Consider the following 72089-nt stretch of genomic DNA (forward strand, 5'->3'; position numbering starts at 1 on the left):
ATGATGACTGGTAACGAAAGCGATGACGGCTGGCGAGCGCTGGCGGGGAAGGCAATGACACGGAGCGAGGACTGGCGGCGAAGGTGATGACACATAGCGAAGACTGGCAGAGAAGGCAACGACGAAGACGATTGGTAACTGTTCCATATTGGAATTTAAATCCTAACAGTAGCCCGACAATTATTCCCAAAAGGAAGGGGGTTCCAACTCTCGAATACAGTAAATAGTGGATAGGTTGGATATTAAGTATTGCAGTAACAGAGCACCGGACGACCACAGGAGTTTGCTGACTGGACGCCACGCCACCTCCGCAGAGTTATACTGGGCGATCGACGATATGTTGTGAGCCAGATCAACATCGCTTTGAATAATGTGGAGCTTTAAGAACACATTTCTATTAACAGTTTACGCTGACATATGCGCCACATTGCCTTCAGCTGCCAACAACCGACTCACGTCGCTTTGCTGACATGTCGAAAGCAGGATTCATTGGCTGTAATGGATCTGCGAACATTGTTACTGTATCGTGAAATAGTAGTTGCGTGTAGCATGTACCGATGAATCACCCATGTTACGTAGTCATTTTTGTAGACCATGTGCACCAGGCGTTAAAATACTCTGATGGAGACGCCATGTTTCAAGAAGACAGTGCATTAGTCATGTTATGCCGTCACCAAGGTAGCCTCTGCGGGCCGGCAACACAACAAATACCACACAGAACTGAGGTTGTCTATGCCCAAGGCGAAAGCAATGGTAAACATCGGCTGTTTTGGAAACAGACATTCCACGTACTACTTCCTGCAGAGCGAGATGGCCTGCAGGAAGTATTACTACACCAACATCCGATTGGCTGGCCAATACTATTTAAAGGCTAAAACCAGCACCAGACGTCAGTTAACGCCGAGTACCGACCTCAGAAACGTCTCCACGGAAGACTACGTCTTCGCCATCGGAATAGGACTTGAAATAAAGTGTATGTGTGTTACCACGGATTCTTGAGGGAAACTTGGAAGTTATTTTTTGTTGCCTCTAGTAGTAAACTCTTACTGGTTTTGTGATTGTGACTTTTCGTTGTTGTTCAGTCATTTCCACGTAGACTCACGTAAATAAAAGTTGTGTTGTAAAAACTTTCAAATTGTCAGTTACAACAAGTGATTGGTATTCAGTTGCACGCAAGTGGCTCGGTAAACACTACTCATGAATTCATGACCCTCTGTTGACCACTCCATATCACACTGTCGAGTATTTCTGCGAGGGTGTCGATGCCGATGAACCCAGCATCAACTATACATGAATGACAGTGAGTAGCCTTGCAAGGTGTATAGGGTATAATTCCAACACACTGTAGAGTCATACCTCGAGATGTTACAGGAGTTTTGAGGGCTCACCGAGGAGCGATTTATGTTTAGTGTTGCAAAGGATGTAGCTGATTTCCTTGACTATCCTCGTCACATCCCAGCTTGCACTTCACTTTGTCCCTAACCATTTCGTCGTCGATGGGATATAGTGACGCCACTTTGATGGTTACTTCAATGACGCCCATTTATATATGCACCAAATTTAAGGAACGCACTCGACAGATGTTACGCTGTTATACGTCTAGACAAGTATCTACCGTTTTTCATAACGGTAGCAAACTGACGTTTTCACTAAATTCATAGTTAATTAACTTACATCATGTTAGCGTACAAGATGGGTGTCCGGTTTCGGATACGGTGATGTATCTCGTATGAAGTTGTACGACGTCGTGGTCTCCTGACCTTCATTGCTTACATATTCCGCCCTCACTATCATATTCCGCACATCAAGACGCTTCATTCGAACCCAAACTCGATAAGATAAAGTCAATATTTTATGAATACATGTAAACGATATGCAAATAAATAATAAATCGCAAGTGCGCACCGTGGTTGAAATACTCGAGGCTGGCGTACACACACATACATTCCAGACACGACGGTCACAGGAGCTTTTAGTTCGAGAGAGGCAACCGCACGCCAGGAGGCCGGTCCCAACCCATCTACGTCGGCCGGTGACCGCCCTTAGAGCAGACAGCGTTTGCCCGAGTGAAAGGACGACCCCGTGTTCCGCTTAAAAGCAAATTCCGCTACATTGCGTGGGAGCGGCCAGCCTACGCATTCTTTACACATAGCATGCAGTTTCAGAGATTTTCACAGGAAGACAGCAAACGCCAAACGCCGATACTACAGATTTCCGGATTGGTCGCCTTAAACGAAACGTCATTCTCCCGTTTTAGAAGAGCAATGCTGATTGGCAGACGATATTTCTGACGCCTTGAGCTGAAGGAGAAATGGAAGAGACCGAAGGATATACCCCTTCACGTCTGGCGTGGAGAGGGGCCGTTCCGTTGTCGCTCTTGGAGCGAGAACACGTAACGAAAGCGTGCGCGCTCGTACGTGTACTCAAAGAGCGAGGAGTGTCTCTCCTCAGTACTTCATTGGGAGAGCAACTCTGTCGAGAGCGAATCGGAGTGCGACTCTGTATTGAGTCCTTGTGACTAAGCGTTGTTCACTGTGTTGGCCGACACACTTACTGTGCGGCGTGAACGGACAGAGTTGTAGTTGAACGCCTGCGAGCGAATTTTGAGTGGCATCGCGGTGGACTGGTTATCTGACCGGTGTACCACGCCAATAGTTAGACTAGGGGCGAATAGGAGTCCTTGACTTCATCAAGGCATAGGGAGAGTTTGTTTGGCTAAGGTCAGTCCAGATAGAACGAGAGTTATCTGTCAGCAGCGAGCGGCGCAGACAGCAGTCATTGCAGCTTACGGTATTGTGCGCTACAGCTCTTGCGAGCCCCATATTTCCTCCACAACAGTACACTTCACTGCATTTCTCACGCTACAGCCTCGACCGTACCTAGCAACATTCTAACGGATAATTATTCAAGTTGAGTTGAGTAGGCGCGGTTCTCAGCCATTCTGCCATGTCAATAACAATCTTAAACTTTGTATAGAAATTTCATTAGCGAATCCTATCCTTGAGAGGTAACTTCAAATTCCGAAAAGAACCAGGAAATAACGTGTTAAGTTCATAACTAAAAGTGCCATTGTGATTTCTCAGAATTTTAGCAAAATAAATAATAATTTTCGTTAGTTCATGTTTTTCTTACACTAACTAGCACTACTCCAGTACCCAAGTATCCCACTAGTTACGTAAGAAATTTTGTGTATTTTTATGTCATTTCCTTACACCGTACGGCTCCAGAAGATATTTACCGCTGAAAGTTTTTCAGGCATTTCTCTTTAGACCGTTAGGAGCGTCTGTCTGACCTGTAGCAGTGTGGGGTTGGAAATTGCATCTTGCAGGAGCCACAGGGTAAAGGGTACCTCTCAGATTAATCCATTGCGCAGAATAACAAACCCCACACCCTCACAAAGTACTGGGTTATTCTAATTAAGAACTCTTCAGTGATGTGGTATGGCCATAGGACTATTCGCAAACAATGAATAGAAATTAGTACACAACTGTACGTGTCAAAATTTCTTGAATTCAAGAATCACAGATTGCGTTCGAACAGTTAATAAACTGCTAAATATTCCCACGTGTTTTCTGTAAAAAATGGCTTTTTACAACATACACACTGCTATTTTGTACAGGGGATAGGCAAAAAAATGTTAACACCTGTACTTAATTGGGAGAGGCTCATTAATAAGGGGTTGGACCTCCATTTGCCCTTAATACAGCTGCGATTCTTATTGGAATACTGTCATATAATGGTTGTATAGTCTTCGGTACATTGTTATGCCACTCCTCGATCAGAAGCTCGTCTAACTACTGTAGTGGTCAGGGAGGCAGATCTCTGCTCTGGGGTCTGCGATCCAACACTGTCCACAAGGGTTCAACAGTGTTCAAATCCGGGAACTGTGCTGGCCAGAGAGGATGCTGCAGTTCAGTTGCATGCTCCTCATACAACGATTGTACTGTCCTGGCTGTTTGAATGGGTGCATTATCGTCCTGAAATATGGTATCATTATTGGAGAACAACATTTGAATCATGGGGTGCACTTCAAAAAATGGATCAAATGGCTCTGAGCACTATGGGACTTAACTTCTGAAATCTTAAGTCCCCTAGAACTTAGAACTACTTAAACCCAACTAACCTAAGGACATCACACACATCCATGCCCGAGGCGGAATTCGAATCTGCGACCGTAGCGCTCGCACGGGGTGCACTCGATCACCTAAAACGTTCACTTAATCGATGGCTGTAACACGGCCTTTGAGAGTAATGATGGGACCAGCAGAATACCATGATATGGCTGCCCACACCATCACACTTACACCTCCATGCTATCGTTGGCATCAAGCAATCAGGATTGTAGGCTTCTTTTGGCGTTCTCCAGACGTAAACCCGGCCAGATGTTGGAAATAACGAAAACGTTGACTCGTCGGGCCATATGACGTGTTTTCACTGATGAGCTGTCCAGGATTTATGCTCCTGACAGCATGTTTCACGCTTTTATGCGTTGGTTGTCGTCACTAATGGTTTCGGTACAGCAGCTCGTCCGTAAATATTCGCTTTGTGGAGATCTCGGCTGACAGTGTCGATAGATACAGGGTCTCGAAGAAGGCTATTGGGCTCTGCAGTCACTTTAGCCACCGTAACCTAGAGTTGTTTTGACACAGTTCGTGTTAGCGTACGATGATCTCTGTCATTTAGTTTTATTTGCTCCCACTATTACGTTCACACGATGATGTCTTTCCATGTTTTGTGTGGGCTGTCATGGCTATTGAAACAGTTGCTCTTGAAACATTCACTAAGTTGGATGTCTTCGTTACTGATGCTCCAGCTAATAGGGGTTCCCACAATCTGCCCTCTTTCGAACTCTGTTGGGTCTTTCATTGCACGTCGACCTCTGCCTCTGAATGCATATATGAAGTGTGCCCTACGCGTAAGCAACCTGCACTGATGCCTAGTCCGTACTGAACACGCCCAGTCCAGCGCGACACGTGCCTTACCTGCGTTGTTTACCGTCAAACACAACCATCCCATTACTACTACTGCTCACATTATTTTGCCTTCCCCTGTAATTATGGCGCGAAAAGCTGATTGAATTGCGTCGTCCTTTTTTTGTACCGAGTGAAGATGATACTGCCGTTAAGGTATTTGTTTTACTTTCGACAGGAAAAGAAGAAACTACGAATTTACGCTCAGAGGACCATGTGATGCTGGTCAGCCAAAGTTTCACTGTGTCTTATGGCGTCAGTTGGATGCGGCATGGATGTGGTCAGTAAACTGCTCTCCTAGTCACTGCCAGCTTCACAGAGCTTGGAGCTGCTACTCCTCATTCAGGAAGCACCTCAACTGCACTCAGAGGCTGAGGAGGACATCCTGTTTCTTTCCTCCCCCACCCACTCCCCTGCACCCTGCACCCCTCCCCCGACCCACCCACGGAAAACTCCCTGGCAGTACAAGAAATTAACCTAGGTCTTCTTCATTAGAGTGATAAACGCTAAACTTGCATCTACAGAGGCGAATGCATTCAAGATGAGTGGGCATCAAATCCCCATTTGACTGTTGCAGTTCATTTATGGTTGCCCTGAAAAAAAAAATCCACGGTCTGAAAAGTCGACAAAGGCCACGGGAGCAGTGAGCTCTCGCAGTGCCCCTTCTACACCGCACCCGAATGACGCCATACCGCAGAGGAAGACGCGGTGACCGGTCGGCATCGTGATGTACACTGGAGCTGATTGTGGAACTGTTGTTGTTGAAAAGAAAGTCTAAATTGCAACCTCACGAATAGTGTGAGTATTTATGTTGACTTCGAAGTTACGGAATGGCGTCAGGATGGTATGCAATCGATGTTGTTTTCAAGTTACTTGCTACATTTTAATATTCCTAAGTATATAATGTGTAAAGAGAGATCCAACTGAAACAAGCAATCGCCGGCCGAGGTGGCCGAGCGGTTCTAGGCGCTACAGTCTGGAACCGCGCGACTGCTACGGTCGCAGGTTCGAATCCTGCCTCGGGCATGGATGTGTGTGATGTCCTTAGGTTAGTTAGGTTTAAGTAGTTCTAAGTTCTAGGGGACTGATGACCTCAGCAGTTAAGTCCCATAGTGCAAAAAGCCATTTTTTTTTAAGCAAGCAATCGTCAGTTCAGTTTACTTGACAGTCAGTCTGTGAACTCAGGCGACTTGATGTGTCGAGAACTGATAACTGATACTAACATGCAATCAACCGGGGCCGTTTGAAAGATTTGAGGGTGGTAGTTGTAATGGGACTGCAAATAGTTGCTCTGTTTGTAATGCACTTGTCAAAGAGGACTGCAATTTCATGTGTTTAAGGTAATCCATCTGCCGTAGAACTTACGTGGCAACTGTGATGAAATAAAGGAATTTGTTCAACCCAATAGCCAATAGTGTGAGTATTTATGTTGACTTCGAAGTTACGGAATGGCGTCAGGATGGTATGCAATCGATGTTGTTTTCAAGTTACTTGCTACATTTTAATATTCCTAAGTATATAATGTGTAAAGAGAGATCCAACTGAAACAAGCAATCGCCGGCCGAGGTGGCCGAGCGGTTCTAGGCGCTACAGTCTGGAACCGCGCGACTGCTACGGTCGCAGGTTCGAATCCTGCCTCGGGCATGGATGTGTGTGATGTCCTTAGGTTAGTTAGGTTTAAGTAGTTCTAAGTTCTAGGGGACTGATGACCTCAGCAGTTAAGTCCCATAGTGCAAAAAGCCATTTTTTTTTAAGCAAGCAATCGTCAGTTCAGTTTACTTGACAGTCAGTCTGTGAACTCAGGCGACTTGATGTGTCGAGAACTGATAACTGATACTAACATGCAATCAACCGGGGCCGTTTGAAAGATTTGAGGGTGGTAGTTGTAATGGGACTGCAAATAGTTGCTCTGTTTGTAATGCACTTGTCAAAGAGGACTGCAATTTCATGTGTTTAAGGTAATCCATCTGCCGTAGAACTTACGTGGCAACTGTGATGAAATAAAGGAATTTGTTCAACCCAATAGCCAACAGTCTGGTGATCACATCTGCGAGCGACAGCAGAGTAAATTTAAGTGTCTGTAATGTCACACGTCACGCGACAAACAGCTGTTAATTGTTTGTATGCAAAAACTGTGCTGACTGTTCCTACAGTAAATATCTCATTAATTTCAGAACACAGAAGCAAAAGGGCCGCCAGCTCTCACGGATACGTCACACTAAGCTGAAGAATTGGGTACAATGAAGTATCGCAGTCTTGCCTCGGCTTTAGCGGTGGTCACTACCATTTCCAATGGCTTCTCGAAGGAAAGATAGAGTTGATTTTCCTGTCTAGAGACACACAGAATTGAACCAGACGTGGTAGTATGGAGAGCTGTGGTCCTTAATCTTCAATCACCACCATCCATTGCTGAAGGCATAATGACTTTTCTTCACACTTTCGCACTGTTCTTAACGCAGTGGTAGGCTCTCTGTTGATTGAAACTAGATGCCTAAGTAGAAGAATGACCATGCCGCTTGTGGAAGCATCTGCGATGAGTATGTTCTAATTTTGCTGTGGCTTGGCAGGTCCCAGATCTAGGAGATACTGGATGTGAGGAGTACGCATTGATTAGACTACCGCAAAACTTGCCGGCCGGTGTGGCAGTGCGGTTCTAGGCGCTTCAGTCTGGAACCGCATGACCGCTACGGTCGCAGGTTAGAATCCTGCCTCGGGCATGGATGTGTGTGTTGTCTTTAGATTAGTTAGGTTAGTTAAGTTTAAGTAGTTCTAAGTTCTAGGGGACTGATGACCTCAGATGTTAAGTCCCATAGTGCTCAGAGCCATTTGAACCATTTGAACCGCAAAACTTCTATTAACCACCCCTAGCTATGACTCTCCCGTTCCGGGAAGGGAAAAATGCATTCCTTAGGAAGTAATCTAGGCACTTATTGATTCAGTGCCTCACAGAACACAAGACTCTGAGGCAGAAATGGGATGCACAACCAACTGATCACATTCTGGAATGAAACTTGTCCAAACGTACACACAGAGAACTGGAAAGTGTCCTTTTGATAAGTACTCCATGGAAACTTAGAGCTTTCCAAGCGCATCGTTCAAAACGCACCACTTCGAGGTGCTTCAGTTTTTAGTCTTGTTAGTGCAAACAATTAATTGTAGGTTATGTATTCCATTTGGGTTAAAAGTAATAATAGACACTCTTTTTGTTTTGAAGAATGTTATGTAGTGAATTTATCGTGCGTTGCATGAGAACTTGGATGAAGGGTCGCGGAGAAATGTTTTTGTTTCAGACTGACAAACTTCAACAGTCCTGAGACTATTTTAACACAAGTACCAAAAATAGTTCCAAAAGCAGTGTGGGTAAACTGGCTCTTCACTAAACGACGTGACATTGACGTATTATGATACACTTTGTTAGTGAATAAGTGACTTAGTTTGAAGTATAAGAAGTAATAAATAAAGACTGTGTGATTAAATATTTATTTGCATGCTGGACATACAGATATAAATAATGCGGTTTGTACAAAATGTGAGGCGTCAAGCAAATGTCTTGAAAGTTCAACCGTGGTAAGCACCTCCATATGCGAGAGCAGGAGCAGCATAAGCAGGCCTAGCGATGGGGGCGGCGTAGGCAGCCCTGGCGATGGGGGCGGCGTAGGCGGGGGCGGCGATCGCAGGTGCGGGGTGGGCGCCAGCCTCCTTGTGGACGACGGCGTTGAAGCCGTTCACGGGGTCAGCCGTGTAGTCGACGGTGCGGACGGAGCCGTCGGGCTCGACCAGGCTGTAGCTGCCCTGGACGACGTCTCCGCTGCGGCTCTCGTGCTGGGTCTTGGAGTCACCGGTGAGAGCGTCCTGCACGTTGTACGCGAAGCTGTACTCGGGGTGCGGGTCGTACTCGGCAGCGACGGCGGCGGGGGCGGCTACTGCTGGGGCATAGGCCCTGGCGACGGGGGCGGCGTAGGCTCTGGCGAGGGGGGCGGCATAGGCAGGGGCGGCGTAGGCCCGGGCAGCCAGCGGCGCTCCAGGAGCGTAGACTGCGGGAGCTCCCAGGTACCCGGCGTGCGCCACCGCCATCACGACGGACAGAACGATCAGCTGCAAACACAGAGCCCGTGACGGTAAATTCAGACCTCAAGTGCTACGAAGAGAAAAACCCAGACACATACCACACCACAGAAGATAAAGATAAAAACATCCCACACATTGACAAAATACCACAAAAGACTGCAAATATCTTCAAAAACCATGAAATAAAAATTTGATTGTCTACGTATAATATACTACTACAGAAATAAATATATAACATAAAGTGTAATCATGACCCATATTCGGCCGGCCGCGGTGGCCATGCGGTTCTTGTCGCTGTACTGCTACGGTCGCTGTACTGCTACGGTCGCAAGTTCGAACTCTGCCTCGGGCATGGATGTGTGTGATGTCCTTAGGTTAGTTAGGTTTAAGTAGTTCTACGTTCTAGGGGACTGATGACCTCAGATGTTAAGTCCCATAGTGCTCAGAGCCATTTGAACCATTTTTAGAGCCATGACCCATATTCACATTCTGGAATATACAAACTAACGTGCTAGGAATGCTTCTTCTTCTGCCTAGGACAAACAGGCCGAGATTTCCACACCAGAACACATTAAAACCTATACACAGAACGTCATATATAGCCGGATGCATGTACAGTAAAAGGCATCCACTTAGAAAAGCAGAGTAAAATGTCAAAGCAGTCCACCGGCTATGTAAAGGTCATAAAATGGATCTGTTGAAAGAACTGTAGATATATTCAGATCACAAAAACTATGAAGACGAAGCATTAAAGGATAGACTGGAAACAGATGCAGCTACAGCTACAGATGCTTCAATACTACAGTTCAATAAAAATAGCGATACATTGAAATAGGCGCCATTGTTTCCAGAAGTTGCAAGTACCATTGTAAATATGTATGAGCAATGACGATCCAGATTATTAAGATAAATACCTTGTGAACTCTCTACGAAAGAATATCATACTCTGTGGACGACCTATGGCGTTATCCCTGTTTAAAACTAACTCCGTCTACAGGCCGCAAGCGACCCATCGGGACCATCCGACCGCCGTATCATCCTCAGGTGAGGATGCGGATAGGAGGGGCATGGGGTCAGCACACCGCTCTCCCGGTCGTTATGACGGTTTTCTTTGACCGGAGCCGCTACTATTCGGTCGAGTAGCTCCTCAATTGGCATCACGAGGCTGAGTGCACCCCGAAAAATGGCAACAGCACGTGGCGGCGGGATGGTGACCCATCCAAGCGCCGGCCACGCCCGACAGCGCTTAACTTCGGTGATCTCACGGGAACCGGTGTATCCACTGTGGCAAGGCCGTTGCCCGTTATCCCTGTTTATTGTATGTAATAATATCTTTGTAACTGTTTTGTTTTGTGCGTTTGCTACTATCTACGCGCGAGTTTCTGCACAAGCGGACCACATGAAAACCGTAAGTAGAAGTCCTTCCCAAATTCGCCATCAGTTCTATACAAAGATCAACCATTAAGTTCAAACTTCATATGTTTATGTTACTGTAAAGACAATATTACACCGCAGCACCTCAGACATCGAAAACTTCACGAATAAATGGCGTAGCACAGAAAAACGCACTTAAAATGGAAATCATTTCTCAAAAAGCGTCGTACAAGGAAATAATAAAAAGAAAATCGTTACTGGCAACATAAAAAGTTATTTCACAAACAAACTCACTGTTTTTACGTGGCAGGATTTCACCAATCATTCGTAATGGATAAAATATGAAAAGTAATTGTACGTTCCTCTCTTTACAACGAAAAAATATTAACACAATGGTCCTTCCCTCCCTACTTTCTAAAAAATACACAAAATTTCAAGACATGTATGGGGATATCGTAATTTATAGTGGCTAACCAGATGGTCTATTGGAAAAAAAGCTTTGTAGTTTCTTAGCTATTTTCCAAATAACGAAAGCTTTGGGAACATGTAGTCGATAATAGTAATTCGGCGGGTCTACTACAAAAATCTGGTATTAATCATATTAAAAGTTGTGGTCGGGAATGATTTCAGTTGCCCTACGACGCAGAGGAGTCTTCATGACAAATGTAGGAAGCACTGGATAACAAGTTCAGTGGTGCAGCTGTGCTGCACGTTCAGTGAATAACTGTTTGGCTAATCGGGTTTACAATCCAAAAGACTGCTAAGGCACTGTACTCCACTCTGCGTGAGTTACTTCACACGAACGACAAGGCTGGTTTCCAGGACGCAACTATGGCAAATCAGTGTCTACATCCTTCATGGAGTCCATCACTCCCGTCTAAATTATCCTATTGTCGGTGAAAGCTACATCTGAAAAAAACTCCTATAATTACCACGAAATGCGATGAGGGGAAGAGGAGGTTGATGTAAAAGATTGGTTTACATTCCTTTTCTACAATGCACTTGCATCCGAGAATAGTAATAAGTTTCATTACTATTGAATTGTGAGTGTTTGTTTTCAATATACGAACTCATTTTTTGGAAGGCGAGACACTGCATGATGTGTTACATATTCTCTAAGAATTAAACTTGTTTCCTCAGAATCAGAAATATTTCCGTAGAAAATGTAATCATAGTATCCACACCAACCTCCTTTGTTGATGATTGCAAGTAATCTCTCTATGCAAAGTAGAGCTGCATGGAAAAAGAAAAGAGAAGCCGACTTCGTAACTAGTTCTAAATAATTTTCATACAACCTTTTTCCCGACATGTCACCAGAAACATAGAACTTTCAACACGTACATCGTTTCGTAGACAACTATGTGAAGTGCGCGAAGAAATTTCTTTTAGCAGAGTTGCCTAAAAGTCAGTTCGTTGTAATCATGACAGATCACACAATTCGAGTGTCTGCACGATATATTAATTCAAAACTTCATTGTAAAGTTTGTGGACATAACGTCAGGGGGCAAAACATTCACATAATCTATATTTCGTGCTTACACTCAAGTTCTGTATTCTACAGAACAACTAAATTGCTGGATTTCTGAGTACCGACAACAACAAAAAATTTCTTTTAGTTAGTCCTTGACCAGAGTCAAAGTGAAGACGGGCGTTGAGAAGGGCGATGGCGTAAGAGCAACTAAAATTTCGTATTATTTTCGATTAAAAAGTTGCGAATGATCCGCTTACGTCTATGTTGTGGAATAAGTAGCGTAGTACCTACATTTCACGTGACGATCTGTGGACGAATTGACAGGCTCAAATCATGCTCTCCTGTTGTGCATGTTTGTGACACATTTGTATACATATCGTGCCACCGAATAAGCACATCGCGAAAACTTAGAATTTTGGGGTGAAAAAAATTCACAAGTTTGGAAATTCTCAATAGCTCTCTGAGTATTCTCATTACGTTTTGACTCTGACTTTACTGTTATTTTTCGAGCAGCTGTTCCGTACGTTCAGTGTAGACCTGTTTTAAGTCGCTTTCCAGCAGACTGCGTTTGAACTTAATCTCGCTGACTGCCGCGTTCACGCGTTCGAGTAAACAGTGTGGGCTCGCTCACCTTGCACTCCATGGCTGCGGTGGTGTTGGCTGGTTTCTGACCGCCGTGCACCCGCCGCTGCTTATATAGTCACACCCGCGGCGCCGGGGCGTTAGCCCGGACCTGAATCACTTCTGCCATTCTCCACACAATGCTTGACCCCATTCACATTTTTCGCCAGCTTATCTCTAGTGCGGGCGGAGACAGCTGTCGTGCACCTGCTAGGAAACTTGCGTGAGGAATTTAGTGATACAATAGAAAAGTAACCGTTTTGAAAAGCGCCACCGGATTACTTGCAGTGGATGAAAGAATCAGAAGTTAGAAGTGTTTTCAGGTTACCCTGCGCGTTGCTGAGGGTTCTTCTGTTGGTGCACACCTTTTTGGTAAGGTGTCGTTACTTTCACACTTTCGTTGACAAGAAACAACAGGTCAAAGCATTTCGTCCGACAATCAGTGATACTGCGTACTCATAGAACGATAGTGCTAGAGTAATTATTATTATTACCGTGCGACTCGATCCGTCAACAAGAAACTGTGTGATCGCTTCTAATGGATTTTTAAATTGTCTTCTCGACGTCTTATTTAACTATCAGTTACAGTAAAACGGTTTTATTGCCCACGAAAAAATGACATTTTCGCCAAAAGTGTTGAATAATTTTTTGCTACAGAATACTTCTCTCGTTTTGGAAAATATTTTGTTACTTAAAACAGTTGTACACGACTGTGATACCTAACATGAAGAAATTAAAAAAAATTTTATCAAATATTGGCACAGCCGCTGTTGATATGAAATACAAATTAGTCGTAACGTATGGCAGCAACCAGCCACAACGTAGTTTCAAATTTCTGCGTTTGAAAATCATCTTGCGAATACACGAGGGTAATCCCAAAAGTTAGGTCTCCTATTTTTTTACAAGTACAGAACTCTGTTTGTGAGGCAGTTGGTCACACTGTTATGAAGAGAGCTTCACGCGCTGTGTGTAAACATGCGCACGCAGCGCTGAGGCGCTCAGTCTTGGCTTGGCAGTCGTTGTGAATGGAGCTCCCGTTGGATGTTACCGCCAAGTGCGAATTGCGCGCAGTTATTCGGTTTTTGAACGCAAAGGGCACTGCGCCGATTGAAATCCACCGCCAATTGACGGAAGTGTATGGTGAGTCGTGCATGGATGTCAAAAACGTTCGTAAGTGGTGTAGAGAGTTTGCAGCCGGTCGGACCGAAATTCACGACGAACAAAGGAGCGGGAGACCGTCAAATTCGGAGGAGACTGTTGAAGGTTGAGCAAAGCATGCGTGAAGGTCGGCGGATCACCCTGGATGATCTCTGCACGTTGGTTCCTGAGGTTTCCCGAAGCACCGCTCACAGAATTGTAACGGAAACATTGAACTACCGGAATGTGAGCGCAAGATGGGTGCCACGCATGCTGACTGAGGACTACATGCGGCAACGAGTTGATGCTTCCCGTCCATTTCTTCACCGCCTTGCAGCCGAACAGGACAACTTTCTGGACTCAATTGTCACAGGTGACGAGACCACTTCACACCTGAGTCCAAGCAACAGTCACGCCTGTGGCGGCATCCTTCTTCGCCAAAGCCACGGAAATTCAAACAAATACAGTTTGCCGGTAAAGTCATGACAAACGTATTTTGGGATCGGAAAGGGGTATTGCTGGTCGACTTTATGCCCACTGGGACCACAACTAACGCTGACAGGTACTGTGAGACTCTGAAAAAACTCAAAAGGTCATTTCAGAACCCGAGAAGAGGAATGTTGAGCAAGGGCGTACACATTCTCCATGACAACGCTCGCCCACACATCGCTCGGCAAACCGTTGCTCTCCTGCAACAGTTTGAGTGGAACATAATCACCCTATAGTCCCGACTTGGCGCCCAGTGACTACACCTGTTCCCTAGGTTAAAAGAACATTTGGCCGGAAAGCGTTCAGCTCCGACGAGGAGGTGAAAGAAGAGATTCATAACTTTCTGAATAGCATGGCGGCGAGCTAGTATGACATGGGCATACAAAAACTGACACAGCGTCTACAAAAATGCATCGACCGAAATGGTGATTATGTCGGAAAAAAGTTAAACGTTCAAGCTGTAAACTGATGTGAACCATTGTAGAAATAAACAGGTCTATGTACTTATAGGATACATTACTTTTGCGATTAACCTCGTAATAATCGAAAATGAAGCTTCTGTTTCAACAATCGTAAAAACGTAAAATGTTTGTCATATTTATTTATTTTTCGTATTCCAGCACTTAAAAATATTCGCGGCCTTTATAAGGATGGTAGTTGAGGGCGATCAGCAGCATGATTATCGCAGTACGTCGTAGCACAGATAATCAGGCACAGTAACCTCAACTTCCAGACTTGTATCTTAGGCAACTGCTCTCCCTATTTTCTATATAAGACATTAATGTCATGAGTGCATACAAGAATGATATACTGCACTGTAGGATTAGTTAATGTTTTCCATTGTGGTTCGTGTTACGTATGTGGTATAGATTTTCAAGTAACGCGGAAAGAAGGTAGTCCACCTTCAGCCACAAATAATGACCCTCTTCCTCACTTTAAGATGCACGATGCGCTTCAAGTCCGGAAGTCATCTCCATCATTTAACGTCATCATTGATTACACGTAGCAGTTTCCACATTCACCTCTCTGTCAGGTTATACAACCATGACGAAAATAAGTCCTCCTATTAAAAAAATACATATTAGTTTCTAGTAGCAGCTGTACAGCCTTCAGGCTCTAAAAATGTACATTATATGATAGGGATTTAGCACGTTACAGTGCTTCGCGTACACATGTCAACAATTAAAATACACTTGCACATTTGAAAAATACAGTCTCCTCGAAAAGTAACTGCACACTATAGTATTACATCCTTTTCTATTCTACGCTAAGGAATGAGTATGCTTAAAATGATATCTTCCTACACATTGATGATATTCAGTGATTTTTATGCCATTATATATTCATATGATAATAAAGTCTAGTGAAAGTCTGTTGATTACACCTATTAAACAGCATATTTTTTTCATATACGCCATAAAATAATTGTTCCAACAGAGTTATTTCCTCAACACCACCTTAATATTCCAACCGAATTATTTCCCCAACACCACCTTAGTATTAGAAGTAGATAATTTCTGTCATTTTTGGAAACTGTTTGTTGTCTGAATGTTTGCAGTAGTAGAAATTTTTTTATTTTTCTGTCTCCTTAGTTTTAAATCTCTCTCTTTTCATATCCAAAGTTTTCTATAAAAGGCATACGAGAAAAATAGATTGTAGAACAAAAAGGATACGTAATGCATTAACTCCTGTTACACCTACAATAATATTTGAATAAAATTCCTGAAAAACTCACGAAACTCTTGTCTTCTATTACATTAAAGAACGAATAACCACACCGTTAGTGTCAAGAAACAAATATCACCTAGCATGATGTCGTTTGAGTGTCAACTTCAAAATAACCGTCAACATTTGAATTTACCAAAAAGATATCCACTTTACACTTATGTTCAGGATCGTCCTCATGAATTTATTTTTTAAGCTGAGGTAAGCAAAAGAGAATAAAAGAATAAAAATTGTAATACGAAAATATGCAAGAGAATAGTTAAGCGATGGAACCTCAAACAGTATGTTAACAATTATTATGGCAGTTTAATTAAGCTTTATAGAGTGCTGTGCTAGGCTTGAAAGTGACACAACTATAAGACACTATTTCTCGACATAGCCACCATCAACCTGTAAACAATGATAGGAACGCTCTACCAGTCGTTCAGTTACTCGGCGATAGAAATCTGCTACTCAGTCACGGATGCATTCGAGAGCCACTATGTGAATGTGCTCATACTGGAAAGTTCCTCCTCCCCTCCCAGACGCTCTTTCATCTTGCCGAAAATCGCATGTTGCAAGATCTGGTCTTACCGATCACCATCTCCGACGACTGTGCGGCCTTGATAAAATCGTCGGTACCAATTCAGTACAGCTGGACGCGACACTGAATTTTGCACATACATCGCCAGAATTTCTAAGCGAATCGGTGCACAGTTTAGCCGTTTTTCCACGAGTATCTTTCCATCTCACGCACTTCAACTTCAGAACACATTTCCACTTGCTACGCCATTCCATTACACACTGTGACGCACCTGTTATCCGTACCGCAAAAGAACTGTATCTGCAGGATACTCGGAATACGTACTCCATTCTGACAATGCGCCACTCTTGTTGCGTAATTATCTCAGCGGGGTAAGTCGTGTCTAAGTCACTTTCTGAAGTCCCTACGAATTTCCCTATTTCAGTTTGACGAAGAAATAATGTGACATGCCTTTTTTCTTAAAGTAAACTTTGTAATGTTTTATATTGACCGTTTTAGCAATCCCAGAAGCCATGATGAATTTCACTGTTAAATATTTCAGTGCTAGAAGCGGCGACCTGTAAAGAAATATTCCTATCGCGACAACGAGACAACTTTAGAAGATTTGAGGTAAGCAGGCTTCTTCTTGCAAAATCAGAGAAACGCCGAGTGCAGTGTCATAGTATTTACACTTGCAGCAGTCCTCATTACGCAAATTCACATAAGTTCAAAGAAAGGCAACACGTTTTGTATTATCGCGAAATATGGGAGAGAGTGTCACAGAAATGATACAGAATTTGGGCTGGACATCATTTAAAGAAAGGCGTTTTTCCTTGCGACGGAATCTTCTCACGAAATTCCAATCACCAACTTTCTCCTCCGAATGCGAAAATATTTTGTTGACACCGACCTTCATAGGGAGGAACGATCACCACGATAAAATAAGGGAAATCAGAGCTCGTACGGAAAGATGTAGGTGTTCATTCTTTCCATGCGCTATACGAGATTGGAATAATAGAGAATTGTGAAGGTGGTTCGATGAACCCTCTTCCAAGCACTTAAATGTGATTTGCAGAGTATCCATGTAGATGTAGATGTAGACACCTTACTATGTTACATACAGATGCCTCAATGTACCGCAACCCGAAGATTCCCTATGTCGATTTTTCAGTTGAGAACTGTAAGGTGGTCTTCCATTCGTATTTTTGCCTCTTGGCTCTCATGCACGTTGTGTTATAAGTTTTCAGCATACAATTCCAGACATCTTGCAATAACTTACGTTTTCGCACGCTTTTCCTCAGTCAACAAATACTATGAAAGTGCCTTGACTCTTCTTAAGTGTCAGGCGAAACTTCAGAAGTACCCTGACAGGTCGCCAATTTTCTGTTTCACTCTTCTTGCTATGGTGACCAGGGGCATTAGCCGCAGCTCTCACGACAGTCGCGATGCTCGCGCCACAATACGCGACTTCCGCGCGCTCCGTTGCAGCCACGAGGGAACGTCAGGTGCAAACCCAGAACGCCAGCAGGCTCACCGAGAACTAAGGACCACCAGGTATCGCGCCAGAGATCAGCAAGGGGTCACTGGCCGCACCACGAAACCACACCTCCATCCGGTCACTAATGACTAGGGGCCAGCTAGTTGCTTTCTGAAGAGTGACAGTTTAGACTGCTTAACACGACCCAGGAACCACTGCGGACAGTTCCCGTAGGCGAGAGCTGGCCGAGTCATGCGCAGACTGTTTGCAGTCCATAACTCTCGTCGACGTGTCACTGGAGAAAACTACGTCACTCTGAGAGTTAGGCTTCGTAGTAGGCAACAGTTTTTCGAGTGCTAGTTTTTTTTTCTTATTCTCCTACTTGCGTTACGGCCTCTGTAGGACCACGGGTAACACCTACGTGGACTGCAATTTCCTCCTCTTCTCCCAGAATCTCTTCAATCTTTCTCTTCTTCTCTCCTGCTCTTCTTCCGAGATCTTCAGTTTCCGTTTCTCCTGTCGGCACCCTGGTGACACTTTATTCTTTTCCTGTATTCTCCTCTGTCATTAATCTCCGGCATATTGGTCGGTGTATATTTGTTCCTTCAATTTTCCTTTCCATGGACCTTGATCCCCAATTCCAACCAGTCCTTCCCAAGTACAACAACCCACTTGGTTCCTGTCTTTCCCCTTGTCCTCCCTGTTGTTTCCCACACTCTCTGCGTCATTCTGTCTATACTCATCCTAACTACATGTCCAGCAAACCTTGCTTGCCCTTTTGAGTCTGATTTCCCCGGATATTGTTCTCATAGTTTTTTTTTCCTTTATAGTCCCGGTTTTGAGAGTTAGGTGGAGCCTATACCTCAGAACTGTATTTAGCTGGAACAGCTGAAGAGTTGGAGTTAATCTCTCGCTACCCATACTGAAGCCACTAGCTCTTTTGCGAGCTATTAAAGAAGTTGTTTGTAACATGCACCGGGGCTCTCCTCAATTAATAACGAAAAGTATGATTTTTCACTTCTGTATATTATTCTTGTCAGTATCATACGATAGTTTTAACATTTATCCGCCTTCCCACCTTTAAGATTATAAGTATGATATTCTTTCAAGAGTCCGATTGTCTTTGTCCAGTCTGAACGATTCTATACACAGGATTCCCACAAGTTCTGGAAATCAGTGAAATCAGGGAACTTGAAACATGTCAAGGAAATCGAGGAAATATCAGAGAAATTTGAAAAAAAAACACTGGAAAAATCTCGTTTTTCTGTCTCAGTAGATGAAATCGTTTGTTTACTGAGATGTCATACATTGTCGCTGGCTGGGCGCAGCTGAGTACGTGCTCCGTTTCACTACTCCATTATTCTTACTCCTTCTCCTCTTCCTACCATTCGCCTCAGCTTGCAAACAGTGCTGCCACCATTTCTTGCCGCTAGCCTAGCAGCTGCCGACGAGAGGCGGGAGGCGTGAGGAGTGGTTTGTTTGGATCTGATTCTCAAAGACTATTGACGCAGCGGCCGGAGACAGCGGTCATGTGTGCATGAGTTGTGTCTGAGTGTTAGTGTGAAAGTGTGCGTGCTCTCGTTTTTTGACAAAGGCTATGGCCGAAAATTTAGTTGTGAGAGTGTGACTGTCTTCTCTACGTGCCCGTCTGCGGCTCAGCGATCATCTTCACAGTGAGTTGCTACCTATTCTCAGTATTATTGATTCTCAGAGTATTCGTGCAAGTTATCTGTTGCTTCGACCGATCACCGCAGTCTCATTTCATCAACATGGTGTCTGTGATACGTAAACAGCTGGCCAGACGAGTGTACTTCCACAACGGGCCAAAACCGCAGGCCATTTCTGCAGGTTTTCTAACTGATCGGACATGCCGATCAGAAGTCTACCATTTCCCACAAATGTGCAGCCCCTTCCCATCGGATCTAGTTACACCGATCTGCCCGCAGGCCGGGTCTGTTCGTGTGTGGTATAATGCACGGATTTTCGTCATGGACCCAGGACTGTGGTGCTCCTCGGCAGATAAGAGGCCACAGGCGATGGATTTCAGAAATTGCGACTGTCTTACCGCGAGTATATTTTACAGTGCGGCGTTTTATATACATTTTATATATGTTAATACTTTGAAGCTAGTCCATATATTAGCAGGTACGAACGATAAGAAGAAGAGAATTGTGGCAGTCGCTAGCGATTTGTACGCGATATACTCATATATATCTCGAAACAAAAATCACACAACGTCTGTAAAATGAAATAATCGTGTGCCATTGATGGCATGGATGACCTGGCCGAGCGGTTCTAGGCGCTACAGTCTGGAACCGCGCGACCGCTATGGTCGCAGATTCGAAACCTGCCTCAGGCATGGATGTGTGTGATGTCCTTAGGTTAGTTAGGTTTAAGTAGTTCTAAGTTCTAGGGGACTGATGACCTCAGATGTTAAGTCCCATAGTGCTCAGAGCCATTTGAACCATTTTTGGCAGGGATGCCCCATCCAGGGAAGTTCAGCCTCCGGCTTGCAAGTCCTCATTCAGGTGACGCCACATCGGCCGACTTCGTGACTGACAGTCGTCATGAAATGACGATGAGGACAACACAACACCTAGTCCACGAGCGGAGATCTCCAATCAGGCCGGGAATCGAATCCGTGTCCGCTGCATAATAGGTAGCCGAGCGGTCTCAGGCGCTGAAGTCACGGACTGTGCGGCTGGTCCCGGCGGAGGTTCGAGTCCTCCCTCGGGCATGGGTGTGTGTGTTTGTCCTTAGGATAATTTAGGTTAAGTAGTGTGTAAGCTTAGGGACTGATGACCTTAGCAGTTAAGTCCCACAAGATTTCACACACATTTGAACATTTTGCATAATAGACAAACACTTTACCACTCAATTAAGCTGCCGGACACACAATACCACTCAAATAATAGACATAACACAGTGTGTAATAACTGACAATAATGAACATAGTAGATCCAACATTTTATTGGCTGTCACCTATAGTGTTCGTCTACACAACTCTTCCGCGCCTTATACACTTCTTGCAAGATGCCTACTTTTCTCTGAGGTTATTTCTGAAATCAGTGAAGGTATTTTAAATCTGTCTTGCGACTCCAAGGAAATACGTATTTTTGTCACCAAATGTGTTTCGTTTTATTGAAATAAAATAGCATCACTGGTCTTAATTGAACACATATACCACTTGGCTTGCTTTCTCCATCTAAATACAGTTCATTACAAAAGATGTTGATGTTAGTACTTAAGATTGTTACTCATACGTTTAGAAATAGAATAATATCACTGGTCTTATTCGAACACATATACCATTTGGCTTGCTTCCTCCATCTAAATACAGTTCATTACAAAATATGTTGGTGTTAGTACTTAAGATGTTTGCTCATCCGTCTAGAAATAGAGATGTCCCTTCATTTTTTTTTTTTTTACAACTTATGTCTTTACTAACCCTTGAGATCTCGAAATTTTTCAGGGAAAAATGCTAAAACTTGTCTGGAAATCAGGGAATTTCACTTGGGGAAACTTGTGGCAACCCTGATGCAGCAACTACAATAATATTTTGCTTGCTACTTCCCCCAGTGATTTTAGAAATTGTGAAGGATGTGACACCTCGGTTCGGTTTACAGTGATAAAAGCTATAGAAAGAATAATTTAAAATTAAGATTATAATTTTAGAGGGGAAAATAGTGTAGAATCAGAGTTCGGTAATTGCAGATCAAAATTATAGTATATCAGCAAGTAGTTTAACGTCTAAGTACAGCAAAGCCACGGAAGCTCCGTCATGGAGAAGGCAGTAACGTTAAACTCTTGTGATCGTCATTATTGCCTCCTTTTTTCCCTGATTGTTTCGTTAAAGGGCGGGGAACCCGTGTCAGTCAGCGAGACAATAATTAGATTGGACTTTATCGTGTTAAGATTCACGATAAATTGTTAGAATATTACGGAGATTAAAAGTGATTTAGTGTACGATTTCTGACTGTTGGTATTAACGTGTGGACTTTTGAAAGTGTTGTGTGCCGTTAGTTGCGAATCTGGGCGTAGAGCGCGTGCATATCGGCATTTGCGGACTATTTAGATACCTCCAGGCTAGGAACCTTTTAAATAGACCATAATCCATCACCATCTTAATCCTTGAATGTAGAGTGAAAGTGAATGCATATCGGCATTTGCGAACTATTTAGATTCCTCCAGGCTAGGAACCTTTTAAATAGACCATCATCCATCACCATCTTAATCCTTGAATATAGAGTGAAAGTGAAATACAAGAGTCTTGTACTTATTTCATTTACCTAGTACTAATCAGTGAAGGTTTTACGGAACCAAAGCTATTCAGCAGTAAGTCAGCACCATCTAGCAGAAAGCGTAGGCATTAACTAACACGCTAACTGAAGTGAACGTTTACGTGTTTTACGGACTGCTTAATATGAACTTTTGTGACTCTTTGGCGTCCCCACTCCCTCCGAAAGGTGGCGCAGGCTGTCTTCATCATAAAAGGGGAGAGTTTTAGCCGGGTAAATTACTAAATAAAAGCTATATTTACAAGACTCGCAGTAATAGCAAAACACAAGGCCCGCACCTCATCGGAGAGTCGTCGCTGTCACGTCGGGAAGTAAAGCCGGAAAACCTTCAACGATACATATCTACGAGCAGACGTCGACGTGGAGTACCTAAAAAGGGAACCACAAGAGAGTTGGGGATGCTTCAAGGAATATTAACTATCTCTTCTATCTTATTTGATCGCAAGTCTTCCATGACTGTGAAACTCTGACTCTAATGCTGGATCTCCGTACCAAGTGCCAGACATTTCTTCTGTCACGTCAGTAGACAGTTCCTCCACTTGTAGAGGCCTTCAGTTTTTTTTTTTTTTTTTTTTTTTTTACATATCCTATAACGTAAGAAATCTAAATACTTGAAAAACGCCGTTGGTGCTGAAACACAATGGTGGAGCACTGCAGACAGAAAAGCCTTCCTGCGCTGCAACGATCTGCGACACAGCCCAGGCGTCGCGTTGGTCTCTCGCCGGCCCTGTTGCGTAAACTGGAACCAGCAGCTAGCCTGCTGCGTGTGGCGGCGGGCGGTCTGCTGCCGCTGCCGCTGCAGGCTGGACACGGGCCAGTGTTTGCGTGACAGAGTTGTAGCAGCGGGCCTTGCGGTGTTTGCTCGCTGTCCGTAGTATACACCGCAACTGCAGAGTAGGCCGTGCTACATTATAAGCATCTCGTCTGAAATGCACGGTCGCAAGAGAATATAAATTTGGTGTGTTGTTAAACATAGTGTCACAAGTACAACGAGGGTGTGCTATAAAGTAATGCCTCTGAGTGTTTTATTCTGTTCTAAATATCTGTTGAGGGTATTATATATCAGCCATATTAATGAGTCGACTTTCCCGCTTCGATGATCCAAATTGCAACCCTTTGCCGCTATAGGGCTCCGAAGTGTAGCGTGTAAGGTGGCTGTGTGTAACGTAATTACGTCGATGCATGAGTGATTCTCAGGAAACTGAAAGTACAAATTCGAAGAGTTCGTCCACACATGTAGCACCCTGTCCTTCAGCATGACAATGGCGGACCACACACGAGCGCTGCATCAATACGACGCCTTGGGTTCACTGTCGTCGATCATGCTTCACATAGTCCCGATTTTCACCTCTTTCCAAAACCTAAGGAACACCTTCGACGATTTCACTTTGATACTAATAAACCGGTGCAAGCTGGGGTCAAACTGTGGCTCGTTAATAAAGTCAAACATTCTGCAGTGACAGTATCAACAAACCGGTCTCTCTGTCCATAATATTCTTCAGGTTATGTGACCGCAATTTCAAAATGTAAATTCCTCCAACGTTTCGGCCACGGTTGCAAATAGCCTTCCTCAGGGTATTTTGTAAGCAAAACATCCTTAGGAAGGCCATTTGCAACAGTGGCCGAACCGTTGGAGGAATTTTGCATGTTGAGAATGCAGTCACATAGCCTGAAGAATGTTATGCACAGTGACAGTGGCAGTGGAAGCCAACGTTTACAAACTGGTCTTTCGTTGGGCGAAATGTATTCATCGCTAGGATATGTTGAGAAATAAATACGTAAACATGAAGAATAAAGATTTAGAATGTTACTAAGATTTCATTAATTTAAAAAAAAATTTCAAGAGTTTCGCATAAAAATTCGGAGGCGTTACATTTCATCACGCCATCGTAGAATAATTCAAAAATTGATATTTTTCGCTATTTTCCCATTTATTCACAAATTCAAGCAGATCGATAGAATAGCGGATATAATGAATTTAGAATCTGCGAAAAATATTGTAATGCACTGACTGACAAACGAAGGGTAGCACTCACAAGATATCACAGGACGTCAAAGTAACTTCGCACGTACACCTAATAGCCGATAAGTAAATTCTCTGTGATAGGTAGAACGGCCACGGGAGTGCATTACTCTTGTCCGTTTATAGTGCTATTTCCAAGCTTGGCAAGATACATAAGGAGTTTGAATAGTATCAGACGCTCATAGTAACTATGAAGCGCACGTACTCGTGTGAGACAGGCAGAGACGTGGCAGAGTTTAAAGGGACCTCCATTTGACTGGCTGGTTGCATCATACACCATCCAGATTTGTGGAGGGCTCGGCTGTGACGTGGCCCTATGTTTGACTCCATGGTAATGTGAGGGCAAGCACAGTCGTTGTCAAGGTTACAGTCGACCATCACAAGGGACGGTCGTTGTATCGTGCACCGAGCACATCGTAACCCTTTCACATCTGTCCCTGCCATGCAACATGGACTCCCTGCAGCGTTCTGCGTTGTCCTGCGCCATTCGTCAGAGGCTAGCAGCTGGAATAAGTAATTACTGTCCCATGCATATGCTACCGTTAACACGACAACACAAAAGGCTCTGTCTGGAGTGGTGCCGCGACTTGGAAGCTTGTATTGCTGATGAATTATGTCGCATTGTGTTCAGAGATGAATCGTGGACTGCACTATGGTGGATGAGCGTCGTCGACGAGTATAGTGGTGATCTGGAGAGAGGTCTCATTCTCCCAATGTTTCAGAGAGGCGCTGCGGTGTTGCTCCAGCACAATGATGTGGGGAGCCATCGGAGAAGACTTCAGGTCACGACTCGTAGTGACTGAGGGAACTCTATCGGCCACAACGGTACGTAACGAACATCCTGAGTCCTCAAACGGTACCTCTTATGCGACGGTATGGTGGTGCCATTTTTCAGCAGGACAGTGCTCGTCCACACACAATACGTGTCTCTATAAAGTGTCTGTGTGGTGGTGAGGTACTTCTGTGGCCACCAAGATGCCCAGATCTGTCCCTGACAGAACATGTGTGGGTCCATATCGGACCTTAACTCTGTCCTACTGCCAGTGTCCAGGATACCAAGGACTAGTTACAACAGTAGCGGGCCAGCTTGCCTCGGGAGAGGATACAAAGGCTTTATAATACCCTTCCCGACCAAATCAGTGAATACATCCAGGCCAGATGGGGTGCAAAGTCACACTGATAACTGAGCTCATACTGGTAAATTTGACTACATTTTCCACCACTCTCCTGGATTAAACTCTAGACATCTCCAATGTATCTCATGAAGTGATGGCGTGTGAGACTGCCGATGGCGATCTGTCTGTCGGATGGGCACACTGAACTTGGCATCCAGCTTGGTGCTATTCGCGAGGTGTAGGCTTTGTGACAGAACCCTTCATCCTAACAACACAAACCCAACATCACGCTGTAGAAACATTCATCGTAGTCCATACAACGCAGATTCATACTTAACTCTTCCTAACAGGTCAGAGAAAGGCTATGGCAAACCACATCCACTTGGACCTTACTCAGCACAAAGATGCAGGTTTTCTGCATCTCCTCCTCGACAGTTATTCCCCGAGTACAGGACTGTATGTATGTATACATGTATGTATCTGTGTGTACGTGGGACCAAGGTGAACTCCAGCATTGCAGAACCGATTTCTCAGTGCTAATCTTCTTGAATGGGCCACATGTAACAATACAACGTTATTATAAATGACAGAAGAAGTTCCACAGATTTGCTGTAGCTATGTTATTTGACATGTTGTCACAGGGTTTTGCACAAACATAGAGGACCTTAGAAAGTTTTTTGACATATTAGAAATGCACCAATCTGTTCAAAAGCTCTGTTGATGCGAGCTCGCATCTCTGGTAGGTTTGTTGGTAGAGGATGCGTAAGCAATGAATCTTTCGCATAACCACATAAAAAAAAAACTCGTGTGGGGCTAGACACGAAGAGCGTGGACGCCGTGACATGAACTGCTGATAATCATCCACACCATAACCGATCTATAAGTTTCTCAATTTCCTGTCCAAGAACGGAATTGGCAGTTGGTGGATCTTTATCGAACCTCGTTCTCATGTGTCCTTGCACTATGACGGCAGATTGATGTGAAAGCATTTCAAGCACCACATACGCTTTCTTGGAACCTGTCGCCTGTTGACTAATTGCTCAATGCTGTGCTCTCGTGGCAGGAATCTCAACTGTAACTGCAACAATACAAAACCTTTTGAGAAATTCAAAAACCAAGATCGCTTAAATACTGTTTACTGGATAACCTGTTTCAGCACACTGAAGGTGCTATCATCGGATCTGAATGTAGATTAACATTTATAAACCATTTGCAAATACCGATAAATGAGGCAGACCAGCTGTTATAACATCATTGTCACAAAAAATAAATAAAAAACGACTGCTCTCATGGTCATTCTTTTCTATAAGATATGTAAAACCGCAGCCACAAGATAAAAATATTTGGTACATGACCGCTGCTCGACTAACAACGGTGATGCCGACCTTCTGAGTTTTTTTCTTTTATATGAGTGCTGAGTTTTGTGACAATATGTCAATTAATGTAGCTACACTTATTTTATGAAACCGCTTGAGTCATTATAATAGGGTGACTCTAAAAGGGCTTTACAACTTTACTTTCGTACAGAATTTTATTGAGGAGGCTTGTACAGGTAGCGGAGATGTCATCTTGTGCCAAAATACTGCAAGTTTCATCCCATACATTCACTTTCACATTAACTGTATGAAATGTCGATTAGTCACTAAAAACCATGTGAGTAAGCAGTGTCCTATCTTCCTCTATCTGAAGTAACATTCTGGAAAAAATGCTTAACGTGCATCCTTATCTGCACTTGTGAGGGCGCGTAAAAATGTCAGTCTCTATGGATTCAGGTGCAATCTTTTTCATAACACTCTCTAGTCAGCTGATTAGGAAACTCCAATCTATCGCAACGCACGATGCGTTGATTTTCTGGGGCGAACAGAACCCGTCCTCACTCGCTCGACGACAGCCTTAGAAACTCGTGGGTGACTTGGACATTTGTTATGACGAATGCTACAACTAATTTAAACGAAACTCTGACGGCAGGAGTAAACTGTAGGCGTACTAGGAGGCTCCTTATGTTAGTCGGCACGGAATTTATGTTGATTCCTTGTTGCTGACTTCGTTTCTTCCATCCATAACTCTGAACGAGTACGTTCATGTCCTGTGAAGTCTGCCATTTTGATTTTCAATTTTCTTTGGGTCCTAGTGGCGGAAATCGCAACCTCAACAATAAGTGTATGCAACTGTTGCTACAAGATGACATCTCAAGCACATGATTTGCAATTTTATCTCGTTTCTAGTGACGGAATTCGAAACTACAGCAATACGTGAATGAAAATTGAAGTATTTTGCTGCAAAGTGGCACCTTAACCAAATGTCAGCAGTTTCAATAAAATTCTGTATGTAAGTGAATTTGTGAAGTCCTTTTAGAATCACCCCACATTTATAACGCGAAACTGCTCAGCAGTTTTCATCACGAGTTATTAATAACTGGGTTTCAACAGTTTGAAGTTCTTATTTTTATTCTCTCTATTATTTAATGAGTGTTTGTTATTGTGATTACTTATTATTCTTAATTGATTTTTATTTATGGTTTGGTTTAGCGATACGTTTTTACTGTTTACTTCTTTTATTTAACTTGAGTCCTTTTAATTATGTTTGCGGTGGTTATAGTCTATAATCTATAGTCTATAGTCTATAGTCTAGTCTAGTCTATAGTCTATAGTCTATAGTCTATATTGCTTACTGCTCTCCGTAAGTTAAAGAATACGGTAATACGGTATGCGTTTCGCAGCAGCAGATCTCGTTGAGTCTCCTTGCTGGAACTTCCCCACCTGAAATCGCTAAAGATAATGTATCGCTCTACGGAAGTCGATCGGTACAGCCAAGTGTTGTGCTGTGTCATGTGTACGGAATGTGGCGTCCAACACTGTTATTGTTGTGGTCTTCAGTCCTGAGACTGACTGGATGTAGCTCTCCATACTACTCTATCCTGTGCAAGCTTCTTCATCTCCCAGTACTTACTGCAACCTACATCCTTCTGAATCTGCTTAGTGTATTCATCTCTTGGTCTCCCTCTACGATTTTTACCCTCCACGCTGCCCTTCAATGCTAAACTGGTGATCCCTTGATACCTCAGAATATGCCCTACCAACCGGTCCCTTCTTGTTGTCAAGTTGTGCCACAAACTCCTCTTCTCCCCAATTCTATTCAATATCTCCTCATTAGTTATGTGATCTACCCATCTAATCTTCAGCATCCTTCTGTAGCACCACATTTCGAAATCTTCTATTCTCTTCTTGTCCAAACTATTTATCGTCCATGTTTCACTTCCATACATGGCTACACTCCATACAAATACTTTCAGAAACGTCTTCCTGACACTTAAATCTATACTCAATGTTAACAAATTCCTCTTCTTCAGAAACGCTTTCCTTGCAATTGCCAGTCTGCATTTTATATGCTCTCTACTTCGACCATCATTAGTTATTTGCTCCCCAAGTAGCAAAACTCCTATACTACTTTAAGTGTCTCATTTCCTAATCTAATTCCCTCAGCATCACCCGACTTAATTCGACTACATTCCATTATCCTCGTTTTGCTTTTGTTGATGTTCATTTCATATCCTCCTTTCAAGACACTGTCCATTCCGTTCAACTGCTCTTCCAAGTCCTTTGCTGTCTCTGACAGAATTACAATGTCGTCGGCGAACCCCAATGTTTTTATTTCTTCTCCCTGTATATTAATACCTACTCCGAATTTTTCTTTTGTTTCCTTTACTGCTTGCTCAATGTTCAGATTGAATAACATCGGGGAGAGGCTACAACCCTGTCTCACTCCCTTCCCAACCACTGCTTGTCTCTCATGCCCCTCGACTCTTATAACTGCCACCTGGTTTCTGTACAAATTCTAAATAGCCTTATGCTCCCTGTATTTTACCCTTGCCACCTTCAGAATTTGAAAGAGAGTATTCCAGTCAACATTGTCAAAAGCTTTCTCTAAGTCTACAAATGCTAGAAATGTAGGTTTGCCTTTTCTTAACCTAGCTTCTAAAATAAGTCGTAGGGTCAGTATTGCCTCATGTGTTCCCATATTTCTATGAAATCCAAACTGATCTTCCCCGAGGTCGGCTTCTACCAGTTTTTCCATTCGTCTGTAAAGAATTCGCGTTAGTATTAGTTCGTGAAATTATTTACGTCTTCGAAGAACTATTCTCGACGAATCCCAAAACCGTCTAAAACTGCAGGTTCGCACCATCAAACACTTCCGAACGACTTGCGTCTTTATAACCTCTGAATATTTCTTTTGAAATGATTAAGGATTACGAACTCTACACACCTGATACTCCTTTTGTGCTTTTATGTGTATTTATTTTCTTCAGTACCGTAAAACATAGATTACTGCCTTAATGGCGGCTTCCAACAATCTCCTCTCAATCCGACATAGAACATCTCTCTTACAATGTCCAACATGGAATAATTCTCTTTGCCGTAACTTAATACAGTCTGTATATCTTTGTTATCGAGTTCGCACGGAGATTCCACAGAGTATTTATCTCTCGCGCGGGTATTTTACATTTATCGTCGTATTAATAGTCCGTCACGAAATACTATAAAGTTTATGAGCTTGAACTAATGTAAATAAAACTTCCGCTAGTAGTAATTACACTACAATGACGTGTTCCTCAGTGAGCAATTAAGGTCTGCCTAAGACGAGAACGTCCTCAAGGACGAAGTGAACTTTCTGAAACACTGAATCCTGGGAATATCGCACAAATCAGATCTTACCCATTTTTGACAAGATCTGGTTCCGGCCTGTAAGCTGACTGCATAATGTCCTCCAGTTTCACTTTGGGCAGCTACTCCTGCCAAGACCGAATGGAACTTACGTAATATGTATGGAGAAACAGTTACAGCATATGTGGAAATCCCAAGGAAATTCCTAGAAGAGAACGTACAACTCTCTTCTAACCCAAGTTAACCTTTTTATGACGACCCATAGATGGGAGTGCGTGTAGATTTTGAATCACCAAGTGGCAAAACAATAAGTTTTGAGTAGCAATGGTTAAGATGCTGAACTATTTACTCACATTTGATTTAATCGTGAATCAATGATCATTGGTTCCCGTTATCCTTTTAGTTTTGAGCCTTTACTCCACATACAGTGACTTCGCTGACAAAACGTACAGCACTGATGAGTGTTACATTTAGTAACTGGAAAATTAATACTTGGTAACTGCTGCTAATGTTCGTTCTCTCAAGTAACGACTTACATGTGTTGGTGCGTTTTAAGATAACCTAATACCCTACGTGAGGTAGTTGTATCAAATTAGGCTCAGTTTTAAGTAAGGCCCACTGCTCGTAATTCTGAAGGTATGAGCGAGAAGACCAGGACAGCACTTATTGAAACTACTGTTCATAAGCACATCATGGCACCAGTAACACACTGCAGCTGAGATTCTTTCACTCCATTTTGTGTTTTTGCCTTTGAGTGCTTCGTGTGACCATCTTCGAAAACGTAGCTTTTGCAAATATCTGGAGTAATTTGAAAGTAGTCTTCTGTGTGCGAGTATTACATATGTCTGAAAAGCTCAACTCTTTGTCTTTAAAACTGTGTAATCAAATTTGCGAAATTAGTAGTGGCATGGAAGCAGTCAATAATTAAACGATTAAACGTAGGAGGTCTCTAATAAGGGCCAATTTGGCCTTCTTTAATTCCAAGGGAAACATTATTTCAAAGTCTGTTTTCAGACAAAGGAGCCCAAAAAAACACGAGTGACTCAACGCAAAAAATAAAACGATATGCCAAGAACGTAAACGTGGGAAAACCAACCAGCCCCATTGTACTTAAAAGAAGCAAAGGGATCATGGTATTGCAAAGTCTCTCGAAAGGATCGGGTTTTAGATATACTGCTATTATCTTTTGCAAAGAATATGTTCAGGAACAATGTATGTGTTCACATTCTGAAGATGTTGAACCATTCATTTGTCCTTATTGTGAGGATGCTCTATAATGTGACGACTAAACATTACGAGTTTAACTGGAATTTTCATACTTCATTTCATATTTGTTTTGCTTCCATAAATTTTTTTGTGATTTCATGAAATCGCTTCAGCCATTTAAGATAATAACATACCAGAGTGTGAATAAGGACTTGCAACAACAGTACTACTGTCACCTCTGAACAAAAAACTTCGTTTGGACATACGCCCTATTCCGACAAAATAACTCGTATGGGGCTAGGTACGAAGAGCGCGGACGCCATGACATGGCATGAATTGCTGATCATCAGCCCCAACACAACCGATCCATCAATTTATCAGTTTCCTGTCCAAAAATGGAGTTGACATTTGGTGGATCTTTATTGAACTTCATTCTGATGTGTCCTTGCGCTACGGCAGACTGATGTGAATGTATTTCAAGCACAACATACGCTTTCTTGGCACCTGTCGACATCTTGCCTCACTGCTCAATGCTGCGCTCTCGTGGCAAGAATCTGAACTGCAGCTGCAACTACAAAAATACAAAACTTTTTGAGTTTTTTTATATGAGAGCTGAGTTTTGTGACAGTATGCCAATTAATATAGATAGAGTGATTTTGTCACCTCTCAAGACATGTTCATTTCCTTCTGACTCAACCTGTATACCAACTAAGACCCACCTAAGATTAAAAAAAAATGGTTCAAATGGCTCTGAGCACTATGGGACTTAACATCTGAGGTCATCAATCCCCTAGAACTTAGAACTACTTAAACCTAACTAACCTAAGGACATCACACACATCCATGCCCGAGGGAGGATTCGAACCTGCGACCGTAGCGGTAACGCGGTTCCCGACTGAAGCGCCTAGAACCGCACGGCCACACCGGCCGACACTTAAGATTCGACAGCGTCTGTAATTTTAATTTGTACATCCACGGATATGTTGTATTCAGTACTAGGAAAGTTTTCAAGACAGAACATATCTATACACTGAAGCACCAAAGAAACTGGTATACGAATGCGTATTCGGATACAGAGATATGGCCGCGCGGGATAGCCGCGCGGTCTTTGGCGTCTTGCCAGAGTTCGCGTGGCTACAACCGGCGGAGGTTCGAGTCCTCCCACGGGCGTGGGTGTACGAGTTGTCCTTAGCGTAAATTAGTTTAAGTCATATTAAATAGTTTGTAAGCCAAGGGACCGATGAACTCAGCAGTTTGGTCCCATAGGAATTTACCACCAACCTACAGAGATATATAAACAGGCAAAATATGGCGTTGCGGTCGGCAACGCCTTGATGAGACAGCAAGTGTCTGATGCAGTTGTTAGAGCTGTTACTGCTGCTACAACGGAAGGTTATCAAGATTTAAGTGAGTTTGAACGTGGTGTTGTAGTCAGTGCACGAGCGATGGGACACAGCATCTCCGAGGTAGCGATGAAATGGGGATTTTCCAGTACGACCATTTCACAAGTGTAATGTCAATATCAGAAATCTGGTAAAATATCAAATCTCCGATATCGCTGCGGTCGGAAAAAGATCCTGCCAGAACTGGATAAACGACGACTGAAGAGAATAGTTCAGCATGACAGAAGTGCAACTCTTCAGCAAACTGCTGCAGATTTAATTGCTGGGTCATTAATAAGTGTCAGCATGCGAACCATTCAACGAAATATCATCAATATGGGCTTTTGGAGCCGAAGGCCGCCTCGTGTACCCTTCTTGACTGCACGGCACAACGCTTTACGCTTCGCCTGGGTCTGTCAACACCGACATTGGGCTGTTGATGACTGGAAACATGTTCCCTGGTCGGATGCGTCTCGTTTCAAATTGTATCGAGCGGATGGACGTGTACGGCTATGGTGCAAGCTTACGAATTCATGGACCCTGCATGTCACCAGTGGACTGTTCACGCTGGTTGACGCTCAGTAATGGTGTGGGGGGGTTGGTAGTTGGAGTGATATGGGACCGCTGATACCTCTAGATACGACTCTGATTGGTGACACGTACGTAAGCATCCTGTCTAATCAAATGTATCTCTTCATGTACATTCCGACGGATTTGGGCAATTCCAGCATGACAATGCGACGCCCCACACGTCCAGAATTGCTACGGAGTGTCTCCAGGAACACTCTTCTGAGTTAAAACACTTCTGCTGTCCACCAAATTCACCAGATATGAACATCATTGAGCATATCTGGTATGCCTTGCTACATTCTGTGTAAAAAAATATCTCCACTCCCTCGTACTCTTACGGATTTATGAACAGTCCTGCAGTATTCATGGTGTCACTTACCTCCAGCACTATTTCAGACATTAGTCGAGTCCATACCACGTCGTGTTACGGCACTTCTGCGTGCTGGCGGGGGCCCTACAATTTATTAGGCAGGTGTACCAGTTTCTTTGGCTCTTCAGTGTTTTGTAAGTATATCTTGAATAACATGAAAACCACACTCATCAGCGAAAACGTGTCGCGGTACAAAAGTAAGCTGCATTAATATTCGTACAAAAAAGCTCTTATTCGTTTTCTCACCCGGACTAATAGTTTGCGCGAAGAGAGCGCGACAATGCTGAAAAAATCGCGCGACGCGAATCTGCTCTAGCTCAGGTAGTTATTTTAGGAAAATTTGAGGTAGTTTCCGAACGACTTGATAGATCACAAGTGTCCTGCATCAGATTGCTCGGCTCAGCTTTCTCTACACTTTAAAGGAAGACTATGTAGCTTCTGTTGGTTTTCATCTAATATCCACCTTTCAAGACACTGTCCATTCCATTCAGTTGCTCTTCCAAGTCCGTTGTTGTCTCTGAAAGAATTAAATGTCATCGCCAAACCCCAATGTTTTTATTCCTTCTCTCCGAACTTTAATTCCTGCTACAAATTGGTTTTTGGTTTCCGTTACTGGTTGGTCAATGTACAGGCTAAATAACATCGACGACGGGCTGCAAGTTTGTATCACTCCCCTCGCAACCACTGCTTCCTTTTGCCTTTGAATAATACAGAAAACAATGTATATTAAATGTGTTCTGTCTCTGAAAGCCTTTGGAATGCGGTATATGTCCCTATGAAGTTTTTTGTCCCTCAAAGCGTGTACCTTTCCCCATGACTCTCTCTGTATGTATTTTGCTTAGTAAAACAAAACCGTATTTCATCTTAAACGGAAATTAGTGTTACAGCAGGGAGAAAAGACGTTTGTAACAGTTTTTATATTACACATTCCAGGTACACTAATAAATATGGCTTTGTACATAGTATTTATGTGAATACATGTTGACTGGAGAGATTTTTAGTGCAGGTAGGCCTTTCCGTAGGCCAGCGCAGGGGCGGCAGCGATGGCGGGGGCGGCGTGCACGCCGGCCTCCTTGTGCACGACGGCGTTGAAGCCGTTGACGGGGTCAGCCGTGTAGTCGACAACGCGGATGGAACCGTCGGGCTCGGCCACGCTGTAGCTGCCCTGGACGACGTCACCGTCACGGGACTCCTGCTGGCTCTTGGAGTCGCCGGTGATGGCGTCAGACACGCTGTATCCGTAGCTGTACTGCGGGTACGGGTCGTACTCGGCGGCGACGGCGGCGGGGGCGGCGGCAACGGCCCTCACAGCGGGGGCGGCGTAGGCCACGGGGGCGGCGTAGGCGCGGGCAGCGATGGCAGGGCCGGGGGCGTAGACGGCGGGGGCGCCCAGGTAGCCGGCGCGGGCCACGGCCACGAGGGCGGCGAGGACGATCAGCTGCGACAGAGAATAGCACTTCTCAAAATACAGGTCGCTTACTTCAAGTTCCACGTCCCTAATCACAGCTCTTCTAGTGATTCATTCATCTTAATAATACATCCCGCGTTTGTGCAGGATGTAAGGAGCCACCAATATTTTCCACGTAAAATGGTTACCAAAAATCTAAAAGAATACGGATATAGGTGATAAGATACATTAAGCATCCGCATAGTATGCATGCGTAGTACTTCATAACATCACAAACACTGTAAAAAAAAAAAAAAAAAAAAAAACAGGACATTAGAATTCTAAAATACCATGTTTTCTAGAGTCGCTCCTCGAATACGTCAGGACTTAACTTCTGTAAACAGTCTCTAAAAGCACATATACCACCGAGCGAGACTACAACAATTATATCAAAATAAAAAGTAAGAGTGTAAATTGCAGTTAATTAATTTTTACCTTCTACCTCCAGTAGAGCTGGAAGCAGAACGTAAATAAATTGCGTGTGGGTAATTACCTTTTGTCATCCTATCAACCGCAATCGCTGAAGAACAGCACGTTGGGAAATTTATTTCCGATCACTCTACGTTTGTCACATCAGAAACCACCTGTCTTCTACCACGCTACAGTCCCTATAGTGCAGTGATAAATTTGATACTTCAGTTAATAACTTCAAAACTACTTTCTTCCGATTTACGCTGGATCTGACAGACTAAATCTGTCTCCAATAGTACAGGAAACATCTTGAGCACATTTATCAGATTTACGTTACACATGAAGCAGGGTAACAACATTTACTATGGCTACTATTTCGTTCAACATTACCGCTTCACGACTTACTGGTAGCCTAATGTTTTTTGCACACAACTACCCTGAGGTAAAATTTGAATATTTCTCTAACTTACTCGTTGTCTTCCCTCTGCATACTTAACGCCTTCAGTGTTCGAAAACAGTCAAATTTACTAATGTGGAACGACGTAATATTCCGCGCTCATGCCGTAGCTACTGAAGTCAGATTTCTTCGTGACATTAGGTATAATTAGGGTGTAGCGAACTCGTAACATTCATATACTGGAAAAAATATTCATTTTGTTTTGCACTTATTGGGAATGTTTATTTTTGACACATTCAGTCTGTTACGAGTGTAAAATATTTTCTTTGGGTATTTTATTACCTATATCGTAAAAGCTGCTCACGTTTTTAATTAAATCATAACGAAGACTGCGATTCAATGTTAGATTAAATCGGTAACGTTTCAATACTGCAAGCTTAACGATATTTTAGAATGTGTACACTTCCCGTAGTTACGGCATAGACTCGCAGTAGTGTTCAAATACACGTTTGGCCACAATCATTTAGATAGACGGGTTTACTAGACCACTCCCTACGAATTCTAGTTTCTTCTACAAGGACACGGTCCGTAACTTACCCTGTTAGTGGTCAATTTGAACTAAACTTTTATGTCCGGGGACGTTAAATAAAACCATTATTCCTTCGACTTGTCATGTTTTCTGGGTGCACTATTGAATCTTGTTACTGCATGCATTCCGTTTTATATTGCTGCCTCAAATAATAGCCAAACCAAATGGCAGCAATAAATATAGATCCAGAAGTACCATTAATGTTGTTTACAAATTTAATTCCTGATTTTTGAACGTGGTGTTTTTCTAAAAGGTGGGTAACACGTTCCGAAACGATTCACTGTGACGGTGAAATTAGGGCTTTAAGTATTACATGATCAACACAAAAACAGTTACTTTAACAGATTTTTAGAATTTACAGCTGTGCTAGTATATTCATTTGGTTCACTTATGTCACTGGAGCACCAATTTTTGTATTATTGCTTTCGTGCTACAATTGAAGGCCCAACTAGAAATGCTAATGATCCACGTCTCTGAGAGTAAAGAATAAAAGTATGGTATCGTAGGAATGTTGATCGACTGATGAGGAAGTGTAGAAACTACCGAACCAGATGGCGCGATGGTTAGCACACACGAGTCGCATTCGCGAGAAAAACAGTTCAGATCCGCTTCCGGCCATCCTAGTTCAGGTTTCCCATTATTTCCCTAAAGCGCTCCGATCAAAGTTCGGGGTAGTTCCTATGAAAGGGTATGGCCGATTTTCTTCCCCATCCTTGCGTAATCCGAGCTTTTTCTCTGTCTCTAATGACCTCGACGTCGACGGTACGTTAAACCCTAATCTTCCCCCTTGATTCGTAGAAAATAAACAATGGTGTGTAAAATCAGAAATCATGGTTCATTTGTCCACTGGAAAACTTAATAATGAACTCCGCCTACTCTCTTATCAGAAGAGTTATACCAAGCCACTTTGTTTTTATGAGTCATGATTTCATCATCAGGGCCTTAGTTGTTACGTAAAAATCTTCATGACGATGTCAACACGCCAGAAACGCATATATTTGGAATTTGTTATTTCCTTTTGTAAAGTCACTATAGCTACAATGACATTTGTATACAGCAGCGAAATATTAGCAGTGACCTGTGTCTGAAGACTACCGTAAGTAAACAATGCTCCGCAAGAAACACTCTGTAACTATGTCCCTCGACTTTCGTCGTGATCGTTCCGCAAGTGACAGCTGGTTACGATGCTCGGTATCTAAATGTGTAGCACAATTTAGTGTATGAGTACATTAATGAAGACAGCACTTCACACCAAGTGACTGTCAGCACATGACGGTTCAGTGTCTCACCTTGCAGGCCATGTTCCCGGTGTGAGTCTTCAGCGTGGAGTGCCGGCCCAGCTCCCGGTCACGGCTTTTATACCAGCCTCGCCGGCTGCGACCCCGTCAGACAGGATTCGAACAGGGGCTGCCGGGCCCTTGTCAAATCGCATAAACAACCGATGGGGCGTGTGCCAAAGCGATATTACACACGCCTAAAATATAAGTCGGCTGACCCAGTGGGTCACGAGTGCGGCTGCAGCAGACACGTATATAAGCGTGCACTCTTTCGTCGTCGTGCAACTTATGACTGGGTGCCTACATATGAACATTTCTTGTACTTCGGTGAGGTACGCAAAGCATCACATCACTTCAAACAAAAGTTTCAAAGTCCGTGAAAATACTTTCTAATATTTTCTAATTTAAACTTGACATGTAATCCGAAAATAAATCGAGAAATCCATCATTTACTCCTTCGTTCAGTTGAAAAAGTAGCTGAACAAACTACAAAACCTTAATTAACAACCTGCAAACTTCGCTTTGAAGAAGCAGCACACCGTATCACCCAGTCAGATTTTAGATGTGCATACTGCGTTGTGTCTCGAAATATTCAGGCGAAGTGTTACGAAGACTTACATTCTCTGAAAACCGTCTTCGTATCTCTTCAACATTGGACTGCACTAATGGTAGTGAAACCTACTGCTTGTGCATAGCACACGAAGACGATAACGAAAGCAATACGTTAAAAAATAAATATAAAAAATTAATAAAAAATAAAAAATAAAAAGTGTAGTAAAATATTTAACAACTGTTTTTCACTGAACATCTTGTAAGTAGCGTGAATAAAAGGACGCTATGTGCCAGAAGCATGAAGCGCCCTTTGAATGTATCCTGATAGCTAAAAGAGCCACGCGCACTTTGAATAAGAAAATGCTACTTGACACTGAAATCAATATAAAAGATAGGGTCGCCACCAACTCTAGCCACACGACAAAGAAGAAGTAGCACTGAGTCGGAAAATTACTTAATTTATTAATAAGAAAAACTCACAAAAGAACATTCATTGTAACGTCATTGATAAAGAATGGGATGTAGTTATTAATATGATCCAGGCATTCTTCCCGTGAATCAAATATTGAGTAAAGTAAATAGGTCGTGAACACCATGCGTAAGTGCAGCCTGCAGCAAGATTCGTGAAAACACGATCTATTCCAGAGCAATTGTTTCAGATAAAAAAAAATGACACTAATCACTACACCTGTGCACATGGAAACGCTATAGGTGGGCCAACAAGGAAAACTACAAGGTAAATGGCGAAGGTAACGGCGACGTAACATCGGTACACAAGATAAGATTGAAGGGAAAATTATTTATTCCTTAAAACATTGACGTAGTGTATCTATAGACTGCTGTTGCATGCTAACTATGTACAATTGCTTGTGAAATACTATACGTTTCATAACAGACTCGCGTGCCCACTCGGTCCGCGGAGACAATTTCTATGGACCGTGGCCAAATTTTAATCACATGAGACAAAGAAAATTCACAAATACACAAAAATTACCAAGATCCGAAAAAGATTAGAAGCATACACACACAATTGTAGGCACATAAACATTCACACTGAACCGAGGGCACTTCAACATATGCAACTCCTTTGTGCTGCGTTCCTCTCACGGATCAAAGTCAAGACTGCATTGGGAATCAAACTGAAATTCTACAAAAGCCTTGCATTCCCTGCTGCAACCCAGCAAGTAAATCTTTATAAGACGAAATTCGAGACCAAAAGCTAAAAGCTCCCCTCTCTATGTGACAACGCGCCACGCGGTCAGTCCAACTCACCCTTCTTCGTCTGGAGCACAGCTGTGTACGCTTCCCGTACCGGCGGCAGACTGCCTCCCGCTTCTCCAGCCTCTTCCACGCTCCGCGTGGACCGGAAAACCCCAGGATGCCATTTCCGCCACCAACCTATCGCAGGTGGATTTCTTACAGGTAGCGGAAACCTCTTTGCCGACTTGACCACTACGAGAGTTGGCAATGAAAGGTGGCTACAGGACCCTTTCATCACCCCAAACGTCCCGGAGAAGACTGTGCCGCGAATTTTCTCGCCATGCTAGGAGATTCGCCAACAGTCTTCGAAACAAACATACCCTAACGAGTAACAATTGCAACAGTAAACAGCAGCACAAAAGAGTTGATTAATCTCTTATATCCAAGTGAGCTTTATCTGACCTTAGTCAATAATTGTGACCTCATGCGGTCCGCAAAGCAAACAGAACAAATTAAATTAAGCGTGATATCCTACGCTAACATCATGTCATCTGACCTACTACGACCACAACCATGAGATATTATTTTAAAATTGCCTTAACCAACTATCAAAAGTTAACATAGAGACATAGGTGAACAGGTACATAATATATATAAATATATAAACAAATACAATGATGCAAAATCATTATCACGAACCAAAGCAGTATCATCTGGTGCTGACATATATAAAAACATGCAAGTGAAAGTGCAAAATACAATATTCACAACAAATACAGTGATACAAAATCTTTAATGAACCCAATGGTATGACAGCTGGTAAATAATCACCTATGGAAAATAAGACATGAGTACAAAAACACATCCAGAAATCAACTCGTTGACACGCTGTCATTTTTCAGTTTCGCCACATGGTTGTTTCACTGGGTATTCTCTTTAGGTGCTGGGGTGGGCGTCTCTTCTAAAGGCGACTTGGAGGATAAGCTACTAGGGGACCACAACACTGAACTGGGGAGTTCGCAGCGGCGTTGATTGTAACATCCGTTGTAACCCAGGTTGATCATCCTAGACAGCACCCCGCGACGTTGCCTCGTCCCGTTTCCACCCTCTGCGTCCATACTGTGGGATGGTTCGGCGTTGCAGATTTGCAGGACATCGCCACTTGTGGGCCCTGCCTCATCATCGAGAAGGCGGCTTGGCGGTTGTCGTCCGTGTGTTGTGGAGGAATGTGTTTTACCGACACACGCCCCCGTCTCCTGTCGTGTCAATGGGGAGACACGCGCTCTTCTGCGTCGCATCGAGGTCGACGTAAACTCGTGCGGGTGTCGGGCTTGAGACCCGCTTATCACCTCTTTGCACCGTCTCAGCTGATGCGTCAGTGGTGGGACCCGTGTCCCTCCGGGCAGTGGGCGTTACCTCACCGCAGCAGCCGTCTGGACTAGCGGCGCTCAGGAATCGGCGGCCTCGCCTGGTGTGCGTCATACTTTCCCTTTCGCTTGTCAGATGACTAGCGCATGGGGTGGAACGCCGGCCATCAGCTGGCGCTGCCGTGTTGACACGCCTGCGGGCTCCGGTGTGAGCCTGCGCCTGGGGGAAGACCAGCATCCCCTCCCCTCTGATGGGGAAACAGCTGTGACCGCTCGCCGCACCACTGCTTCGCCGTTGATACCATGGTTCTGCAACGCCTGCCGGTGGACCAAGCCCTGTGCTTTCTGAGGCGGAGGCTCCCTAGGCGGCCTTGCACCCACTTAAGAACTGCGCTCACAGGGATCGTTACAAAATATCATGTGTACAGATTACCACAAAATCTTCGGAGTTTATCACTCCTGATCAATACATGGAATAGTGCCCAAAATTAACTTGACAAAAAGGGCCTTCTTAACATTACTAATAAGAAGAACAACGAAGAAAATTAAATAACCAATATTCAAACAAACAAAAAATCCTTTTTATAAAATATAGTTCCAGCATTACATCTGCTGTCAATCATTCAGGGTAGATCATGTACAAGGTTTGGTCAGGATTTGGATAGGATTTGGCGCCGCTGCTAGCTACAGACACAAAACTCTACCTACTCCTAACTACGCTCTCACGCACAATCTACACAGCTCGTACTAGTCACCATCACCATATAGCCCGACTACAATTCCCACATATAAACAAAATATTCCTTTCAACACCAATACCCATATCGTTGTTCACTGACTGCTCCTCCAAGGTTTGCAGAACATGTTTGCTGATCTGTGAAAAATTTCCGAGACTTCTTTTCTATGGACATTGCATAATAAAAGTTATGATTAATGAGACACAGAAGGTTCATTCAAGTCACATCTGGAATGGTAAATGTTTCAACATCTATTCATCAGCCTAATGCAAAAGGTCAGTGGGCATAAAAATGGAAATAAAAATCATCCTATCCTATTAGCAAACACATAAACACTGCGTCCTATAAGTACATAAAAAAATACTGTCAAAAGAAATCCATTGTCCAGGGCCATGAGTACCCAACTTACTGCTATCATAAGATACTCATAATGATTACACACTTACTCACCACATGTCCCCAGGGATCCTCACCTACCGTCATGTTATTTCAGCTTGGAGGTAGTCGCACTGATTCTCTATTAAATATCAAGCTGCTTGATTTTATAAGCTGTTTCCATATACGTCTTCTGGGGTTTCACATCCTGGTGCCCTCAACCGTACCTAGTAGTATGTGGCTGCAAGTTACACTTTCCAAATATCTTATAAGATGGCAACTCTGAAAATCAAAAACTATTAATCTCCCTTCATACACAAATCCTTCACCTACAAGTCACCAAGTCGCTTCATCAACATCGTAGTACATTTGAAAAATCTCACTGAATCATCCTCACCTAAGGGGAATAAGAACATTACAACTGTAATTTATCATCAAGAATTACCTTACGACCAATGTCTCGCCACGTCAATACGTCCGATACCTTTTCAGTCATCAAAAAACAAAAGCCATCTTACTGTAATAGGAAACGCTTCATCTGTGCCTCATAATCATTCACATTCATACGTGATGAAGCTGCACAACACTACTCTTTTCTGCTCAGAAGCAGAAATAACTACGCATATATTGGGGGACCCTTTACAATTCACAGAAAATATACACTTTAATTTTAAACACACCAGAGTGAATCAAAACATTGGAAAATATACACTGTAAATGTACTAAACAGACACGACTGGGTTTACCGCAGGCACACCAATACTGTGGCCCTCCCTCAACAAATCTTCCATAATAACGTCTTCCTTTATCAAATGCACATCAGTATCATCAATAGCACCGGTCCTCATTAAGTTGACGCCAACCGAGTCAGCCAATAGTCATTGATTCCTTTGATTAGAGGTATTTGGCTGATTGTGCAGCGGGTTTGCGGAACGAATTTCAACACCCACTGGCGGACCACCTGTACTGTTTAGAGCACCCCTGTTGTCGCTTGTTCGATAATTATTTTGTGGTCGGTTGCGACTACCGTTCCTAGGTCCGCTATAATTGCGCCTAAATCTCTGCTCATTACCGTATCTTCTAAACTCCCGGGGGTGTCTTTGATTTACTCTCGGCGAATGATGACGATTGGCATCGTTCGTTCCGCCCGCGTTCCGTGAGGAGTCGCGACGCTGCCAACGCTCGCGCGCCCTGTAACTCTGAGGCGACCCGTTACGTCTGGAGTGCCACCTGTCTCTACGGCTGCGGCTTCGCTCGCGCGGCCGCTGCTCGTAGGCGCTCTGACCGTAATTCTGCGTAGTGCCATTCGCATCGCACTCAAGCTCTAAAAGGAAATTGCGAAACCCCTCTACGTCATCCTTACATCGTCCTGCAAGGATAACGTGCCGCAACTGCATTGGAAACTTTCCCAGGCAAATACGAATAATTTCTGCAGGTCCATAAGGATCGTCAAGATGTTCATTCGCCTGCAGCATGTGCTCGAACATCTGCACAGGGCTGGAGAACTTTGACCTGTTTAACTCTGGTAGCATAATGAGTCCGTGTTTTACACGACTTTGCGCTGCCACTGACCAATATATCGACAGGAAGTGTTGACGAAACTCCCCAACAGTGTAGCAATTGCGTGCAATTGACCTCATCCGCGCCGCTGGCTCACCTTCGAGGTAGCCGCACATATACTCTATTTTGTGCGCACTGGGCCACGTAGGAGGGAGGGAGAACTCGAACTGCTGTAACCAGGCCCGCGGGTGAATCCCCGTAGCCGAGTTACGGAAGACTTCAAACTTCCTCACGGTCAGAAAATGTTTAAAGTCAAATTCGTGAGTTTCCCTTGGCGAACGTTCCTGAGGGGATCCGCGCCGTTCCCACCTGGTACGAGATCCGCGATCATAACGATGATCAAATTCGCCATCGTTCCCGGAATCATCGTCGGAATAATGGCCCTTTCGTTCATTTCTTTCAACTTCATGGGCCTTTAACCCTTTTAGGTGAAGTTCTAAATGGGCCATGCGCTCACATATTCCCTCGGTAACCCCTCTTTGTTGTATTTTTATTTCACACTGTCCACGCGGACATTTCGTTATCGACCGTATTTCGTCTGCATCCGCTGATGACGAGGTAATCGTTTCCCTATTATTGTCAGACTTACGCGCCACTGCGTCTGAGATCCTGGCTATTTCTTCTCGCATCTCTCGGTGGTCTGTGTCTTGTTTTGTTTGCGTAAGCCCTTGCTCTCGCTCGAGAGCTATTATCGCCTGGCTGAGGGTTTCTACCTGCGCGCTAATATGGACCGGGCACTTAGCCGCAGTGTCCTCTATTCGGGACACAAGAGCCGCGTGGTCACTCTGGCATTGTTCTGCTAACGGGCGGAGATCCCTGGCGGAATTTTGTCCTACTCGGGACTCAAGAGCCGCTCGTTCACTCTGGCATTGTTCTGCTAGTATACGTATATTCCCAGCGAACCTTTCTTCTTGCTCCATCACCTGCTTGCTAATGACTTGCTGCCCCTCTTCTAAGGCGGAGATGCGTTGGTCAATGATCGCCAGTTTCTCCCCAACACCCTGTACTATTTCACTAGTCAATCTTTTATTTGCTTCCTCGATATGCCTCCTATTTTCTTCTGCTTGCTTTTTATTCACTTCCTCGCTATGTCTCCTATTTTCTTCTGCTTGTTTTTTATTCACTTCCTCGATATGTCTCCTATTACTGTCTAGTAATTGTCGTAGCATAGCCTGTAATGAATTTGCATCTATCGAATGATTCAAAATCACTACAGCGGGCTCAGGATGGACAACACTTGTACTTGCGTTTTCCGCGTTTCGTTCCTGGTCGGACTCGACGTTTTGACCTCGTCCTTGTTCAGGGTTATTTTCTGGCAGGTTTTTCCGATCGCAGCTCCCTGAACAGCTACGCGTCTCCATCATAAGGATGGTTACTCTGTGCTCCAAAATACAACAAGAATAATGCCAAAGTCTCCTAATGGACTCACAGTCCCCAAAAACCACCCAAGATTTACTATATGACACCGATACACGCCACAGGACAAGAGTCAACCCACACTTGTAACACAATTGAATACTAAATCACAATATCTATACAGTAATACATATACAAGATAAAACATGTAAGAAAATGCACACCTATATCATAAATTCACGTAAATTCTGTATCACAGAAAGACAATCTACCAATTAGCACATCCAACCGAAAATAACTAATCCTCACTGCGCATCAGAAGATCTCTGGTTTACCGAAATCCGTGAGCAGGGTAAGCCATGTGTAAGTAGCGTGAATAAAAGGACGCTATGTGCCAGAAGCATGAAGCGCCCTTTGAATGTATCCTGATAGCTAAAAGAGCCACGCGCACTTTGAATAAGAAAATGCTACTTGACACTGAAATCAATATAAAAGATAGGGTCGCCACCAACTCTAGCCACACGACAAAGAAGAAGTAGCACTGAGTCGGAAAATTACTTAATTTATTAATAAGAAAAACTCACAAAAGAACATTCATTGTAACGTCATTGATAAAGAATGGGATGTAGTTATTAATATGATCCGGGCATTCTTCCCGTGAATCAAATATTGAGTAAAGTAAATAGGTCGTGAACACCATGCGTAAGTGCAGCCTGCAGCAAGATTCGTGAAAACACGATCTATTCCAGAGCATTTGTTTCAGATAAAAAACAAAGACACTAATCACTACACCTGTGCACATGGAAACGCTATAGGTGGGCCAACAAGGAAAACTACAAGGTAAATGGCGAAGGTAACGGCGACGTAACATCGGTACACAAGATAAGATTGAAGGGAAAATTATTTATTCCTTAAAACATTGACGTAGTGTATCTATAGACTGCTGTTGCATGCTAACTATGTACAATTGCTTGTGAAATACTATACGTTTCATAACAGACTCGCGTGCCCACTCGGTCCGCGGAGACAATTTCTATGGACCGTGGCCAAATTTTAATCACATGAGACAAAGAAAATTCACAAATACACAAAAATTACCAAGATCCGAAAAAGATTAGAAGCATACACACACAATTGTAGGCACATAAACATTCACACTGAACCGAGGGCACTTCAACATATGCAACTCCTTTGTGCTGCGTTCCTCTCACGGATCAAAGTCAAGACTGCATTGGGAATCAAACTGAAATTCTACAAAAGCCTTGCATTCCCTGCTGCAACCCAGCAAGTAAATCTTTATAAGACGAAATTCGAGACCAAAAGCTAAAAGCTCCCCTCTCTATGTGACAACGCGCCACGCGGTCAGTCCAACTCACCCTTCTTCGTCTGGAGCACAGCTGTGTACGCTTCCCGTACCGGCGGCAGACTGCCTCCCGCTTCTCCAGCCTCTTCCACGCTCCGCGTGGACCGGAAAACCCCAGGATGCCATTTCCGCCACCAACCTATCGCAGGTGGATTTCTTACAGGTAGCGGAAACCTCTTTGCCGACTTGACCACTACGAGAGTTGGCAATGAAAGGTGGCTACAGGACCCTTTCAATCTTAACAGATAAAAATTATATGCCGGTCGGGGCCTGGGGCACAATCAATGTGGGATGTACGACGAACATATCCACATATCCGTTAGGACAGTAAAGCGAAATCTGGCGTCAATGGGCTACAGCAGCACACGACCGACATGAGTGCCTTTGCTAATGGCACGATATTACGTGCAGCGCCTCTCCTGGGCTCGTGACCATGTCAGTAGGACAGCAGACGACTGGAAAACCGTAGCCTGGTCAGATGAGTCCCGATTTCATTCGGTAAGAGCTAATGGCAGGGTTAGAGTGTGGCGCGGACCCCACGAAGCCATGGACGCAAATTGTCCACAAGGCACTGTGCAACCTGAGGGTGGCTCCATAATGGTGTGGGCTGTCGTCATGTGGATTGTACTGGATCATCAGGTCCAACTAAACCGATCATTGATTGGCTGTGGTTATGTTCGGCTACTTGGAGACCATTTGCATCCATTCATGGATTTCATGTTCGCAAACAACGATCGAATTTTATGAATGACAGTGTGCCTTGTGGCCTGGCCACAATTCTTCACGAGTGCTTTGAAGAATAGTGTGGACAATTCGAGCGAATGATTTGGCCACACAGATCGCCCGACACGAATCCCATCGAACATTTATGGGACATAATCGAGAGGTCAGTTCGTGCACAAAATCCTGCACTGGCAACGCTTTATCAGTTATGGACGGCAATAGAGGCATCATGGCTCAATATTTCTTCGGAGGACTTCCAACGAGTTGTTGAGTCCATACCACGTGGAGATGCCGCACTATGCTCGGCGAAAGGGGGTCCGACACGAAATTAGGAGGTATCCTAAGACTTCTGTCACTTTAGTGCATATCTGTAACAATGAACTTATTATTTTAGGACTGCAAGGTAAGATGTCTTACAACGATTATAGGGTCAGTCATCAGGGTGCATCCTACAGATCAGACATATATCATTGCTTCATATTTACAGTTTAGCAGTTAGTTGAGAGCTTCGCAGTATCTAAAAGGGGTGGCGACGTATTTGTTTACTATGAGACTTGTTTTAAGCGGTCAAAAAATGGCTCCGAGCACTATGGGACTTAACTTCTGAGGTCATCAGTCCGCTAGAATTCAGAACTACTTAAACCTAACTAACCCAAGGACATCACACACATCCATGCCCGAGGCAGGATTCGAACCTGCGACCGTAGCGGTCGCGCGGTTCCAGACTGCAGCGCCTAGAACCGCTCGGCCTTTAAGAGGGTCAATTACGTTCTTAATTTAAATGGAGTACTTATAATTTTTCTCTTCAATATACTCTTTTGCTTTAGCCCTTGAACTGCCAATGCTAATCTTCTGAGCTGCTTCAAGTAATTTGTTATTGGCTACATGACTGGTATCATTTCTTATTTGCCTGTTTTCTTCACTAATAGAGTCCTGACGCTGCCACAATAATGTCCTAGTTTATCTTTTAACTACTGTCCTTATAGATTTAATGCTTTTTCAGTGTCTTATTAGTACCATACTTTATTGTTGTCCATGAGGAAAAAGCTGTTAAAGACAGATTGAAACCCACCTATAAATACATTAAACTTGGAATTGACATCTGCGTAAATCACTCATCTTTCCTGTCAGCATCCTGTAAAACTGCTTTGAAACTATTTGTTGCCTGTTTTCTATGATCCCACTTCAGTGCAATCATATGAGATGTTTGGTATAGATTGTTGTTCATCATCATAGTCCGAAACGCAGTTCACTACTTGACAACCATTTATGACCGTTTAGGAGGGGACTTCGAAAATCAATTTAGACATGATTATATCTGGCTAGGTAACTTTTATTGAACCCTGCAATGCTGCACTACATTTAGTAGTGACACAAATACTAGATACTGTTTTTAACGGAGCCACCAAATTTCTGTAAACAACAGATACGACGGACCGCTTGTATCAGCCGTCTTAAATTACCTTACCTAGAGATCGCGCAATGTAGGTACGATCATAATGGGAAATTACATAGACAACTGAGAGGGCAACCACTGTCTGGACAATCTGGATTTTCCATGTGTTAATAGAAGCTGATGTATGTTGCAGGAAGTATAATGTTAACAAACCTCCAAGGCCCTATGGAATCCTTATCTGATTCTACACTGAATTTGCTCCCGAGTTAGGCCGTTAACTATAATCTATCGTAGATCCCTCGAACAAAAGGCTGTGCCTAGCAACTGGAAGAAATCATAAGTCGCACCCATTTACTATTAGAGTAGTAGAAGTGATCGACAGAAGTTGCGTCCAATATCACTGACGCCGGATTTTGTACATTCTGAGCTCAAACGCATTGAAGTATCTCGATCCAAATGAGCTCCTCTATCCCAGCCAGCATGGATTCCGAAAACACCGATCATGTAAAACCCAACTCGACCTTTTCTCGCATGGCATACTGAGAGCCTTAGATCAAGCCACTCAAGTAGACGCAGCCCTTCACGATTTCCGAAAAACATTTGAGTCCCTACCATATCGACGCTTATTATTAAAAGTGTGATTGTGTTGGCTACCAAGCGAAATTTTTGACTGGACTGAGCATTTTCAGGCAAGGAAGACGCAACAAATTATCTTGGATGCAGAGTCATCAGCAGATCTAGAAGTAACTTCGGGTATGCCCAACGGATGTGTGTTGCTACACTTGCTGTTCACGTTGTATGATAATGACCTTGCGGGCAATATTAATACTAACCTCACACGTTTTGCAGATGATGCAGTTATCTACGACGAAGTACTGTCTGAAAGAAGCTGCTTAAATATTCAGTCAGATCTTGAAAAGATTTCAAAGAGGTGCAAAGATTGCAGCGTGCTTTAAATGCTCAGACATGCAACACTGTGTACTTCAAAAACACAAAAAATGTAGTATTCTACAACTATAATATCAGTAAGACACATCTGGAATCGTTTCACTCATACAAATACCTGGGTGTAACACTTTGTAGGAAGACGCAACAAATTATCTTGGATGCAGAGTCATCAGCAGATCTAGAAGTAACTTCGGGTATGCCCGACGGATGTGTGTTGCTACACTTGCTGTTCATGTTGTATGATAATGACCTTGCGGGCAATATTAATACTAACCACCATGTAGGCTTAGTCGTGTTTAAAGAAATAGAGAGACTTCGGTTTATTTGTAGAATACTGTGGAAATGCAATCAGTCTACAAAGGAGGTTGTTTACAAATCACATGTGCGACCTATCCTAGAATATTGCTCAGGAGGGCAGCATGAGTGATCACAGTTTTATTTGGCCCATGGGAGAGCGTTACAGTAATGCTGAAGAAACCGAATAGGTAGACTCTTGAAGATGGACGTGAACTATGCTGAAAAAGCCTACTTACAAAGTTTCAAGAACCGTCTTTAAATGTTGACTCTAGGAGTATCCTACACCGCCTACGTATCGCTCTCATAGGGTTACTGATCACAAGATTAGATAAATTACAGCCCACACGGATGCATTTAAACATTCGTACTTCTCGGACGCCATAAGTGAATGGAACGGGGAAAAACCCTAATAACTGGTACAGGGGGACGTACCCTCTGCCATTCACTTCGCGGTGATTTGCAGAGTATAGCTGTAAATGTAAATAACAGAGCGCAGTCTACAGCCGGGCGCGATTGAGGCAACGGCCAAAGAGACCATAACCTACCCTGCGCAGATTGAAATTATGAAAAATATTAAAAACGAAGTTCGGTTCTGATCTGTAATTGACTTTATAAAGATCTTAGCGCCCAGCTAGGCCAGAAGTAAGCTGAATTTAAAGCGACTTGTTTGTAACTACCATGAATCAACTATAGTCAGCGTTTTAAATGGCGCATTACAGTAATAATTCAGATGAATATATTGTGTTGAATTTAACTTGTGGTGACTGGGATCTGCAGTTGAGACTCTAATGGAGGTCCGATGGATTAATAAGGTGATCTGCGAGTCATTTTAAAGTCAGTATAATCGTTCTTATGGAGAATGAGAATATCATACGAAAGTTATACTGTTTCTATTCTGTTTAAGTGAGTTATTCTTAGAAATTGGTGGTTTTTTCTCAAGAATCGTAAAACTCATGCTCGTTGTCGCCAATTTCTGAGCAGCCAGGCAAACTTATTCTTCGGGTCTCGATTTCTGTCGCGAGATAACAATATTACAGGGATAATTGTTCAGTCCTTATATTCGCATGGCACGTTCCTAGGTCAATTACTTGTACTCTATGCGCCTAGGTGCCCACGGGCCAATTGGTCGACACTCTACGTCCTCCCAAGAGTAATAAGCTCCTGAAGGATGGCTAGGTATATTTTATCGAGAGGGTCCGAGAGGAGCTGGGAGTTGGGTCGACGGTGGACGACGAAGTAGGTCGACGGCGGGTGCTGCGTCTACATGCTGGTGGACGTCCGCAGCTGGTGAGGGGTGCAAGAGCAGCCGGCGGTGAAGGGCGCTCAGTGCTGAGTAGAGTTGCGCTCTACCACGACTACGATTCGGTCGTTTCTTCCCGGTAGTACTGGTAGCACTGGTAGGGAATGAAAGATGCGTAAGAGAGAAGCTGGGAGCTCACGACTTCTCTCTGTTTTTGCGTTTCTTCCTTCGTTTTGCACATAATTAAAACCACACATCGTTTAGTGGGACTCCATTGTGTACTCTACATCCTTACAAAATATAAATTGCATTTTGTTAGTAACAAAAATTAATTCATCGCGTACCTTCTGCGTTTTTATTTACCCAAAGGAATTACTTTTAATGTAAGAACAGTTTACATCCACAAACATAAAAAGTCTGTATTATTATTATTATTATTATTATTATTATTATTTTCTGCGTAGTACGTTCTTCATGATGATTACAGGCGAGACTTTCCTGTTATTACTGAGAAGGGTGAAAGTGGTTTATGAACAACAGGAACATGCTTTATATAAGCTCGACGAAGTACTGAACTAATATTTCATACGTTTTTGTTTTTTTAGTTTTAACTTTTTCTGAGGAAATCACGTTTACTGGCCCTATATGATAAATCTGTATTTTTTTTTTATTTTTGCTACAACATCGCTCCATTAGAAGTTATAAATCAATAATTCTAGAATAAAGCGGGAATTAAATACTGACAATTTCAATTTTGCTTTGAACACCATTTATTTTTAAGTAACAGGGCAAAAATGTTCCACAAATTACGCTACCCTTTGTACCCTGAAGAGCCAAAGAAACTGGTATAGACATGCGTATTCAAATACAGAGATATGTAAATAGGCAGAATAAGGCGCAGGGGTCGTCAACGCCTATATAAGACAACAACTGTCTGGCCAGTTGTTGGATCGGTTACTGCTGCTACAATAGCAGGTTATCAAAATTTAAGTGAGTTTGAACATTGTGTTATAGTCGGCACACGAACAGTGGGACACAGCATCTCCGAGGTAGCGATGGAGTGGGGATTTTCCCGTACGATCATTTCACGAGTGTACCGCGAATATCAGGAATCCGGTGAAACATCAAATCTCCGACATCGCTGCGGCCGGAAAAAAATCCAGCAAGAACGGTATAAACGACGACTGAAGAGGATCGACCAACGTGACAGAAGTGCAACCCTTCCGCAAACTGCTGCAGATTCTAGTGTTGGGCCATCAACAAGCGTCAGCGTGCGAACCATTCAACGAAATTTCATCGACATGGGCTTTTGGAGCCGAAGGCCCACCTGTGTACCCTTGATGACTTCACGACATAAAGACCTACGCCTCGCCTGGACCAGTAACCGGCATAGGATTCTTGATGACTGGAAACATGTTGCCTGGTCGGAAGAGTTTCGTTCAAAATTTTAGCTAGGGGATGGACGTGTACGGGTATGGAGACAACCTCATGGATCCATTGACCCTAAATGTCAGCAGGGGTCTGTTCAAGCTGCTGGAGGCTCTGTAATAGTGTGCGGCTTGTGAAGTTGGAGTGATTTGGGACCTCTGATACGTCTAGATAGGACTCTGACAGGTGACACGTACGTAAGCATCCTGTCTGATCGCCTGCGTCCATTCACGTCCATTGTGCATTCCGAAGGACTTGGGCAATTCCAGCTGGACAATGGGACACCCCACACGTCCAAAATTGCTACGGAGTGGCTCCAGGAACACTCTTCTGAGGTTCAACACTTCTGCTGGCCACCAAACGTCCCAGACATGAACATTATTGAACTTACCTACGATGCCTTCCAAAAGCCCTGCAAGATTCGTGGTGTCAGTTCCCTCCAGCATTACTTCAGACGTTAGTCGAGTCCATGTCATGTGGTGCTGTGGCGTTTCTGCGTGCTCGCTGGGTCCCTTCACGATATTAGGCCGGTGTACCAATTTCCTTGGTTCTTCAGTGCATATTCTCACTCCGTTTCTAGATGGTTCACCGCTTTCGTTTTGTAGGGGACCTAGTAAAACACTGATCGCGTGCGCAAACAAAGCGATCGGAATGAGGTAATGCCCGACAGGTACGCAACACACTGAATATGTAGGTAAGGCAGTCACCATCTTAAGAGACCAAAGCTACTAGGAAAACTGCCGTAGTCTACGCTTACTTATGATAGTTTACTATAGTTTTATAACTCTAGTGCTGAGGTACGGGAGCCGCAGCAGCGCGGGCGAGTCGGAGTCGGACCCTCACCGCTGTCTAGAGGTGGACGAGAACAGCAGAGATCGCTCGCTAGCTCCGAGCGTGCCGTTCTCTTCTGTACCATCTCGTACCCAGTCCACGGATGTACAGGCCCCTTACCCCTCGAACATGCCCAACCGCTGGTGAGCTTCGCGGCCGGTGGCAGCAAGGTGTTAAGTCGTAAGTGCGGGTGGCACAGGGCGGTGAGGGGGCTTTACTGTCCACGACGGCGAACGTGTCATCGCGGCGGCTAACTGCAACGAGCAGCTATCTAGTTGTCGAGAGCACCTGGTCGCCGGGTGCAGTTCGACTCTCCGAGGATTCTTCAGCGGCACATCACCTTTAGGCAGCCGGAAAACCAGCAACCACACCGCTCGGCATGCGGCTTAGTTTAGAGGGCTACGTATCAGTTGAATTTTGAAATTTTCAGTTTTTGTTTTTTTCATTGATCTCAATCTACAGAATTTCCCCTTTAAAATGATATACACTGAAGAGTCAAATAAACTAGTACACCTGCCTAATATCGTGTAGTGTCGCTGCGAGCACGCAGAAGTGCCGCAACACGACATGGCACGGACTCGACTAATGTCTAAAGTAATGCTGCAGGGCTGTCAATAAACCCGTAAGAGTACAAAGGGGTGATGATCTCTTCTGAACAGCAAATTGAAAGGCATGTCTAGGGAGTTTGGTGACCAGCAGAAGTGTTTAAACTCAGAAGAGTGTTCCTGGAGCCACTCTCTAGCAATTCTGGACGTGTGGGGTGTCGCATTATCCTGATCGAATTGCCCTAGTTCGTCGCAATGACATGAATGGCTGCAGGTGATCAGACAATCACCTGCCAGAGTCGTATCTAGACGTATCAGGGGTCCCGTATTACTCCAACTGCACACGTCCCACACCATTACTAAGCCTCCGCCAGTTTGAACAGTCCTACGCTGATATGCAGGGTCCACGATTCATGAGCTTTTCTCCACAACCGAACATGTCTTTCCGCTCGATACAATTTGAAACGACACTCGTCCGACCAGGCAACATGTTTCCAGTCATCAAAATTCCAGTGTCGGTGTTGACGGGCCCAGGCGAGGAGTAAAGCTTTGCGCCGTGCAGTCATCCAGGGTACACGGGTGGGCCTTCGGCTCCGAAAGCCCATATCGATGATTTTTGGTTGAATGGTTTGCACGCTGACACTTGTTGATGGTTCAGCACTGAAATCTGCAGCAATTTTCGGAAGAGTTGCTCTTCTGCCACGTTGAACGATGCTCTTCAGTCGTCGTTGGTCGCGTTCTTGCAGGAACTTTTTCCAGCCACGGCAGTGTTGGGGATTTGATGATTTCCCGGATTTCTAATATTCACGGTAGACTCCTGTAAATGATTGCACTGGAAAATCCCCACTTCATCGCAATTTCGGCTCGTGCGCCCACTATAATACCACGTCCAAATTCACTTAAATCCTGATAACCTGCCGTTGTAGCAGCAGTAACCGATCTAACAACTTCGCCAGACACTTGTCTTACATAGGCGTTGCCGACCGCAGCGCCGTATTCTGCTTGTTAGCATACCTCTGTATTTGAATTTGTATGCCTATACCATTTCCTTTGGCGCTTCAGTGTATGTATTAATTCCTTACTTCTCGTTTATTAACTCATTTAATCAAAACACCGTGTGGGCACGACCATTTTCCAAGAATCTGAACGGTTGAAGAAAGTATGATTCGTCAGTTACGTAGGAGATGGGGATTCAAAAGCTTTCAAAGCAGCTGACGAAGAGAAGCCATACGGAGAAAACGTTGATATCACTAAACTGGAGTGCATAGGTCATGTACAAAAGTGAATGAGTACGAGGCTGCCATGACTGAAAACTGCATGCAAGGGAAAGAAAATAGAAGATGACAGAGGAGTAGGTGGTAAGAGTAGACACTTAGATAAAATCTAAAATTATTGTCCTGTGGCCATCAGGCAAAATTTGAGTAGCGTAGAAGACTGTGAGTAGCGTAGATGATATGAGAAGAGCTGTATGGGCAGTTTTGGTTTTCCTATTTTGTAAATCTCAAAGAATATAGAGCCCAACTTACATAGAAAAATGTAGACAGTTTCTTATTTTGATGTCGACTTTTTCAGAAATAAGTATTATCTTAAAAATAACCGTATTTTTATAAATCCTTCTGTTAAAATGGTTAGAAACTTGTAACCTACAAGCCACATTTTTTACAAATTTTTATTCCCAAAAGTTTCTGCTTAAGGAACTCTTTCACACGAACAAATTTTACATTGTTTAAGATAGGGATTACCAACCTACTCAGACTCCCATGAAGTGAATAAGAAAGTACAATTAATTTGAACATAATGGAGAGAGACGAAAGTGAAAAAAAGAACACAATATAGACCCAGAATGAAACCAGAAGTGCTAAGTCAAGCGATAAGACTGTAATGAATGAGATAGACATCGATGTATGTGACAATACGTCAACAGAACCGTCGATGGAGGGCTGGAGCAAAAATAGTAACAACTGAGGAAGAGGGGCCACCTCATTGGTTTCGGGAAATGGCAAGGATCCTTTGAATATTTAGAAGTGGTATAAAAGCTGATTACCAATCTCTTAAGAAAAACCGTGAATCTAAATTGGACTCAAATATTAAAAAGTTAAGTAAAGATTTAAGGAGGTCAATAAGTGGTTGAGCTCAATGCGACCACTGATCGAGGCAAATTAATTAGAAGTCAGAAGCCGTTCACGACTTGACTGGTGAGAACAACGATAGTATTGATAAGTGGATCAAGGACCAAGGTGAGACCATTAGCACCATCCAGAACGAAATATTACCTGTTAAGTATTTTTGCGAAATAGTGAGAAAGTAAAAATCGGAGTTGATGGGCGCATTTGCTGGTGACCTGAAGCAGTTACAAGCTGTCGTGACGGCACGAGTGAGGAAGGGAGGAAATAAGTTACTGACAAAAACCTAGCTGACTGATGTAGAGACTCATATCGAAAAAACAAATGAATTAAAAAGGGAAATCATTCACCGAGTAAAAGCAGTGAAAACGCAGGTATTATACCTTAGGCAGACTAAGCAATGATTGAGTGAAACGCTGGAGGAAGTCAAAACCTACAGATTAAATAATGTTACGGGTGTGAAAAGGGGTCAATTCGAGACTCAAGAATTAAAATTACATAATTTTTGACCCTACGACACGTCGAGTGGGCTATATCTAGTGATATGGGTAAAATCATTTTAAGGCGCAAACCCTTCAGGATGAATAGAGGGTAGGAAAAGTAGGTCTGCAGATGGTTCCTTCGCCATATGGGGTTTTATACACCAAGAATATTATAAGACTTTCGATGAGTTTCAGATAACTTTCAAAAATCGTTTTTGATTAGAGGGTGTTCAAAGCCGGTTAAGCCTCGAAATACTAGACCCTGTGAACTATACTAATTAGTATGGTGGCCTGCGGCCTTATTTCGAAAGATATATGAATTTAGTGAAATATTTGAATGACCCCTGAGCTCCAAATACGTGGTACGAATATTAGTAACTTGTCTAACCTACCATGTTAAAGAAAAAGCTATTACTAAATATCTGAGTCATATTCAAGGGTTATTGGACTGTTATGAAACACTATATATTGCAAAAGTGACTTGCTACTAATATTTTACTAGGAAAACGCTTTTCGGCAGCATTTCGGTGCATTTACATTTATCTGATGATTGCAGCGTGCTAAAGTGACTGCTGTAGTATATATTACATCACAAAAATATTACAGTACAGTCGTAGTCCTAAAATAAAATTCATGTAACATGTATAGATTTAAGTTGTTGGATTAGTTGGACCAGTTAGGTGGTTTGGAGAAGATTAGGCCCAACGGAGGGTTCCAGATTGTAGACTGAGTCGTAATGGACTTTCCTGGGACCCTGGTCAGAGAAACCAATGTTCGCACAGAAAGACATGTCTAACAATGACTATCAATCTGACGGATTCCCAGGAAATTGTGAAAGAGTATTAGATAATAAATCATATACTGAAAAAATAAAGTTCAGGTGGGCAATATTGTTGTTGTTGTTGTGGTCTTTAGTCGAGTACTGCAGCTCTCCATGCTACTCTATCCTGTGCAAGCTTCTTCATCTCCCAGTACCTACTGCAACCTAAATCCTTCTGAATCTGCTTAGTATATTCATCTCTTGGTCTCCCTCTACGATTTTTACCCTCCCCGCTGCCCTCCAATGCTAAATTTGTGATCCCTTGATGCCTCAGGACACGTCCTACCAACCGATCCCTCCTTCTAGTCAAGTTGTGCCACGAACTTCTCTTCTCCCCAATCCTATTCAATACCTCCTCATTAGTTACGTGATCTACCCACCTAATCTTCAACATTATTCTGTAGCACCACATTTCGAAAGCTTCTATACTCTTCTCGTCCAAACTATTTATTGTTCATGTTTCACTTCCATACATGGCTACACTCCATACTATATATTGCAAAAGTGACTTGCTACTAATATTTTATTAGGAAAACGCTTTTCGGCAGCATTTCGGTGCATTTACATTTATCTGATGATTGCAGCGTGCTAATAAAATGTTAGTAAAAAGTGACTGTTGCAGTATATATTACATCACAAAAATATTATAGTACAGTCGTAGTCCTAAAATAAAATTCATGTAACATGTATAGATTTAAGTTGTTGGATTAGTTGGACTAGAAACGACTTCCTGATACTTAAATCTATACTCCATGTTAACAAATTTCTCTTCTTCAGAAACGCTTTCCTTGCCATTGCCAGTCTACATTTTATATCCTCTCTACTTCGACCATCATCAGTTATTTTGCTCCCCAAATAGCAAAACTCCTTTACTACTTCAAGTGTCTCATTTCCTAATCTAATTCCCTCGGCATCACCCGACTTAATTCGACTACATTCCATTATCTTCGTTTTGCTTTTGTTGATGTTCATCTTATATCCTCCTTTCAAGACACTGTCCATTCCGTTCAACTGCTCTTCCAAGTCCTTTGCTGTCTCTGACAGAATTACAATGTCATCGGCGAACCTCAAAGTTTTTATTTCTTCTCCATGGATTTTAATACCTTCTCCAAATTTTTCTTTTGTTTGCTTTACTGCTTGCTCAATATACAAATTGAATAACATCGGGGAGAGGCTACAACCCTGTCTCACTCCCTTCCCAACCACTGCTTCTTATCAAATTCCTGGAGGGGAATCATAGGATATGAAAGAAAACAGGAAAACTGGGGACGGCGGGACGAATGCTACTATCCCAGACAGTTACGTCAGTAGGGGCTACAATTGAAGAGATTTTCGAACCTCAAGGAAGTGGGGAGGAGGTGGACCTGACCCGGGAGAAGAAGGATTAGTTTCCTGTACGAGTCGACGGGAGGGGAACAAAACTGTCACGAATGGTGTGTGCGTGGGGGGTGGGGGGTGGCGGAGATGATCGTTACTAAAATCCCGTTCGCATGACATGAAACAATTATTTAGTTAGGTTCATTACGTTATCACCTGAGGTGAAATAGCTGTTTCTTTATCTCGGTACTGTTAAAGAGCCGTCATTGTTGAGGTGAGAGGTAGCTCACGTTTGGGTTGGAGTGCACCGCATCTTCAGTTTTATTCATTGATCTCAATCTACAGAATTTCCCCTTTAAAATGATATACACTGAAGAGTCAAAGAAACTAGTACACCTGCCTAATATCGTGTAGTGTCGTTGCGAGCACGCAGAAGTGCCGCAACACGACATGGCACAGACTCGACTAATGTCTAAAGTAATGCTGGAGGACATTGGCACCATGAATCTTGCAGGGCTGTCAATAAACCCGTAAGAGTACAAAGGGGTGATGATCTCTTCTGAACAGCAAATTGAAAGGCATGTCTAGGGAGTTTGGTGACCAGCAGAAGTGTTTAAACTCAGAAGAGTGTTCCTGGAGCCACTCTCTAGCAATTCTGGACGTGTGGGGTGTCGCATTATCCTGATCGAATTGCCCTAGTTCGTCGCAATGACATGAATGGTTGCGGGTGATCAGACAATCACCTGCCAGAGCCGTATCTAGACGTATCAGGGGTCCCGTATCACTCCAACTGCACACGTCCCATACCACTACTAAGCCTCCGCCACTTTGAACAGCCCTACGCTGATATGCAAGGTCCACAATTCATGAGCTTTTCTCCACAACCGAACATGTCTTTCCGCTCGATACAATTTGAAACGACACTCGTCCGACCAGGCAACATGTTTCCAGTCATCAAAATTCCAGTGTCGGTGATGACGGGCCCAGGCGAGGAGTAAAGCTTTGCGCCGTGCAGTCATCCAGGGTACACGGGTGGGCCTTCGGCTCCGAAAGCCCATATCGATGATTTTTGGTTGAATGGTTCGCACGCTGACACTTGTTGATGGTTCAGCACTGAAATCTGCAGCAATTTTCGGAAGAGTTGCTCTTCTGCCACGTTGAACGATGCTCTTCAGTCGTCGTTGGTCGCGTTCTTGCAGGAACTTTTTCCAGCCACGGCAGTGTCGGAGATTTGATGATTTACCGGATTTCTAATATTCACGGTAGACTCCTGTAAATGATTGCACTGGAAAATCCCCACTTCATCGCAATTTCGGCTCGTGCGCCCACTATAATACCACGTCCAAATTCACTTAAATCCTGATAACCTGCCGTTGTAGCAGCAGTAACCGATCTAACAACTTCGCCAGACACTTGTCTTACATAGGCGTTGCCGACCGCAGCGCCGTATTCTGCTTGTTAGCATACCTCTGTATTTGAATTTGTATGCCTATACCATTTCCTTTGGCGCTTCAGTGTATGTATTAATTCCTTACTTCTCGTTTATTAACTCATTTAATCAAAACACCGTGTGGGCACGACCATTTTCCAAGAATCTGAACGGTTGAAGAAAGTATGATTCGTCAGTTACGTAGGAGATGGGGATTCAAAAGCTTTCAAAGCAGCTGACGAAGAGAAGCCATACGGAGAAAACGTTGATATCACTAAACTGGAGTGCATAGGTCATGTACAAAAGTGAATGAGTACGAGGCTGCCATGACTGAAAACTGCATGCAAGGGAAAGAAAATAGAAGATGACAGAGGAGTAGGTGGTAAGAGTAGACACTTAGATAAAATCTAAAATTATTGTCCTGTGGCCATCAGGCAAAATTTGAGTAGCGTAGAAGACTGTGAGTAGCGTAGATGATATGAGAAGAGCTGTATGGGCAGTTTTGGTTTTCCTATTTTGTAAATCTCAAAGAATATAGAGCCCAACTTACATAGAAAAATGTAGACAGTTTCTTATTTTGATGTCGACTTTTTCAGAAATAAGTATTATCTTAAAAATAACCGTATTTTTATAAATCCTTCTGTTAAAATGGTTAGAAACTTGTAACCTACAAGCCACATGTTTTACAAATTTTTTTTCCCAAAAGTTTCTGCTTAAGGAACTCTTTCACACGAACAAATTTTACATTGTTTAAGATAAGGATTACCAACCTACTCAGACTCCCATGAAGTGAATAAGAAAGTACAATTAATTTGAACATAATGGAGAGAGACGAAAGTGAGAAAAAGAACACAATATAGACCCAGAATGAAACCAGAAGTGCTAAGTCAAGCGATAAGACTGTAATGAATGAGATAGACATCGATGCATGTGACAATACGTCAACAGAACCGTCGATGGAGGGCTGGAGCAAAAATAGTAACAACTGAGGAAGAGGGGCCACCTCATTGGTTTCGGGAAATGGCAAGGATCCTTTGAATATTTAGAAGTGGTATAAAAGCTGATTACCAATCTCTTAAGAAAAACCGTGAATCTAAATTGGACTCAAATATTAAAAAGTTAAGTAAAGATTTAAGGAGGTCAATAAGTGGTTGAGCTCAATGCGACCACTGATCGAGGCAAATTAATTAGAAGTCAGAAGCCGTTCACGACTTGACTGGTGAGAATAACGATAGTATTGATAAGTGGATCGAGGACCAAGGTGAGACCATTAGCACCATCCAGAACGAAATATTACCTGTTAAGTATTTTTGCGAAATAATGAGAAAGTAAAAATCGGAGTTGATGGGCACATTTGCTGGTGACCTGAAGCAGTTACAAGCTGTCGTGACGGCACGAGTGAGGAAGGGAGGAAATAAGTTACTGACAAAAACCTAGCTGACTGATGTAGAGACTCATATCGAAAAAACAAATGAATTAAAAGGGGAAATCATTCACCGAGTAAAAGCAGTGAAAACGCAGGTATTATACCTTAGGCAGACTAAGCAATGATTGAGTGAAACGCTGGAGGAGGTCAAAACCTACAGATTAAATAATGTTACGGGTGTAAAAAGGGGGTCAATTCGAGACTCAGGAATTAAAATTACATAATTTTTGACCCTACGACCCGTCAGGTGAGCTATATCTAGTGACATGTGTAAAATCATTTTAAGACGCAAACCCTTCAGGATGAATAGAGGGTAATGGCTCTGAGCACTATGGGACTCAACATCTGTGGTCATAAGTCCCCTAGAACTTAGAACTACTTAAACCCAACTAACCTAAGGACATCACAACAACATCCATGCCCGAGGCAGGATTCGAACCTGCGACCGTAGCAGTCGCGCGGTTCCTGACTGAGCGCCTAGAACCGCTAGACCACAGCGGCCGGCAATAGAGGGTAGGAAAAGTAGGTCTGCAGATGGTTCCTTCGCCATATGGGGTTTTATACACCAAGAATATTATAAGACTTTCGATGAGTTTCAGATAACTTTCAAAAATCGTTTTCGATTAGAGGGTGTTCAAAGCCAGTGAAGCCTCGAAATACTAGACCCTGGGAACTATACTAATTAGTATGGTGGCCTGCTGCCTTATTTCGAAAGATATATGAATTTAGTGAAATATTTGAATGACCCCTGAGCTCCAAATACGTGGTACGAATATTAGTAACTTGTCTACCCTACCATGTTAAAGAAAAAGCTATTACTAAATATCTGAGTCATATTCAAGGGTTATTGGACTGTTATGAAATACTATATATTGCAAAAGTGACTTGCTACTAATATTTTATTAGGAAAACGCTTTTCGGCAGCATTTCGGTGCATTTACATTTATCTGATGATTGCAGCGTGCTAATAAAATGTTAGTAAAAAGTGACTGTTGCAGTATATATTACATCACAAAAATATTACAGTACAGTCGTAGTCCTAAAATAAAATTCATGTAACATGTATAGATTTAAGTTGTTGGATTAGTTGGACCAGTTAGGTGGTTTGGAGAAGATTAGGCCCAACGGAGGGTTCCAGATTGTAAACTGAGTCGTAATGGACTTTCCTGGGACCCTGGTCAGAGAAACCAATGTTCGCACAGAAAGACATGTCTAACAATGACTATCAATCTGACGGATTCCCAGGAAATTGTGAAAGAGTATTAGATAATAAATCATATACTGAAAAAATAAAGTTCAGGTGGGCAATATTGTTGTTGTTGTTGTGGTCTTCAGTCCTGAGACTCGTTTGATGCAGCTCTACATGCTAATCTATCCTGTGCAAGCTCCTTCATCTCCCAGTACCTACTGCAACCTACATCCTTCTGAATCTGCCTAGTGTATTCATCTCTTGGTCTCCCTCTACGATTTTTACCCTCCCCGCTGCCCTCCAATGCTAAATTTGTGATCTCTTGATGCCTCAGGACACGTCCTACCAACCGATCCCCCTTCTAGTCAAGTTGTGCCACAAACTTCTCCCCAATTCTATTCAATACCTCCTCATTAGTTACGTGATCTACCCACCTAATCTTCAACATTATTCTGTAGCACCACATTTCGAAAGCTTCTATACTCTTCTCGTCCAAACTATTTATTGTTCATGTTTCACTTCCATACATGGCTACACTCCATACAAATACTTTCAGAAACGACTTCCTGACACTTAAATCTATACTCCATGTTAACAAATTTCTCTTCTTCAGAAATGCTTTCCTTGCCATTGCCAGTCTACATTTTATATCCTCTCTACTTCGACCAGCATCAGTTATTTTGCTCCCCAAATAGCAAAACTCCTTTACTACTTTAAGTGTCTCATTTCCTCATCTAATTCCCTCAGCATCACCCGACTTAATTCGACTTCATTCCATTATCTTCGTTTTGCTTTTGTTGATGTTCATCTTATATCCTCCTTTCAAGACACTGTCCATTCCGTTCAACTGCTCTTCCAAGTCCTTTGCTGTCTCTGACAGAATTACAATGTCATCGGCGAACCTCAAAGTTTTTATTTCTTCTCCCTGGATTTTAATACCTACTCCAAATTTTTCTTTTGTTTGCTTTACTGCTTGCTCAATATACAAATTGAATAACATCGGGGAGAGGCTACAACCCTGTCTCACTCCCTTCCCAACCACTGCTTCTTATCAAATTCCTGGAGGGGAATCATAGGATATGAAAGAAAACAGGAAAACTGGGGACGGCGGGACGAATGCTACTGTCCCAGACAGTTACGTCAGTAGGGGCTACAATTGAAGAGATTTTCGAACCTCAAGGAAGTGGGGAGGAGGTGGACCTGACCCGGGAGAAGAAGGATTAGTTTCCTGTACGAGTCGACGGGAGGGGAACAAAAATGTCACGAATGGTGTGTGCGTGGGGGGTGGGGGGTGGCGGAGATGATCGTTACTAAAATCCCGTTCGCATGACATGAAACAATTATTTAGTTAGGTTCATTACGTTATCACGATATTCATTTATCTTGTTACTTACCTGAGGTGAAATAGCTGTTTCCTCATCTCGGTACTGTTAAAGAGCCGTCATTGTTGAGGTGAGAGGTAGCTCACGTTTGGGTTGGAGTGCGCCGCATCTTCAGTTGTCAAGAATCAACTGTTAGGTTAAGCCAGTCAAAGACGATCGCTGGATCTACGACCTTAGCGCTGGGTAATTACTGGATTGTGATAATACTACCAGGGCATGGTAAATATGATGAATTTAATTATTTAATAACCTTATTGAACTTTTGTGGGAGGGAAGGATTATTTAGTTGTGGACATAGTACGTTTTATTTGGAACTCACACCAGTATTAGATTATATGCCAAAGGTTGTTGCATTATACTGTTGGTTACTAATGAATATTTAATTAACCTTATAGTAAGTTCCTACAGCGAAGCATTTGAAGTATTAGATAAATGTTGGAATTAGCCAATGTTGTATGTTGGACGATGTTTTCGTGAGAGACTACACCAAACACGAGTTGATTTAAACTTTGTGAAAACGACAGAGATTACAACTACGTTGGGATTTATTTTACATTATTTGTCTATTGTGTGGTAATGTTAAAAGTAGTAGTGAAAATGAAGAGTGACTTGTACCGTTGAGAAAGGGGTTCTCAAACACTTACACTGATAATGAATAAACTCAGGGAAACGAAATGTCGTAATTACTTAGAAATAAGTTCGTGATTAATTAAAATAATAAGGAATCGAGAATAACTATCATGTAAGCTTATGAATCAATTGATTAAACTAATGAAAATCATTGTGGCGAGACTTGAATAAAATTACTCTCGGTTGTGCCTTCACTGTTGTTACTTTATCTAACTGATAGTGGTCCATATGGAGTTAAATGTGAGAGCACCAATTTTTTACTGAGCCATAAGTGCCTATGGTAACTAACGTTTTCAGTTATCTAGATTTGACAATGTATTTGGCTCGAGTTATGTAAATTATGTTATATATAATCCGTGGAGGGAATACGAAGGAGATGCTGGGTAAATCTGCCAGAATAATAATTTTTTGTTATTGTGATGTAAATATATCGCTACATACTAATTTAGTGAGTTGCAATGTAAGAAATCAGGAGTAATATAAAAAGTATATTATAGCGTGTAAGACTGGGATCCCTCCTACGAAATCAACTCGTCGTGCCGGTCGGGAGTTACATAGGGCTACAACAGCAATTCGTCGAATACATTCCTTAAATTTGGTGCATATATAAATGGGCGTCATTGAAGTAACCATAAAAGTGACGTCGCTATATCCCGTCGACGACGAAATGATTAGGGACAAAGTGAAGTGCAAGCTGCGACGGGACGAGGATAGTCAAGGAATCAGCTACATCCTTTGCAATACGAAACATAAATCGCTCCTCGGTGAGCCCTCAAAATTCCTGTAACATCTCGAGGTATGACTCTACAGTGTGTTGGAATTATTATGGAGAGATGCTACCCCATACACCTTGCACTGCTACTCCCAGTCATTCATGTGTAGTTGATGCTGGGTTCGTAGAAGGTAACACTGGTATCGACAGCATTGCAGAAGTACTCGACTGTGTGATATGGAGTGGTCAACAGACGGTCATGAATTCATTAGTTGTGTTTACCGAGCCAATTACGTGCAACTGAAGACCAATGACTAATGCACTGTCTTCTTGAAACATGGCGTCTCCATCAGAGTATTTTAACGCCTGGTGCACATGGTTTACAAGAATGACTACGTAACATGGGTGATTCATCGGTACATGATACACGCAACTACTATTTCACGATCCAGTGACAATGTTCGCAGATCCGTTACAGTCAATGAATCCTGTATCGACATGTCAGCAAAGCGACACGAGTCGGTGGTTGGCAGCTAAAGGCATTGTGGTGCACATGTAAGCGCAAAGTGTTAATAGAATTGATTTGTTAAAGCTCCACATTCAAAGCGACGTCGATCTGGCTCACAAAATACCGCCGATCGTCCGGTACAGTTCTGCGGAGGTGACGTGGCATCCAGTCAAAAATTTTCAAATGTATGTGAAATCTTATGGGACTTAACTGCTAAGGTCATCAGTCCCTAATCTTACACACTACTTAAGCTAAATCATCCTAAGGACAAACACACACACCCATGCCCGAATTGTTGGCACCGTTACATCATGGCTGGACGCTACTTTGCTTTCGGTCTATATATCGTTAGGATTTACCAGTGAATCTGTGTCCAGTTAAAACGTTTTGCCCTCAAAATTCACACTGTCATGCGCTCTTCAACTTTGGAGTAGGTTTCCAATCGCAGAACCGTGTCGGTCGTACACTGTGATGCACGTGTTTTCCGTACCATAGCAGAAATTTTTCCGCAGGAAACCTGGAACATGTTCTTTCTTCTCACAAAGCGGCATTCTTGTTGTGTAATGGACTTAGCTTTTGAAAACAAGTGTAACTTTCTTTGTGAAGTCCCTACGTATATCAATGATTAAGGACTTGCCTACAAAAATGTTGTCTTGTTACTGTGCTACTTTCCTGGTAATTCTGCTGGGAAAATTACCAACAGAACAAGAAGTTGTAAGTGTAAAGTAATATTTCTAATTCTACTCTTTTATCTGATCTTTCAAAAAATTAATATCAAAATCTCCGCTGGCTATCATTTGCTTTCTTTTGTTTATGAAGTGGCATAATAGTGACTCACATTTTTGTAACAATATGTTGAGGTATCCAAGTGGAGATCCATATACTGTAATGCCTTTTCCGGTAGCAGCAATTCACGAGCACATGCTTCCAACTGTTGATCTAGACAGAAACTACCGGTGTCAGTACGTGTTTTCTAGGTTTTTCTTTATTTACGTACATGACAACTCCTCCTTTCTGTAAGCTTTCCTCACAAAAAAGAGCTGCTAATTTGTAGTCGTCTATGTTTAACGTATGGATTCCTGTATTTAGATGGTGCTCTGAACAATGTAGCACTTCAACTTCCTGTTGACATTCTAGATCACGTAAACAGATAAGAAGTTAGTAAATTTTGCTCTTTGGTCCTCTAATGCTTTGATGCAGGATTTTTCGAAATAGTTTGTTAGTTTGTTTTACGTGTGACGATGTAAAGCAGCCCAGCGGAAGGAGGCGTTCAACGCAAAAATGTTCTTATTGATCAGGAACTCACGAATACTTTAGGAGTCATACACAATGATCTGTTTAAAAGGCAGTCGATGCTATACGCAAAATAAACTTATTTAAATCGATAAAAGCTAGAGGGCACTGCTTATACACAACATTGTATTTATACTTTCCCGCTAAGAGAAAGACTATAACTGATCGTTATAGATGCAAAGTGTGTTACATGAAACTTAATACATCGTTCTATGAATGAAATCATCCTCGACGTCAACTAAAATTAAAGAACAAGTTAAAAACACTCGGCACGTGCGATGTAATAGTAAGTGTTTTTGAATCACGGTGATATTCTTCCGATCCACTTTACGTCAAGAATTAAGACAATCAGCAGGCCGCGTCAGATGTTCGTTGTTATGAAAGTGCAAGTCGATATTTTACTTCAGTGTTTCAACTGCTGCTTCAGTGCTTTTGTCTCGGGAAGTTTCTACCATTCATCACAATATTTGGAGGACGCAGTGTATCATTTGTCATCTGTTTCCCAAGGTCAGTGATTTACTGGGCGGATCTAAAGTTTGATCTGTTAGGAACCGAACAGGGTCAGCAATTTTTTATAGACAACAAATAGAAGGATCTACTCAGCGTTATGTGGTGACAATGCACAAAACAGCTTCATATGTTCTGTCTGAAAATTGTTTTAGGAGATGCTCACTACTTTTTTGATTTCTTCTTTTTATTCTCCTTCTTTCGTGACATATTAGGGATTGTAGCGTGTTACGACATCTACATTTTATTATGTTATTCATATTTCTACATCTTTCTGGTCGACACAGTTATCATCTTCCAGTTGGGCTGACGTGTACAGTATTTTGAACATCGTTCTCACTTCGATATTTCCTTTCCTGTCTGTTCTTATGCACCCTGCATTTTTTCCCGTTAAGCAAATTTCTGCTCTCTATATTCTATCCAAGTCGATAGATTCCTCGACTCTTTTCTTTGCTAAAAGTATAAGTACTTTTGATGAACAACGGTCTTCACTTTCTATACAAGCATGATATGAAGTGTTGTGGGCATGTAACAGGAAATTTCACAGACGGTTAATTAAGGAAAACACAAGTAAAATTGCTGGAACTGAAACCTTGCTGCTAGAAACCGATAAAGGCAGTCTCCAGAACGCTTCTGTGACTTGTTTTGTGATCAAAACCAAGAGCAATTAAGTTCACTGATTCGTCTACCACGTCAGGAATTTGAAGAAAGAGCAAAATGTTTTCTGACTCATCGATGAAACATTATTTACTCTCTCCAAAAAGCAGCACTCAGTGAGAAAATTAGGAGCTATCAGTTACCGAACCTCCAAAGATCCTAAGGCACGATATATTAATCGGAATGCATATAGATAAGATCAAGCCATAATTCATCCCACTTTCACCCGTAAATTGAACGTGAAGTGTACACACTACTTTCGACAGAGTAATAAGCATTGCATGCCACGCCTCCCTTACTCATTTTGAAAGCATTATTATAGATACAAATCTAGAAAAAACGTATTTAGTGAACGTAAAGAACATTAGAATGATTCCCACTCGCCTACTTTCCCTCAGGAGTGGTTTACACTCTTTGTCCCATTCAGTATGTTTCCTCTCCTGGATCAATATTCATTTCATTTGTTTAGGACTGCACCGAACATACACACACGCACGCACACACACACAAACACACATCTAAGACCAGTTTTAAGGGAAGTGCTAGGTGACATCGTAAGTCCAATTACGAGAGAAAGGGGAAATGGAAGAGTTAGTGTTGAATCTCTTTGGCTGTTACAGAAAATGATCGTAGAACAGGTAGATCTAACATAAAATGTATGAGGCTGAATTAATTTACCGTGACGTGGTGTACGAAATGTTGACATTAGAAATTAGTTATCGACAACAATAGCTACAAATGTAATGGAGGTTATATGTTTTGGGTATATGGCTACATTTAGTACATTTTCAGATTATTTAATAACATAATGACTTCAGTTTTGTAACAAACATGATCAAATTACTTATCCACCCCAATTCATGCACTTGGTAAAATGTGTTTAAATTTAACATTGGAAGCAAGACAATTTTTCAGTTTGCTATAGTATGCTTCACATGCTACTAGTTTTTAATGCTTAATTCAATTGCAGACCTGAAGGAATTTTTTGTAACGACACATTGCGTCCCTTTCTGATCAACAGACAGCTTTAGTCAAAAGTAATGATTATCATTTCTTTTTTTCAGATTTTATTTGTATACCTGTGGGTAAACAGTAAAAACTATCTCAATGTTCGCTTTTGTACTCCAAGAACTTTCTTTTTAATTTATGTGGAACTCCCGAATATTACGTCTTAAAACGTTCGTGGGTGTAAATCTCTAGATGTACTAGTGCAGAGTTCGAGAATTTTTGAAAAAACGAAAAATCAAAATCTGAGGTATTGTCTGATAATTATAACGAATATTTCAGTTTAGAGTGTTGTTTTCTGGTTGTTAACACATAGATGACGTCAACATTCACGTGTGGTTCTACAACGATGCCAATGGCTGGGTAATTAAGTACGTAAGAGACAAGGATGTAGTGGACGAAATGTGTTCAGTAGAGGATGAAAAAGAAGACGAGACGGCCAAGAAATCAGATATGCACATCGAGACACTGAAATGCGTTATTTATAGACTGCGGGAGAGTCTTGTATCTTGGTACAATTATCAGACTTAGGCCTCTAGCCAGTCCTGTAAGAAAAGTTAAATATACTTTTTAATTCCATTTTTAAATGATGATATTTGCTTTTAAAGTGCTGCAGTCCTTTTATGAAATTACAAAATTTATCGCGGAAAAATTAAGGTTTTTCCAAATGTGAAAACATGTCCCAAGGTACAACATGGTCCTGTACCTACGAACAAATATTCTATTGAAATTTAAAGCGTTGCAATCGAGAAAATCTCGCCACTACTGTATTTAAATTACTCTTCATCTACATGATTACTCTGCAGAGGGTTCATCGAACCACCTTTAATGTACTTCTGTATCGTTCCACTCTCGAACAGAGCACGAGAAAAACGAACACTTAAATCTTTACCTTACGAACTCTGAATTCTCTTATTTTATTATGATGATCATTTCTTCTTATTTAGGTGGGACCCAACAAAGTATTTTCACACTTTAAGGAGAAAACTGGTGATTGAAATTTCATGAGATGGTCCTGCCGTAGTATAAAAAGCCTTTGTTTTATTGGCTGCCTTTTTAATTCGCGTATTACATCCGTGACTCTCTCTCCTTTATTTCGCGATATTACAAAACGAGCTGCCTTTATTTGAACTTTTTCGATGCCATCCGTCAATCCCATCTTATGCGGATCCAACACCACACAGCAATACTCAAGAAGAGGGCGGACAAGCGCAGTGTAAGCAATCTCTTTAGTAGATCCGGTACTTTTTCGTAAGTGTTCTGTAAGTGTTTCGTTTGCTTTCCCCACAACAGTATCTATGTGATCGTTCCAGTTTATATTATTCGTAATTTCAGTCCCTAAGTATTTAGTTTTGTTTGCAGCCTTTAGATTTGTGTGATTCATCGTGTAACTGAAATTTAGTGGAATCCTTTTAGTACTGGTGTGGATGACTTCACACTTTTCGTGACTTAGAGTCAACTGCCACTTTTTACACCATACAGATATCTTGTCTGAATCATTCTGCAATTCGTTTTGATTATCTGCTAACATTACAGAACGATAAATGACAGTATCATCTAGCAAACAATCTAAGAGGGCTGCTCAGATTGTTTCCTAAATCGTTTATGTAGGTCAGGAACAACAGAAGGTCTGTAACACTTCCTTGGTGAACGCCAGATACTACTTTTGTTTTACACGATGACTTTCTGTCAATTATGGCGAACTGTGACCTTCCTGACAAGAAATCACATACCTGTCAGACGATACTCCACAGGCAAGCAGTTTAATTAGAAGTCACTTGTGACGAACGGTGTCAAAGCCTTCTGGAAACCTAAAAATATGGAATCAATTTGACGTCCCCTGCCGATAGGATTCAATACTCAGTGAGAATTGAGAAATAGTTGCGTTTCACAAGAACAATGTTTTCTGTGTCTGTGTTGGCTATTCGTCATAAGTCCTTTTCTTCGAGGTGATTCATAATGTTGGAGCTCAGTATATGTTCCAAAATCCTACCGCATATTGACGTTAGTGATTTGGGTATGTAATTCTGCAGATTACTCATATTTCCTTTCTTTAGTATTGGTGTGACTTTTGCAACTTTCCGATCTTTCGCTACGGATATTTGTACATGCGAGCGGTTGTATATGATTGCTAAATATGGAGTTATTGTATGAGCATAGTCTGAAGAAAAACGACTAGTTATTGCATTATTAGTCTACTAGACACCATTAATCAATACGTGAAATCAAATTAAGCAGATTTATTATCAATAACCGGTTACACGTTCGATGCATGTTGAAACTGAATCTATTGGAAACTAACAAAAATTTCCATTTGCAAGACAGGGAAATTTGTTACTGCATTAAAGAAGCTCAAGTCATTTGCAAGTATCACATGTTCCATGGCAAAAGACCTGTTTCAAGATACAAGACTGTGCACGTCCGACGTTGTATCTCTTAACTATCCACGTGTTGTGTCTTATATAAACAATTCGAAATATGCATAGCCATAACATTCCGTGTCTAAAAAACTGAGAACATACACACATCAAAAGAAGTTTTGCATCAGTTCTCAAAACTTCTGAAGATAGACGTTGACTGTGGATATTTTATCACACACACAGTTCCTTTGACTGTTCACAGATGTCACTAAACCCGCCCAAAGATGTAAACAACCATGCATGAGCAAAGCCTATTAGGCGGAGGGCGTCCAACAGACGATCACTTCCGGTCATTCCACCAGGAAGGAGGTACACGGCTCGTGTTACCTGTAGTTTAACCATGCCTAGGCGGACAACACCGCGGTTCGATCGCGACCGCACTGTTACTTTGTACCAGGAAGGGCTCTCAACAAGGGAAGTGTCCGGGTGTCTCGGAGTGAACCAAAGCGATGTTGGTCGGACATGGAGGAGATACAGAGAGACAGGACCTGTCGATTACATGCCTCGCTCAGACCGCCCAAGGGCTACTACTGCAGTGGATTATGGCTCGGAAGAATCCTGATAGCAATGCCACCATGTTGAATACTGCGAGGTCCATCTGAGATCCATCTTTGCAACCACGACACTATGCAACTCGGTACAGATGGACCCAACAACATGCCGAATGGACAACTCAGGACTGGCATTACGT

At 42.7% G+C, this 72089-nt stretch overlaps 2 protein-coding genes across 2 annotated transcripts; both read right to left on the minus strand.

Annotated features, from left to right (window-relative positions):
• Positions 1 to 8528: 8528 nt before the first annotated feature.
• LOC126235037 (cuticle protein 18.6-like) lies at positions 8529 to 12526 on the minus strand. The gene is made up of 2 exons (XM_049943772.1): positions 12472 to 12526; positions 8529 to 9100 (listed from the first exon to the last, which is right to left on the minus strand). The coding sequence occupies exons 1-2, from the start codon at positions 12524 to 12526 to the stop codon at positions 8529 to 8531; spliced, it is 627 nt and encodes a 208-aa protein (XP_049799729.1).
• Positions 12527 to 34357: 21831 nt separating this feature from the next.
• LOC126234411 (cuticle protein 21-like) lies at positions 34358 to 37618 on the minus strand. Its single transcript, XM_049943102.1, has 2 exons — positions 37593 to 37618; positions 34358 to 34897 (listed from the first exon to the last, which is right to left on the minus strand). Exons 1-2 carry the CDS (start codon positions 37602 to 37604, stop codon positions 34457 to 34459), a joined length of 453 nt encoding a protein of 150 aa, XP_049799059.1. The 5' UTR covers positions 37605 to 37618; the 3' UTR covers positions 34358 to 34456.
• Between the last annotated feature and the right edge of the window lie 34471 nt (positions 37619 to 72089).

The sequence above is a fragment of the Schistocerca nitens genome, chromosome 2 (genome assembly GCF_023898315.1).
Source record: "Schistocerca nitens isolate TAMUIC-IGC-003100 chromosome 2, iqSchNite1.1, whole genome shotgun sequence".
Lineage (NCBI taxonomy): Eukaryota > Metazoa > Arthropoda > Insecta > Orthoptera > Acrididae > Schistocerca > Schistocerca nitens.

Coding starts and splice junctions, on each gene's coding strand:
- LOC126235037 (XM_049943772.1), bottom strand. CDS start 12,526: ATGGAGTGCAAGGTGAGCGAGCCCACACTGTTTACTCGAACGCGTGAA. Junction 9,101..12,471: donor TCGAACGCGTGAACGCGGCA/GTCAGCGAGATT, acceptor GTAGCACTTGAG/GTCTGAATTTACCGTCACGG.